This window comes from Muntiacus reevesi, chromosome 15 (assembly GCF_963930625.1).
Source record: "Muntiacus reevesi chromosome 15, mMunRee1.1, whole genome shotgun sequence".
NCBI classification, from domain to species: Eukaryota; Metazoa; Chordata; class Mammalia; order Artiodactyla; family Cervidae; genus Muntiacus; species Muntiacus reevesi.
The window spans coordinates 24037531-24109619 of NC_089263.1; the positions used below are offsets into that span (position 1 = coordinate 24037531).

Sequence of the window (72089 nt, forward strand, 5' to 3'; positions counted from 1 at the left end):
TTAAAATTCATAGATAGCACTGAATTCTGCCTACTTCACTAGTTTAAATGAATGCAACTTACCTTTAGCATTATATTCAGAAAAAATACATAAGTCTCAAGTTCCCAATAATCAAAAGTACTAAACTAGATAACCGCCGGAAAGATACTTTTACCACAGGTAATGCAGTGCATAAAAAAGGGATTTCCAGAACTTGCAGTTAGAACCTAAGCACACACGGACCACACTGACGTCAGCCACTCCTCATGCCGGTTTGCTCTGCTGACAGTTCATCAGTCAACTCTACTAGCCTGAGTCCAGCGGGAAAGTTCATGGTGCACCAGAATCACCAGCTCTTAAGCTGCTACTGTTTTCTCTTCTTTACTGAAAGGCTGTCCTTAGCTAGGATTTACCCACTACAGGCCAAGAAAGTGGACACTTTTATTATGCTGTTCTTCAGGTTTTGTCAGAGTCATCATCTTCTCTCTGGCTTCAGCATGTACAGAAGGATTCTACGGAGAAAAGCTAAATACATAGGGGTATTCTATTTTAGGTTGGCCAAACAAGTGAGCAATGCACACCTTAACACTGCCAACCACTTTACTTTTCAAAAGCTAAATAGATTTTACACCCAGTATTGCAGTCTCTGGGTTTAGGGAACTTGTTGGATCAATCTTGTAGAATACTCGTCTTGCACACATCAATACTTGCCAAATACGATTATGGTTCCACCTCCACTTTGCAATGGAGAAGGAAATGGCAACCCACTCCAGGATTCTTGCCTGGAGAATCCCAGGGATAGAGGAGACTGGTGGGCTGCCATCTATGGGGTCGCACAGAGTTGGACATAACTGAAGCGACTTAGCAGCAGCAGCAGCAGCCACTTTGCAAATACTCTCTTTGCATCCACTTCACCTTTGTGTGTTCTCAGTGTGTGCTCAGTCACTCATTCATGTCCAACTCTTTGCAATCCCATGGACTGTAGCCCTCTAGGCTCCAATGTCCATCGGATTCTTCAGGCAAGAATACTGGAATGGCAAGCCATTTCCTTCTCCAGGGGATCTTCCCAACCCAGGGATCTAACCCAAGTCTCCTGCATTGATAGGCAGTTTCTTTACTACTGAGTCACCTGGGAAGCCCCCATTTCATGTGAAATGGGATAAACTAGCAGGTGAAAGAGCAGAATATCAAACACCAAATGTGGACAGTCACCATCTAGGTAGTTTGCAGGGATGTAAACTTAAATACATCACCTTGATAGAGTCCATGCCCTACAAACATGACTCCAAACCACAGTAATGCAGATTGATAGGAAGGCAGCACATAGACACTTGGTAACTTCTGCTTCATAATCAAAGTAAAATCTGCAAGGAGGAAGTATTTCAAGTAGAAAGGTCCATAAGAGGCATAGATGCCATTTGTGTTGCTGGGGCAGATGTACATTTAATTATGGGCAGAGCATTTTGGGGGGAAGAGAAGGCAGCTGTTTATTTGCAGCAGTGTGTGGAGGACTGGTTTTCACATCCCATTACTGTCTGCTGTTCACCATCAGATCATTTGCATACAGAACTTGTAAACATGCTTGGTTTACAAGCAAGCTTCGGAAGTTGGTGATGGACAGGGAAGCCTGGTATGCTGCAGTCCGTGGGGTCGCAAAGAGTAGGACACGACTGAACTGAAGTGAAACGTGCTTCAGAAAGGGTGATAACTTGTACTCCAAACAAAGAAATTCAGTGCTCTGTGTCATCCAACTCTTTCATGCTCAGAATTCACTTTATGTTGGTGTTTTCAAGGCAGTGCTCCCAGCTGCCCGACAAGCCAGCACTGTCACAGCCCTGCAGCATCTCTGGTTGTCTGGCCCCTGCAAGCGGAATCTTAGTTCCCCGATCAGGGATGGAACCCTGGAGTAGAAGTATGGAGTCTCAGCCACTGGACCACCAGGGGAAGTCCCAAAGCCACTCTGAACATTACTTGGCTTCTTCAAGAGCTAATAAGATGTAAACACTTGGCATTCTTTTCAAAATGGAACATGGTAATAGTCACCACTCATGAAAGACAGGGAAGGCCCTGAATGACATTGTTTGGAACCCAATCCCCCACCCCATCCCCAACCCCACCGCCTGCCCTCTATAGGAACCCCGCCCCATTACAGAGATAGGAAACTGGGGTGTGGTTTCCACGAACCTGAGTTGGCAGCCCTGTGGGATTCTCAGCAAGGGCACTAGGGAGGAACTAGAGAACCAAGGAAAGAACAAATTGTATTCTTATGTACAAGCACCAGCCCAGTGAGATTTACCTAGAAACCTGGGGCCCAGCAGATTCATTGTGGGTAATAAACAGGGGGGCTCACTGCCGTAGCGCCTCCCAGATCACTAAGCAGGTTCATAACCAGAAGAAGCCTGGAGGCAGAAAGCAGCTGGGCTTGGCTTCCCCCGTGCCCTCTATGAGGGCTCTGGTCTAGGCCAGTCTGCACAGCTTGTTGATGACTGCTCTCCTGAGCCTTCCAAGCATCCAGGAATTGATGACCCAGAAGACAGAGTGAATAATTATCAGAATTTTACACAGAGGCTCAGAGAGGTTGTATAAGTTACCCAGAGTCACACAGCCCACTAGTAAAAGACTGGGATTTCAATGTCAGACTTCTGCTCTTCAAAATACCCCAGCTTCCTGAGATAGCAGCACTTAGACCTACTCCATCACCTGACGTGCCAGTCCATTTGGCATTTTGGTACCGACAGGTGTGGAAGGAAGAAGCCTGTCAGAAGCCGCCAGAGTCTGTGCCCTGGTTTTTGCAGTGAAATGAAGCCAGGTGGGTTGGAGAAAGGACGCAGCATGTTTGGTAAAGTATTACACAGGGTAGGGCGGCAGGGGGTCACACCGATGGAGCAGTCATTAAGTTGTCACCCAGGAGACCTGAAGCTCTAAAGAGAGCAGCTCCAAGTGCTTTCTAGGAAAGGAGAATTTTTTAAGGACTCGAGGCTACATTTTTCCCTTCCCCTCTTGTCAAACATCTTTTGCTAAACTCTGAGTTTTAGCAAAAGCAGGAGTTCTATACTCAGCGTCCCTTCCCACATTAAATATACCCCTGGTTCTTATCTTTCTAGCCCGGGAAGAATTTGATATGGTATTGACATTAGGGAAATCAGTCGAGGAGACAATGTCAGAGACAGATCGTCTGGGCTGAGCTTGAAGTAGTTATTTTCAAACAAAACAGCAGCCATTAAAGGGAAATGGGCAACTGTGTGTGAGGAAGCCAGGGAGAGGAAGAGACCAGCTTAGCCCCTCCACCCCTTGCCCAGCTGCAGGGGGCAAATACATCACAAGGAGGTGTCAGACAGTCTACACAGAAGGATTCTGAGCTTCAGACCATCACCCGCTTCCAGACATCAAATGAAATCATAGAGCACTTTGAAGACATAAAACATTCAGGGGCCATAAGTGTCATAATTATTGTTACTCTTGTTGCTTAATCAGTGGAGCTGGGTGTCTGTCTTGGGGAGGATACTTTTAGACCAGGTGAATGAGAAATGTCTTTAGTACACATCCAGGCTGTCTTCTCTATATCTGTCAGCTCCCACATAACAGTCAGACTATAAATGGAGAACAACAGAAGGATGCTGCTGTGTATTTATAATAGCCATCCATCAGGTGCGCACAGCTGCTCCCAGCCTGCACAGCATTTCCATTCCCATCAGTTTGCACGTCCCCAGCACCATCCCCTAGTCATGGAGTTGGGACTTGAGTCCTCTCCCCAAGGTCAAGGACAGGACTCTCGGCCTTTCTGCCTTTGCCTCCATGACATAAGAACTCTGCCTTCCATATACTCTAAAGTGAAAGTGAAGTCGCCCAGTTGTGTCCAACTCCTTGCGACCCCATGGATTGTAGCCCACCAGGCTCCTCCATACATAGGGTTCTGCAGGCAAGAATACTGGAGCAGGTTGCCATTTCCCACTCCACCATATACCCTAAAGAAACCATAATAGAAAAAGACACATGTACCCCAATGTTCACTGCCACAGTATTTACAATAGCTAGGACATGGAAGCAACTTAGATGTCCATTGACAGAGGAATGGATAAAGAAGATGTGGTATATACATATATACAATGGAATATTAGTCATAAAAAGGAACACATTTGAATCAATTCTAATGAGGTGGATGAACCTAGAGCCTATTATACAGAGTAAGTCAGGAAGAGAAAAACAAATATCGTGTATTAACACATATATGTGGAATCTAGGAAGATGGTATTGATGAAACTATTTGCAGGGCAGCAAACAGAGATGCAGACACAGAGAACAGACATGTGGACACTACCCACAACGGGAACCAGCCCGAAGATCCAGCCACCCACTCGCTGGGGTGGGCAAGAGAGACAGAGACAGTGTGTCCTTGATGACCATCCCGGGACCCTGAATCAACCAACCCCAGAGCCCATGCTAAGTTCAGCTTCTCAAGACATGAGATGATAGATGTCTTTATTGCATAAGTTGCTGTGGGTCAAGTGTTCTGCTCCTTGCTGAAAGCATCCTGATTAATTCAGCTCCTGGCAGGCAGCAGCTGGACATATCTGAGCTGTCCACTCAAGCAGCCGAAATCCAAACTAATAAAAACAGTTAATACAGACTGCATTCACTATGCCAGGCTCTCAGCCAAGTGGTTTATATGGATTATTTCCATCATTCCTCACAACCATCCTATCAGATGGTTATTTATGGGGAGGATTCATTTACTGATGTGGAAACTGAGGAAGAGACTGTTTAAAAAACTCCTTCAAAGATAGTGGCAGAGCCAGAATCTGAATCCAAGGAATCTGAACCTGGCATTTACGGTATCAAAGCCACACTGAAATGCTGCAGGTTGAAGACTTGTTGTTGTTCAATCACTAAGTTGTGTCTGACTCTTTTCGACCCCATGGACTACAACGTGCCAGGCTTCCCTGTCCTTCACCATCTCCTGGAGTTTACTCAAACTCATCGAGTCCATTGAGTCAATGCCATCCAACCGTCTCATCCTCTGTTGTCCCCCTCCTCCTGCCCTCGATCTTTCCCAGCATCAGGGTCTTTTCCAATGAATCAGCTCTTCGCATGAGGTGGCCAAAGTATTGGAGTGTGTTGAACCCTGCTGGTGTTCAAACAGGCCCTCCTCCTTCAAGAAGGGTGGGGCTGAATTTGGTCAATAGGATTTTACCATCCAGGACAATTTGTTCATATCCACCAACCAAGGTACTAACCCATCCTGAAAGCATCTGCCAAGAGAAAAATGCTAACTTCCCACTGAAGGATCAGTGGTAGGGTTGGCAACCTCAGGTGAGGCTTCTGGTCAGCCTCAGAGATCTTGAATATGTCCTGTGTTCAGGCACCAGAGGGAGGTGGGGCCCAAGGAAGGAGCAATTGATGATCTTTTCTGTCCAGATTCTCCTGCCCTGTGAACTATACTGCAGTAACCCCAGCTGCAAATCAGGGCTGTCTGCTGATTTTAAATTCACCTGGACAAGAGCAGGGGATTCAAATGACAACTCCTCACGTTCCAGTCACTTTACAGGGCTCATCTCTGCTTCCTTTAGTTCTTGATATGGAGATATTTTGCATAGATTTTAGAGGGGACTGTGTTTTAAAACTTGAACAGATATAAAATATCAGCCTCCATACATACAATACATAGACTTTGTCCAGATGAATTCCAAACTCCAGGGCCATAATATAAAGTCAATTCAATCAGCTAATGAAAGAAGAAAAAAAAATGTCAGCCAGATTTTGTTCTGTTTTTTTTTGTTTGTTTGTTTGTTTTAACCAATGTAGATAACTAGTCTGTAGATTTTACTTTTCTTTTCCTTTTTAAAAAATTTTATCGAAACATAGTTGACTTACAATATTGTGTTAGTTTCAGATGTACGGCAAAGTGACTCAGTTATGTTCTTCTTTCTTTACATTCTCTTTAACTTTAGGTTATTACAAGATATTTAATAGAGTTCCCTGGGCTATACAGTAGGTCCTTATTGGTTAACGATTTTATATGTAGTGTTGCTGTTGTTCAGTCACTTAGTCATGTGCATATTTAATTTATTTATTTACATAACTTTTACTTTTCAACTTCCTATTCTAGCTAGGGCTTTCCCTGACTGCCCACATGGTGAAGAACCTGCCTGTAATATGGGAGACCTGGGTTCAATCCTGGGGTTGGAAAGATCCCCTGGAGAAGCGATGGCTACCCACTCCAGTATTCTTGCCTGGAGAATCCTATGGACAGAGGAGCCTGGTGAGCTATAGTCCATGGGGCTGCAAAGAGTTGGACATGACTGAGTGACTAACACACACACATTCTAGCAAGCAGCTAAAAGCATGGTAGCATGTCTATTTATATATCTATCTATATATAAGTATATGCATGTATGTATGCATGTATGCATAGGCACACAGCCACATCTGCTCCTAATATGCTCATAAATGTTTTACACTCTCAAAATCTTTGTGATATTTTCCTGGATCCCAGAATATGTATGCTTTTAACAAATAATGAATGAGATTCTGTGTTAGCCAGGGCCTGTGGTAGGCATCAACACTCTGCCACCCTGAGCGGGGTCCCCAGGCCAGCAGCTTCAGCATCACCTGAAAGCTCTCTAGAGACACAGCCTCTCAGCCCTAACCCAGCCCTGCCGACTCAGACTCTGGTGGCCCCACTTCATTGCTCCAGAGGATAAGATGACAGATGAGATCTGGTCTTTGTCCTCAACAAGTTCAGACACTAGAGAAAGAGAGGAACATGAAACTGGGGACTTGCAATCCACAGAGCTAACTGCCATGAGGGAATCAAGCTCAGCAGGTTCCAAATGTCCAGAGGAGGGGTGTGCTGGCTCTGGGACATCAGGCAAATCTCCTGGCAAGAAGTAAACCCGAGCTGGCCACAGTGGAATGGGAGGTGCCCTCCTGAGAAGGTATGGGCAACGGTTCACAAGAAGAGGAGTCCCTGGGACTTCCCTGGTGGCCCAGTGTCTAAGATTGTGCTCCCAATACAGGTTCGATCTCTGGTCGGGGAACTAAGATGCTGCATGCTGCATTGCAGGGCCAGAAAAAGTCTCTGGAGGCTCCTGGATGCTTACCTCTCGCAATACAAACAACAGTCCCTAGAGGAAGGCCAGACATGGTAGGGTGCAAGGAAAATGGTTTGGCTACTCCATGCACAAGAAGCTTCCACAAAGGGACCCTGTTATGACTTCTCCAGCAGTCCAGTGGCTAAGACTCCATGCACCCAATGCAAGGGGCCTGAGTTCCATCCCTGGTCAGGAAACTAGGTCCCACATGCCAGAGCTGAGAGTTCACATACTGTAACTAAGACCTGGCCTGGTCAAATACATAAGTAAAAATAATCTTTTTTTCTTTTTTTAAAGAAGAGGGTCTCCCATTGAAAGAGTGATACTGTCTGGGACATTTTCCACATCCAAAGCCTTATTGGTAAACACTAGCGATGATACTCTTTAGGCAACAATGGCCTTTGCATACCACAGATCAAGAGGGGACTTTGTTTACATCTCTGAACCTGGGAAGCATGGATGAGTATCGGTGGAAGATAAGGCCGTGTGTACAGCAATAGAGATGTGGTCCCCATCATTGGCCCTAATGTTTTCATTTTCACTTAATAAGCATGTAGTTTGCACATGCTCCTTGGGTAATCCTTCATCGCACCTTAGTAGGATGCAGGCACATCTGAGTCCCCTATAGAAGAAACAAATGAGATAAAAATGCCTCTATTTTGACCCATTGCATGGAAGAGGTCACTGACACCAAGTAGTCATTTCTGGTACCTTCCAGGAAGGCACACCTGACTGACATAGGACTGATGTCAGAGTCAATGGACTCAGCCTGAGACTGAACAGGCTCTGTGAGCAGCCTGGAGGTGATACATCACAAACTGTGACGTGGGAGGTGGATGAAGCTGACATGGGTGGGGCGGGGGGGAGAAGGAGGTCTGCTGTATGCCTAGGGCTGTGCTAGGTGCCTTTCTTTTTAAAAATGTATCTTTTTTACAGCTGTGCTGAATCTTCTTGCTGCACATGGACTTTCTCTAGCTGTGGTGAGCAGGGACTACTCTAGCTATGGTGCATGGGCTTCTCATTGCAATGGCTTCTATTGTTGCAGAATACAGGCTCTAGAGCACATGGGCTTCAGTAGGTGGGCTCAGCAGTTGCAGCTCCCAGGATTGATAGCACAGACTCAATACTTGTAGCACATGGGTTTAGTTGCTCCACAGCACAGGGGATTTTCTTGGACCAGGGGTTGAACCCGTGTCTCCTGCTTTGGCACATAGATTCTTAACCATTGGACCACCAGGAAGGTCCCACTAGTTGCCTTTCTTTCTGTGATCCTCACAGCATCCCTGGGTGTCACTTCCCCTTATGACAAATAACAAAGCAGAGGGGAGGAAGCCCTCTGTTGGTACCTGAATCAGACTCCAAACTTCTCCCTCTCCATTCCTGACTATTTCTCACCAAATGTACTCCCTCCCCCAAAGATTTCTTTTTTCTTCTGCATCCATTCGCATCTCTGTTCCTCCCCTTCTGTCTCTCAGCTTTCCACTCCCGGCCCCCAGACTCTGCGTTTCAGGCTTTCAATAACAGTACTCATCACCATGGTGCCCTTGGGTCCCGCAGACATCCCATTAGTGCATGCTTCAAGATGCATTTAAATCTACATTTCTACTGCTGGTTATTTTCTGCCTTTTAAAAGCCTTGATCTTTATCTGCACATCAGGTCTTTTCTGTCTTGCAACCGTCTTTCTGAGAGACACTGTGGGGCTTTCACCTCTAACATCCTGTATCTTAATTTCTAGCAAATCCTTACTTTTCAGTTTCCCCCTCAAGGACATATGGGAAGACTTATGTGACCCTGATACTGGAAGGGTAGCAATGCTGAAGCAGGGCCAGGGTAGAAGTGAAGCAGGCAGGGTGCTGAAACCATGTGGCCTGGGAGAGAAAAACTAGTGAGAGCCTAAATGGTGGTGAAGGAGGACACCGAGATGGCTCATAGACCATGCCCAATGTCCAATACAAGAGCAAAGTTTCAGCGTAAATGAGACAAATGAGTTGCTTGAGACAAGTTGTTCCAGAGTCATCCTTTTATGCAGTGTCACGGATAGTCTCTGCAAGTGGAACTTGAGGGAACCTGCAGATCTGATTACATATGGCTTCAAAAACTCTTTCCACAGGTATGGAAAGCTGGATGGCCCACCCATAGGCAACACTGTCTTCGGTTTGAAACATAATTTTTCTGTCTAATCCTCCTTGGGTGGTTTAATTAAAACAACAAAGGCAGAATACTGCTCTGCTTCTTCTAAGAGCCCTGGTAACCATTTTCTGAACCTTTTTTGGGTGCATCTGTTTTGTATTTTGTGGAATAAAGGGAAACATATTCAGATTTCACAGCAGGGTGGACTATTTTCACCTACAAACTAGGGAAGAATGACCTTCTCCCTATATACATCCCTACACCGATGACTAAGCAGCTACTGTCAAGTCAGTGGCAAGAGAGAAGTAGTTTAGAACAGGGTCACAAACCTTCTGTAAAGGTCACAGAGTAAGTAGTTGAGGCCACAGACACATGGCCTTGATCACAATTACTCAATCCCACAGCTTCAAGAAAGCAACCATAGACAAAATGTAATTGAATGAGTATAACTGGGTTTCAATATTTGAATTTCATATAATTTTTACATATCACAAAATATTATTCTCCCTTTGTTTTCTTGCTGTTTAGTCGCTAAGTCATGTCTGATTCTTCTGTGACCCCTCGGACTGTAGCCCAGCAGGCTCCTCAGTCCACAGGATTTCCCAGGCAAGAATACCTAAGTGGGTTGCCATGCCCTTCTCCAGGGGATCTTCCCAACCCAGGGACTGAACCCTTATCTCCTGCATTGGCAGGCGGCTTCTTTACCACCGAGCCACCATGGAAGTTTTTTTAACTTTTCAAAATATAAAGTACATTCCTAGCTCATAGGACAACAAAAGCAGGCAGCAGGATGGATTTAGACTTTGGGCCATGGTTTGGCAAACCCTGACTTACTCCCACCCCTCTGATGACCTAGAGGAAGGTTCTGGAGGGAGGGGATGTATGTATGTATGTGTATACATATAGCTAATTCACTTTGCTGAACAGCAGAAACGAATTCAACACTGTTAAGCAAGTATACTTCGATTTTAAAAACTAATTTACTTCCCAGGATATTAGATGTTCTCCTACTATCAGTGGTTCCTAATCCTATAGGTAAATCAGAATCACCTATGGCTCTTTAATTTAAAAAAAAAATTATAAGGGCCAAAGCTTTTCAAACCTACCTAACTAGAGTCTCAAATTAGAGGGTTATTCTCTGGAATTACGATATCATTTAGTGATAATATTTAGAAATAATATTTATATTTCTTAATAGTATTTAGAAATACTATAAATTATTGAATGCCTTACTGATGGACATTTAGGTTGGTTCCAGCTCTTTGCTAGGATTGTAAAAAACTGTAGCAAACATCATTGTACACATATTATCCAATTGCATCCTTAGGATAAATTCCTAGATTTTTAATTGCTGAGCCAAACAGTATAAAAATTTCCAAGTTTCAACTGTAGCAGATGATGTCATGAGTTTGCATTGTAAGACACAAAACACAATCCTCTGCTCCAAACAAAAGCAATGCTCCATCTTAAACCTTGGTGTATTAAAAAAAAAAAAAAAGTGATAAGAGATTTTCCTTGTGATTCAGTGGCTAAAACTCCATGATCCCAATGCAGGGGTCCCAGGTTCCATGCCCGGTAGGGGAACTAGAGCCCGCATGTTACAACTAAAAGTTCTTGCATGTAGCAAATAAGACTTGGTGCAGCCAAATAAATAAATATTTTTTTTTTAAGTTTTAAAAAAAGTGATAAGCATCTTGATGGAAGAAAATGAGAGATTAATACATAACCTTGGGCAGGGCTAGAGCTGTGGACCTTCTGGGCTCCAAGGACATTAATACAAGTAGCCCATATTCAGCTTCAGTAGTGGGCTGATGTGAGGCCTGGCCTGTGAAATCAGGAGTTGGAATAGAATGAGGTGGGGCTCCCTCACTCAAGAACAAAGGTTAAAAGAAGCTGACCCAGCTTCCTGGCTGTATTCTACATTAAGCTGTTGCCCAAGGTAGCAGCGTTGGTAAAGAATCAGCCAGCAATGCAAGAGATGCAGGTTTGATCCCTGGGTCAGGAAGATCTCCTGGAGGAAAAATGGCAACTCGATCCAGTATTCTTGCCTGTAGAATCCCAGGGACAGAGGAGCCTGGTGGGCTACAGTCTATGGGGTCTCAAAGAGTCAGACACTACTGACAAAGCATGGTATGGCATGGCAAGGTAGGAGAAGGAATTAGACATTCACTCAGGTGGAACTTGGTCCACACTACCCATCGGCTCCAGAACTGAATCTGAAGCATCCCTGTGAGACAGGAGCCTCAAACTTCTATCATAAGTCCTGGTTTTGAGTTGTAAAGCCTAGTTCTCTATAAAACTTCTAGATATAAAGAAGGCGAGTAGGAGAAAAAGAACAAAAAAGGCCAAGAATGGCTCCTCCTCATGAACCATACACTACAATTGTGAGTCATATGAGGACAACTGATGCCATAAAAGACAGACACTGAATACACCTCAGAGATCATTCAGTTCAGAAAAATTTAAGATAATAAAGCAATTTCCTTAAAAAAAAAAAGCCACTAAGGAATGTATGGTTAATATTATCAGAAAGAAAACAGAAGTTATAGTTGCATGTTTTAAACATTGAAAAAAAATCAATTTTGGATATAAGTTAAATTTTTAAAGAAAAAGACCCTCAAGGTGTAATTTACACATTTGCAGAAGTGAGAGAAAGAAAGAGAGAGATAGAGGACAAAGAAAACTTTACCAATCCAAGAGAAGACAGGAAAGGAGAAACTAATAAATATACCACACTATCGAAAATAAGATAGAAAAAGTAAATATAGTTCACCCAAAAAAAACAGAGAAAATGTAAACTCATTGGACCCATATATTTAAATCAGAGACTATCAATTGGACTTTTTACTTCAGTTTTGTACTGATGAAAACAGACATTTACAATCTAACACAAAGGACTTCTACTTCATTAGTTGCCTTTGCAATCCTATGTATTTTATTTTATGCATTTAAACTCTTGATTCAGAGAGGATGTTCATAAACTTCACTTGACCACCGGACAGGTTAAGTGCACAAAAAAAGTGTTATGAAAGTCCTGCATTTGTCACTTTCGTAATAAAATTAGCAACAAACACCAATGTCCACCATCTCCAGGGGTGCAAAGGATTCTCAGGCCAGAAATCTGGCAAATTTGCAAATAATAATCGAGCCCAGCATCACCTGATGATCCCCAGTACACACACACACACACACACACACACACTCAATTGTCATTTCTTGCGAAATGAAAAGCTAGGGCAGGGAGATGAACACTGAGAAAGGGTAGGGCTTCCCTAGCTTCTCAGTGGTGAAGAATCCTCCTGCCAATACAGGAGACATAGTTCGATCCCTGATCAGGGAAGATCGCACATGCCAGGCAACGACTAAGCCCATGCACCACAACTCCTGGGTCTGTGCCCTAGAGCCTGGGAGCTGCAACTACTGAGTGCTGAGGTCCGCATACCCTAGAGCCCCTGCTCCATAACAAGAGAAGCCACCACAATGAGAAGCCCACACACTACAACTAGAGAGTAGCCCCCACTCGCCACAACTAGAGAAAAGCCCATGCAGCAATGAAGACCCAGCACGGCCAAAATAAATAAATAAATAATTTTTTTCAAAAAGGAAGAGGAGAATTCATCCCCAGCAGGAAGCAATCCTTCTGCCCCCAACACTGACAGATTCCTCAACGGAGGGCACAGCTCTAGTTGTGCTGCAAGATGCTCCAAGAGAATCCCAACCAGGCCTAGCAGGAGCTGCAGGTAGGATCTGGGAACAAGGCTGCCCCCATCCAGTGCCCAGTGCATGTCGGGGGCTAGCTGAGTACCCTGCAAAGAGGTGCCAGCATCCACTCCTTTTCTACTTCTCCCCTGGCTCTGCTTGCTCCCCTGGACTCCTGAGCATACATGGCAGCCTGATCTTGAACTTCTGTCCATCTGTCTGGATCCCCAAATCTTTATCTGGTTTTAACAAACCCTATCCCCCAAAAATGGGAAGAGAAGGGGTTGGGGTCTGTCCTGGGCTACTAGGGGCTCACTGGAACCAGAGATCATGATGCTGTCATCAACCTACCAATGAAGATAACCATTGCTTAGTGAAGTGTTGTAAACCCAAAGTTTTCAGAGTATCAAGCAGCTATAAACAGTATATTTAGGGAGTTACGAAGACAGGAGCTGAGGTGGAACAAACATCTTCACCTGAAGACATTTAAGTAATATATAAAAATAAAGTCAAGTCAGACAGAGAAGGAGAACAATTGTACCACATCACTTATAGGTGGTATCTAAAATGAAATGATACAAATGAACTTACATACAAAACAGAAAGAGACACACAGACTTAGAGAACAAACTTATGGTTGCCTGGGGAAAGGGATAGTTAGGGAGTTTGGGATGGACGTATCCACACTGCTATATTTAAATGGATAATCAATAAGGACCTATTGTGTAGTTCAGTGAACTCTGCTCAAGGTTTTGTGGCACCCTGAATGGGAATGGATGCATGTATATGTGTGGCTGAGTCACTCTGCTGTGCATCTGAAACTATCACAACATTGTTAAATCAACTATACTCCAGTACAAAATTTAAAGTTTTTTAAAAACATGTGTGCTTCACAAAGTAAGTCAAGCCAAGTGAATCTGCAGTTTTTATTCAGCCCCGAGGGCCATCAGTGTGCAAACTACACCAATATGTGCTGCAAATTACTCAGTCCTGAGCAAACAAGCTGTGCCCCAAACTATGCCTATGTACACAGCAGTCTCTGTACACCATAATCTGGACTATTTGTTCCCTGCCAGCCCAGGGAAAGCCTGGGGGCTGCCCACTGCCATCTCAGATTCCTTGTTTCTTGTACTCACCAGCTCAGCTGCTAAGCAGCCTCACAACTGGGGTCTGGGTAATGACCCAGGTCACCACACCCTCCTCGGAGTCCTCAGGGCCTCTCTTCTCAAAGGCATGCATAATACAGCTGCTATCACCAAGGAGAATATCTGGCCAAAGAAGGTGACATGGAGAATCTAAATATAGTTATCAGACACGTGCAATTTCTCCACTGAATAGAGAATATAGCAACTGGAGATTTCTAAACTCTTGGCATAGAATATATGATTGTGGGCTTCATTCATGAACAAATTCTTTTACATAATTCATGCTTACTTAAAAATATCCTTGTCACCTGACAGCCTACAGAAAGGTAGGTTGAGTAGAAAATTATTAATAGCATTAGCACTGCCTGCAAATTGCAGGTTTTAATAGCTCTAGTCACAGCCTCAGAAATAACCAGAGAAGATCATATTAAGGAACTGGAGCAACCCTAAAGGCTGAACAGAAAAGGAGACAGCAGTGCTTACCATTTACATGGGCTTCCCAGGTGGCGCTGCTGCTGCTGCAAAGTCACTTCAGTCATGTCTGACTCTGTGCGACCCCATAGACGGCAGCCCACCAGGCTCCACCATCCCTGGGGTTCCCCAGGCAATAACACTGGAGTGGGTTCAGGTGGCACTAGTGGTGAAGAATCAGCCTACCAATTCAGGAGACGTAAGAGACCAGGTTCGATCCCTGTGTCAGGAAGATCCCCTGGAGGAGGAAATGGCAATCCACTCCAATATTCTTGCCTGGAGAAACCCATGGACAGAGGAGCCTGGCAGGCTACAGTCCATGGGATCCAAGAGTCAGATATGATTAAGCAGCTGAGCATGCATGCACCATTTCCACAATAGTCTGCTGTTTGCAAAGGCCTTCTATGCACGTTATCCACCGTGATGCTCACAGGCAATGTGTGGAGGGCTTATTATCCTGGATCCAGAGGTGAAGAAACCCATGTCTGCAGTGGTTCTCTCAACACCCCAACCGGTAAGTTCCAAACCCAGGAGTTGAAGCTGGATGTATTGTCTCCACCTTCAATGGCTCGGCAAACTTTTCCTATAAAAGATCAGACAGTACATATTTTTAGGCCTTGAGGTCATGGGTCTTTGTTTGTAACAAACGGACAGGTCATCCTGTCCATTTGTTACAATCCTCCTGCACTGGTGGGTGGATTCTTCACCACTACTGCCACCTGGGAAGCCCATGTAAATGGTAGGCACTGCCTTGTCTCCCTTTCTGTTCAGCCTTTAGGGTTGCTCCAGTTCCTTAATTTTGTCTTCTCAGGCTATTTCTGTGACTGTGACTAGAGCTATGTCTGTTTAGAAAGAGACTCACAGCCTTGGAGAATGAAATTATGGCTGGCGGGAAAGGGGGAGACAGGATAGTTAGGAAGTTTGGGGTGGACATGTACACTCTGCTATATTTAAAATGGATAACCAACAAGGACTTATTGTATAGCACAGGGAACTCTGCTCAATGTTATGTGGCAGCCTGGATGGGAGGGGAGCTTGGGGGAGAATGGGTACTCATATATGAACGGTTTAGTCCCTTCCTTGTTCACCTGAAACTGTCACAACATTGTTTGTTAATCAGCTATACTCCAAAACAAAATAAAAAGTTTAAAGAAAAATTATGCTGTTACATCTGCCAAAACTGCCAAAGACACTGTGTAAACAAATGGGTGTGGCTGTGTGTCAGTTAAGCTTTATTTACAAAAACAGGTAGAGGGCTGCATCTGACCCTGACTATAGTTTGATAGGGGCTTCCCTGTTGGCACAGAGATAAAGAATCCACCTGCCAGTGCAGGAGACATGGGTTCGATCCCTGGGTCAGGAAGAGCCCCTGGAGGAGGAAATGGCAACCCAATCCAGTATTTTTGCCCAGGAAATTCTATGGACAGAGAAGCCTGGTAGGCTCCAGCCCAGGGGGTTGCAAAGAGTTAGACATGACTTAACAACTAAACAACAACAACAACAGTAGTTTGGTAGAGATTGCTGCTCTACCCCCTTAAGCAGCCACTCTTCTTTGTAGTCTCATGAATCAACTCACAGTTGAACTGGCAAGGAAGTAGGAATGGTGCTGAAAAAACAGGTAGCAGAATGGAAACTGCTGTGATAAGAGAGTCCCAGGAAATGACATTATTTTTGCCCAGGGTCCTGGGTGTTTGAGTGTTAGGGAAGAGGTAGGGGAGACATCCTGATGTTCATTGCAATAGCCAATTTGCCCATCAACAGATGCACAGAGAAGACATAGTTGGTCATTGCCTGGCACACAGTGGAAGCCACTCTTAGTTGTCTGCACAACAGGTACTCTCTGTATATTCCCAATTTTGTTTGGAACAATAGTTTCCCAGCCCTAGTGATAAATGGTGATGGGACCTAACCTTATGGTTCTACTCCCACTCCATTTGTCAAACACATGACTTCCCAGCATGCTTAAAGAGAGGAAGCTGCCACATCTCTTAGCTCCAGACAATGCAACTTTGGAATCTGCCAGAAGTGCTCAAGAAAGATTTGGCTTTCTTGATTAACAGGGTAGATGATGCAGATAGTCCTATTCCTTCCTTCCCATCTTGAATGTAGCCATGAAGCCTGGCGTTTTTGTTGTTCAGTCACTAAGTCATGTCTGACTCTTTGTGACCCCATGGACTGCAGCATGCCAGCCTCCTCTGTCCTCTACTATCTTCTGGCGTTTGTTCAGATTCATGTCTATTGAGCTGGTGATGCTATCTAACCATCTTATCCTTTGCCTCCCCCTTCTACTTTTGCCTTCAATCTTTCCCAGCATCAGGGTCTTTTCCAATGAGTCAGCTCTTTGCATCAGGTGGCCGAAGGATTGGAGCTTCACCTTCAGAACCGTGCGTGCTCTGTCGCTCAGTCGTGTCCGACTCTTTATGACCCTGTGGACTGTAGGCTGCCAGGCTCCTCTGTCCATGGGATTTCCCAGGCAAGAATACTAGAGTGGGTTGCCATTTCCTACTCCAGGGGATTTTCCCGACCCAGGGATCACACCTGGGCCTCCTGCATTGCAGGTGGATTCTTTACTGTCTGAGCCACCTCAGCATCAGTCCTTCCGATGAGTATTCAGGGTTGATTTCCTTTAGGATTGACTAGTTTGATCTCCTTGCTGCCCAAGGGATTCTCACGAGTCTTCTCCAGCTACAGTAGGCATCTGGTAGCCATACAGGAAAGAGCTATTGTATTAAAGGCAGCAGAGCAATCAGAGAGCAGGAACAGAGGCAAGGTATTGCCTCACAACATCGTGGAGCCCTGCACCATCCTCGGACTGCCTCTCTTTGGACTGCTCCTTACAGGAAAGAATTAAAAACCTTTATGATGTCTGGTACTGTTACTCTTCTGCTGTTTGTTCCCGAAAAAAATTCCTCCTCCTTCTTACCTTCTCTCTGGATGTACAAATTCATTTCATTGTATCGAAGATAATTTATGTATTTCACCTAGAATAATGTATGGCTCATAGTAGGCACTCTGTAAGTCACTGCTCTTCCTGATTCTGCCATTTCTGGTCCTTAAGACTCAGATCCTAATTCTCTCATACCTTCACAGTTTCAATTATCTGAGTCAATGCTTTAATAATGAACCACATAAAGTGAAAGTGAAAGTCGTTCAGTGGTGTCCGACTCTTTGCAACGCCATGGACTATACAGCCCATGGAATTCTCTAGGCCAGAATACAGGAGTGGGTAGCCTTTTCCTTCTCCAGGGGATCTTCTCAACCCAGGAACTGAACCCTGGTCTCCCTCATTGCAGGCTGATTCTTTACCAGCTGAGCCACCAGGGAAGCCCAATGAACCACACAAGGTTGCCTAGAATACATGTTGAAATATCACTTTTTTCTGGATATCTTTTCTTCTTTACTATATTGTAAACTCTTGAGAGGGTGAAATCTATCAGAGTTTTCCCTCACAATATTGTATTTGGTCAAATCTAAAATGCAAAGAGTCGGACACGACTGAACGACTGAACTGAACTGAACTGAAGATGTCAGTTATAAAAAAATAAATGACTAAAAAAAGTCTATATTGAATTTGTTACAATATTGCTTCTGTTTTATATTTTGTTTTTTTTTTCACTGTGAGGCATGTGGGATCTTAGCTCCTGACCAGGGATCAACTCGGCAATCCTACATTGGAAGGCAAAGTCCTAACCTCTGGACCACCAAGGAAATCCCTGTCACTTTTAAATGCACCATTTTTTTTTATGAACCAGAAAGAAAAGAAAAATACTATGTCAATTTAATTATGCCATGTTGTAAAATATAAGTCATAACCTATTTCTAGATATATTAAAATATAGGAGGAAAATGCGCCTTTCAGAATGGAGAGACTGAATGTACAAATGATGGCTGGACTATATAACAAAATAACCATAACTCACCACCTGTTGCAACCAACCCAGAAAATTGCACCACAGTCTGTCACTGTGTCTATCAGCCCCAGACACTCAAGGTTTGAACAGTAACTGACAGCTTCCCTGATTCTTGCCCCTGCTCCCAACTTAGTACGAATCAGGAAATCTGTGACTGATCACAGAAGATGCCACACTCTGGTTAGCCTGCCTCCAGCATCCCCATGGCAGCAACCTCCACTCAGACACACCAGAAGCCTTCCCCTTTTCCCCACTGTATAGATATCCACTCCTTTTCCTGCCTTTGAGTCTTTGCCAAATACCAGGGACGTGACTGGCTCCCTTACTGTAACAAGTTCAGAGGTCCCGCTCAGGGAGTCTGTGTTATTTCCATAGAATCAATGATTTTCCATAGTAGTAGTTCTAATGGTAGTGCTCATTTGTTCAGCAAGTATTGATCTTCTGAATTATAGGAAAAGTGCACAGTTTAGGGTGAGGGGATATTTAAAGAGAGGGCTTGAGAAGGGAACCACTGATTGTAATAGTTTAGCAGTGGGGTACTCAAGCCTGAATTGAAGGGACAGCTGTGAAGAGACAGAGGAACTGTCAGTTTTTTTAAAATGCACAACATGAGAGTTGTGAATTAAGTTTTATTTGGAGCAAAATGAGGACTATAGCCCAGGAGATAGCACCTCAGAGAGCTCTGAGAAACTACTCCAAAGAGACAGGCTTGGGGGGAAGGTCAGGACAGACATGATTTTGGGGAAGGGAGAGTACGTGCAATCAAAAACTTTTTTTCTTTTTTTTGCAGAAAGTTTCTGCTAGTCACGGGGAGCAGATGTCACCATGAAGGAATTTAGTGCTTTCCTAGATATGAGGAGATACAAGAAGTTGGCTTATCAAAACAGCCTCTGAAAATATCGAACTATCTGAAGACCTGTCCTGCCACTATTTCCCGGATTACAGATGCCTCATTCCTGCATTCCACCCAGAACTCCTTTCAGGGTGTGTTGAAGGTCAACAACCAAAACAACATATGATTTAATCCTTGTAGAGAGAGATGGCAAGTGCCAATTTGTAGTTGACAAAGCACAGATTTGGGTACAGTCTAAAGAAAAGAGATGACACATTTGAGGTGGGAATTAAAGCAGAAGCAGAGACCACCAGGCTATGGATGGGGGAGAAATCCAAGGAGACCCTGAGAAGTCGATACCGACCAGGGCCCTGTGTGGCTCTGGGGCACAAAGACTTTCTGTGTCCTCCATTTCTCTGATTACAGGAAACAGCCTTCATTCAGTCTCCATGACCTTCCCTGAGTTCCATGGGTTCAAGACTCAATCAGTTGCTAACTAGTGAAGGGAGGGAATGGGAAACCAGGGGAAAACAGTCGAGAAGAACAATAGTGCAGGCTTGGGCAAGGTCCTGGTTTCCCATCAAGAGATAAATGCAACAGTATCTTTGATCTGTTTTGTTGATACTGAAACTCCCTCCAGGTGGGAGAAGTTAAGATTTATCCACCATGACTGATTCATGTCAATGTATGACAAAACCCACTGAAATGTTGTGAAGTAATTAGCCTCCAACTAATAAAAATAAATGAAAAAGAAAAGATTTATCCATAGTAAGCTGCCCACAAGCATGTAGACCCCAGACCAGTTGAACCTGAAAGTTGATGATGCTGACTCCTTCTTACCTCACCACCCACCCATTGGAAAAATGTCTGTGAGCAGACCATACCCTCTTTGAACTTTTACAATAAAACTTCTCACTGTCCTCTCCAAGTTGGGACACATGGTTTTGAGGGCATGAGACTGCTGTGGCCCCATTTACCTGGCAAAGCAATAAAGCTATTCTTTTTTTGTGTTCAGACATTCAATCATGTCCAACTCTGTGACCCCATGGACTATAACCTGTCAGTCTCCTCTATTCATGGGATTCTCCAAGCAAGAACATTGGAGTGGGTTGCCATTTCCTCCTACAGGGGATGGAGTGATCCAGTGGTTGAACCCATGTCTCTTGCATTGGCAGGCAGGTTCTTTACCACTAGCACCACCTTCACCCAAAATTCTGTCTTCAAGATTTAATTCAGTGTCCAGGTACAGAGGCAAGATTCACCTTCAATGTGAAGCCCTGTTAAAGCTGGAGTCTCCGAGGAGATGGCTGTAACTCCTGTCAGGACAGGGATCAGGTTCTAGAGAGGAAAGCTGAAGCACAGGATACTGAAAGAACATCCTTGTCACCATGAGGAGGGAGGGGAACAGGTGTAGTGTGTGACACTGTCACATGTGTGTTCTTTAAAGAGAAAAAGATGAGACACAGGGCCACCAATGGGTATGGCTGAATGTGACTCTCCCTGGAAGGCATCATTGCTACTAGGCTGTGTTTGGTTAACCTGTGTTCTACTGGGATTTCCCAGGTAGTTCAGTGGTAAGGAATTGGTCGGCAGTGCAGGAGATTCAGGAGCCATAGGTTCAATCCGTGGGGTGGGAAGATCCCCTGGAGAAGGAAATGGCAACCCACTCCAGTATTCTTGCCTGGGAAATCCCATGGACAGAGGAGCCTGGCGGGCTACAGTCCATGGGGTCGCAAACAGTATGGACCTCACTGATGAGGTATCACTGAATTACATTTAATACAATCATGTAATGAGCTCATCCAGAGGGCTGGAACCACAGAATAAAAGTCTTTTGTCAGGACTTCTTCCTAGAAGTCCTCTCATTTGGAATTATTAATGTCTGGAAAATGATTGGGTGTGCCCCCTCCCAAGGAGGGAAGCTCTTGGTCACAGGAGAGCAGAAGACTGAAGAATTCATTCATTGAGTCCATGCCATTGAATTCACCCCTCTGAAAGCCTCAGGGGGCTGAGTATAATTAAACAACATTAATTAAAATACTAAAGAATAGAAAAGGGCAATCGGCAGGAGGGACAATGGAACAACATCAAAGAGTTGGAAAATAACAAAAATAGCAGCAATCACTATGCATTAAAGCCCAGGAGGTTGACAGCTCAGCTGGAGCGCCTTCTGAGAAAAGTTTCATGGACAACAGCCCTGAGTGTGAGAGGAAATGTGGCGGCAGGAAGGAAGGGACCCAGGGGTGCACCCAGGGGCTTCTTTTCCTTTCCACAGATACCCAAGAGGCTCAGACCTGTGCAGATCATAATTAGACACTGAAATAGTATTGTCTTAGAAGTTTCTATGAACACCATCTTTGTGGTTTAATATGTTGCTGCAGTCTCAGTGTTTTAGGTTATATTTCAAAAGAAGAATTCTAGCATCTTGCTAAATTACAGAATGATTCTCACACATGAATTTCTTCAGCTCAACCTCTGTTAGATATAAAAATAAAGCAGTTGAATCCATCATCAGTAGTGGTGTGGTTCCGGCTCAAGGTGTGCATACTTGCTCAGCTGAGCATGACTCTGCAACACGATGGACGGACGGCAGTCTGCCAGGCTCCTCTGTCCATGGGATTCTCCAGGCAAGAATACTGGAGTGGATTGCCATTTCCTCCTCTGGGGGATCTTCCCAACCCAAGGATCGAAACTGCATCTCTTGCATCTCCTGTATTGGCAGGCAAATTCTTTGGCACTGAGACACCTGGGAAGTCCCTTCTATTTTCTCAAAGGTGGCCTATTTGTAAAGATGTTTTTGGTCAAGGTACTTTCATTTCTGGATATGTTCTCCCTAACATCTGAGAATAAAAATCAATCTTTTAAAATCAGACCTTACAAACTAATTTTGTTAGGAGTAAACTGAATAAACAACAACAACAAACAAAAGGAAATGCTTCTAGTATTTACATTTTAAACGAGTTTCGTCCTCTAGAAGACTGCTCAGAGGAGATATTTTTAAATGTTTTTTAAAAATAACATTTACAGTGTTTTTTCCAATTGCTAAGTCGAGACCTGATTCACACTTCTGATTCTGTTCATTGGATGGGAGAAGGGGGAATAGAAATAATGGCTAATTGCAGAAGAGCCACTTCCGAGAAGCCACAGTGGGAGGACTGGGGAGCAGGGAGGGGAAGCAGATGCCTCTGATTCATGCTGAAGGGGAGATTTGCTCCTCTTCTTCTCTGGCTTGTGCCTTTGGTTTGTGTCATTTTCACCCCCAACCAGGATGTGTTTTCATACTTACTTATTAAAGCTTGACTTTAATAAGACTGGTGAAGATTTTAAAAAGAGAAATGTAGGTACATCAGACATCACTTTGCCAACAAAGTCTGTATAGTCAAAGCTATGGTTTTTCCAGTAGTCATGTATGGATGTGAGAGGTAGACCATAAAGAAGGCTGAGCACCAAAGAACTGATATTTTTGAATTGTGGTGCTGGAGAAGACTCTTGAGAGTCCCTTGGACAGCAAGGAGATCAAACCATTCAATCCTAAAGGACATCAATCCTGAATATTCACTTGGAAGGACTGATGCTGAAACTGAAATTCCAATACTTTGGCCACCTGATGCAAAAAGCCAACTCATTGGAAAAAACCCTGATGCTGGGAAACACAGGGCAGGAGGAGAAGATGGCAGCAGAGGATAAGATGGTTGGATGGCATCACCAACTCAATGGGCATGAACTTGAGCAAACTCCAAGAGTTAGTGGAGCACAGAGGAGCCTGGAGGGCTATAGTCCATGAGGTCGCAAAGAGTTGGACCTAGTGACTGAACAACAATAACAAACTAATGGTTTCAACTCAGTGACTTCTTGCATCACTAAGCCATTTCTGTTTCCTGAGCTCCAAATGCCAACTCAACTTCTTCATCTGGAGGGTCTCAGAGTCAGCATGACATGGATCAAACTCAGCTTGCACCAGACTCACAGTCACCAAATATCTCCAGGGATCTCACCTTTTTCAGTGGCTGTGACCACTAATGTAGCCCAGGAACTGGGGAATCTATCCTTTCTCTTTACTCAATCCACTCAAGAGAGAGGTCAAAGCAACTCTACCTCTGAAAGATCTCTCAGGGACATCCTTGTCCATCACTACTGTTTCTGCTAAGCTTGAGCATCCAGATCTCTCGTCTGAAATACTGCAATAGCCCAACTAGTCTCTGCTGTAGGTGGTGTTTACCACGGTAGCTGCATCAGGTCTTCTACCCCACATCCTCCTATGCACGCAAGCAACACAATCTTGACTCTCCTGCATGAGGGCAGGTACAAGAGGAGCCTACTCTCTGCCCCCTAAATCTGAGCTGGCATTGTGACTTGTCTCAGTCAATGGATGCAGCAAAAGTCACTCCCCCAGCTGGGCTTCAGGGGTCCACATTTCTGCCCTTTGCTACTTGGAATGATCCCTCGGGAAGGCATTCATTGGAAATCACTGTCTTCTGCAGAATTCTGAACTAGCACCTCCCCACTGGAGAAGGAAGGGCCATGTAGAGGAGTGCTGAAGCACCAGACAGCAGAGCAGATCCCTTGTAGACAAGTTCAACTGCCAGCTGAAGTGTAAACAGTGCTAGTGGAGTGGATCTGTCCAGCCCAGCCCTGCCTGGATCCCGGACTCTCAGCAACAGGATGGAATGAAGGGACTTGTGTTCATCCAGGAGGTTTGGGGTAATCTGTTACACAGAAATAGATGATGAAGACAGTTCGGGTACCTCTAGTCCTGCTACTCTAGACCCTTGGCCACCAACACTGTGCTCCTAAAGTCAGAGAGTGATCCCATTCCTGCCTTTCCTACAGAACCAGAGCCAACCATATTCAGCCCTTTACTGAATAACGTTCTCAGGCAACCACTTCTCCCTGGCCAAGTATCAGCTCTTATCACCCCTTCCTTCACGTGCCCAGTATACTCAACACCCCACACATTCACATCCTTGTGCATCTTATCACATAACCCTGCATCCTGCTGATGCTCTTCCTTCATCAAAATGCTACCAGATGGAAAGTTCAGTTCCTCTGTGAAGCCTCGGAGGGAGGGCCCATGGCTCCTCCCTTACCCAGCCCCTTCAATAGCTATGCCTATTCCAGGCCTCCTCTCAGACCTGAATGTACATTGGAATCACCAGAGCAGACTGGAAATCTGTTGCAAACTTTTTTTTCCCCTTGTGACCTGTCATTTCCATCTCTTAATGGTGTCTTCTATAGAAGAGAAACGTTTAATTTTAGTGTAGTATATATTGAATTGGGCTTCCCAGGTGGCGCTAGTGGTAAAGAACCCACTTTCGAATGGGGGAGATGTAAGACATGGGTTCAATCCTTGGGTCGGGAAGATCCCCTGGAGGAGGGTATGGCTATTCACTCCAGTATTCTTGCCTGTATCCCATGGACAGAGGAGCCTGGCAGGCTACAGTCCATAAGATCCAAAAGCGTCAGACATGACTGAAATGATTTAGGACAGTAGAGCACATATATTGGGTTGTTAATTAGCTTTTAGTGGTGCTTAGCTTTCTCTCTCTTCTAACACATAAGGGGAAAGTGTGGTCACACTATCTCATAAAATCTGTGGAGCAATTTCTCATCTTTATATTTGACTCAGTTATTTTCCAAAGTGGAAAAACAATGTTTGATACACATACACATTTACCAGATTTATTTTATAAATGTGCTTTTCCATACATATAACACTGCCATATCACAAATTCAGCAAAGAGAAACTGCATTTTGATTTATGATCTTGTTTTTATAACATTATAAAATGGATAAATTAATTACATTAGTTCTGCATCATTTCAATCCTGATTTGACTGCTTTTATTATCTGAGCAAGATGTGTTCTATAATTTTTTTCCCACTGGTATTTTAATAGTCCTTGAAATTCTTATTAGCATGTTTGATTGAATTGAAAAAAAAAATCAGATGTTATCTTAACAGACAGTAAGAACTACCTGACTGATTCGTTTTACAGTGAGGATTAGCTTTGCTAAGTAGTTGATATGGCAGACATTTTATGTATATTTAATAAGACAAACTTATAGTTCCAAGTTTTGATGAAACTAAACTCAAACACGTGATAGTAAAGAAGCACTATATCAGAAAAGATAGTTTTAGCAAAAGTGGAAGGCCATTCACAAACAGTATGTTGTTATTCCCAACAATTTTTAAACTATGTCTGATTAAACAAGATGGATTCTTAATAATTTATAATATTATAAAAGTCTTTTCTGTATACTTTCCAGTAACTGAAAAAGTGAATGACTCTAAGTGGATAAAAATTCCATTTCCAAGCCTGGTGGTTCCTAATACTTTGTTTTTAATAAAATTGAAAGTCATCTTGATGATAAATTAGTGTGAATTTTGGGAAATAACTCAAAAGGCATTCAAAGTATTAAGCAACAGTGACATAACAAAGTTCTATTTCTGTGTAATTTTTTATATGAAGAAGTTTTCTCAGTGTTTCCATCTATTAAAAAAAAAGAGTAGAAACAAAATAGATGCCTGACTCCATTTCACTGCCTACATAAATCACATTCACACAGAGATATAAGAAATAATTGGGAAAACCTAATTCTTCTCATTAATAAGTACATTTCCAATAAAAATGGCTTATATTTAATTATCATTAGTAAACAAAAAAAGTACATTAGTAGATGCCAGGAGCAAGGGAGAATGGGGATAGGGAGGGGAGATGGGGAGTTAGTGTTTAATAGGGACAGAGTTTCAGTTTAGGAAGGAGAAAAATTCGGGAAGTGGATGCTGCTGAGAGTTGCAGAGCAATTGGATGTACTCAGTGCCACTGAACTGCACAGTTAAATATGGTTAAAATATTATGTTTTATATTATGTGACTTTTACCACAAAAAATTTTTTTAATCTGTGGAAGAAGTAAAATAAAAATGTGGACTCATGAATAAAAGAAAAACATGAAATTTTTAAATGTTGAGAAACAGGGTTCATGTATTTCATGGATTTCTGTAAGTGAATGAAGGGGTTTTCATGTCTTCTTGGCACAATTACAGACTGAATTTTATGGCTTATGTCCTTGCATTGAAAAGGAGATAAACACACTTGGAATTTTTAAGTCAAAAACAACAGAAAAACAAAAACAAAATTTTGTCATAAGGCATTTGATTCAAGTTAAACTGAACATGACATTTTGGGACAATAGTTTTTGGTTATTTTATTTTAAACATTTATGTTCATCAAAGAGAAATGCCAAGAATAAAAAATGGTACCACTCAAACACATTTTTCTTGCTGACATTTAAAAAATAAAAGTAATATGTTTAAAAGGATGGAAAGACAAGCTATAGACTGGGAGAAAACATTTGCAAATTACAATCTGACAAAAGATTTCCATCCAAAGTATACAAAGAACTCTCAAAACTTAACACTAAGAAATCTAAAGTCTGCAGTTTGGTTAGTCATAATGTATGAATGCTGATTTCTTAGGTTCTGAGAAATATATCAAGGATATGAGATATATTAACTAAAGGAGAAACTGGGTGAGATTTAGAAGGCAACTTTCTGTACTATTTCTGCAACTTTTTTGTAAATCTAAGTTTTTTTTCCAAAATAAAGTTTACGAAAACTCAACAAAAAGGAAATAGACAATTAAATTTAAAAATTGGCAAAAGACTTAAATAGACACTTTGCCAAAGAAGATATATAGGGAATAAATATGCATATCAAAAGGAATTAAGAACATCAGTGAAAATAATAGAAAAACTAAAGACTTTGAAAATTCTCTCCTCCATTTCTCCATTAAGGTAACAAGAACACAGGCAAAAATTGCCTAAGTCAACTTTTTAAAAACTCTAATTTTAACTAGAAGTTTGCAGCAATCTAAAGAATATTTATTTCTTTCATTTATTTTTTTAGAAAGAGCTGGATTTCAGTAAGAATAGCAAATTTTGTGACATTTAACTTGCCCATTTAACTCACACCTCCCTATTCTTCCACTTCAGTTCAAAGTGCCCTTGAAAACCAGTAACCTGCAACCACCACAGTTTTAGAGACTAAATAATGCACTTTTAAATAACACATGAATCAAAGAAGAAGTTTCAAGAGAAATCTAAACATATTTTGACCTAAGTGAAAAGGCAACTTATAAAAATTTGCATGATACAGTAAAAGCAGTACCTGGGGCAGGGGGAGTTTATCTTACTGAATGCATACACTAGAAAAGACCAAAGATCTAAAATCAGTCATCTGAGTTTTTATCCTAAGACTCAAGAAAGAAGAGGAAATGAATCTCAAGCAAGCAGAAGGAAATAAGCATCAAAAATTAGAGCAGGAATCCATGGAATTAAAAACTGGAAATCAATAGAGAAAAATAATAAAATCAAATTCTGGCTCTTTGAAAGGTTAGTAAAATTGATAAATCTCTAGTCAAGCTGAAAAGAAAGAAGACACAAATTATTAATAATATCAGAAATGAAAGAGGGGTCCATCACTACTGATTCCAGGGACACTGAAAGGATATTGAGGGAATACTAACCTTTTCTGCCAATGCAGGAGACACAGGACACATGGGTTCGATCCCTGGAAAATCCCTGGAGAAAGAAAGGATAACTCACTCCAGTATTCTTGCCTGGAAAATCCCACAGATAGAAGAGCATGGTGGTGGGTTTCACTCCATAGGGTTGAAAAGAGTCAGACATGACCAAGCACAACCTTTCTGAACAACTTGAACAGTACAGATGAAATGCAACAATTCCTTGAAATCCATAAGCCACCAAAACACACACAAGGAAAAATAGAGTATATGAACAGGTCTAGGTCTATTTTTAAAGTTGAATCTATAATTAAATTTCCAAAATAGAAAGCACCAGCCCAGATGGCATCTCTGATGAATACTGCTGAACATTCAAGGAAGAAAAGCTACCATTTCTCAACTGTCACCTCCAGAAACTAGAGGAGGAGAAAACACATCCTTACTCTGTGCATCCTGCATTAACCTAATACCAAAACTAGACAAAGACATCACAAGGAAGAAAAACTGCAGTCCAATATTTCTCATGAACACTGATGCAAAAATAACAGCAAACTGAATCGGTAATGAGATGGAGCAGGACCCTATGGTCCTTGCCCCACATGTCCTCCACCTGCCTTTTGTCTCTGGAACAACTTTAGCCAAAGGATAAATTTAATCAGAGTAGTGAGAAAACTCAGAAGCAAAGGAAAAGAGTCCAACGAGACTAAATAATAGTTTAGTTATTAAGCAAAGTCAAGGACCTTTAGCTCCTCTTCGAGGGCTATAGAAAATATTCCAAGCCATATTCTGTTAGCTGTCTTATGGATATTAAACTCCCCACCAGGTGGAAGAAGTTAACTATATGATGACCAGACTGTAGCCATGACATAAGCTGCCATGATTCTGAGAAAATCCTAGAGAATTAAAAAAAAAAAAAAAAAAAAAACTGCTAGAACTAATACATGTATTCAGAAAAGTTGCAGGATACCAGACCAACATGTGAAAATGTTAGTTGCTTAGTCGTATCCAACTCTTTGCGACCCCATGAACTGTACTGTCTGTGTAATTCTCCAGGCAAGAATAGTGGAGTAGGTTCATTTCCTTCTCCAGGGGATCCTCCCAACCCAGGGATTGAACCCAGGTCTCCCATATGGCAGGCAGATTCTTTACCATCTGAGCCACCAGGGAAGTCCAGACCAATATATAAAAACCTATTACGTTTCTGTACACTTGCAACGAATGAACCAAAAATAAATTTAAGAAGATAGCTCTATTTACAATAGCATCAAAAAGAATGAAATGCTTAGGAGTGAATTTGACAAAGGAAATGAAAAATGTATACTCTAAAACAACAAAACATTGTTGAAAGAAATGAAAGGAGATCCAAAGAAATGGAAAGGCATCCCATATAACTCGGGAAACAAACTGATCTCTGATTTCAAAGCAATTCCTGTCCAAATCCCAGCTGACTTCTTTCTGTAAATTAACAAGCTCTTTTTGAATTTATTAGGGAATTGCAAATAACCCAGAACAGCCAGAACAATTTTGAAAAAGAAGAACATGGTAGGAGAACTCATACATTCCAATTTCAAAATTTACTACAAAGCAACAGTAATCACGAGAGTGTGGGTACAAAATAGGCATAGAGTTCAGTAGAATAGAACTGAGAGTCTAGATATGTTCCAGGGTCTCCCAGTTTATTGTCTATGGGAACTTGAATAGAATTTGTACTACTGCTGCATGAAAATTGTATAAATCTTAATCATGTTGAATTGATTCATGGGGCTTTTCAGGTCTGCTATATCTTTCTTCTTTTCTAGTCATTCTATTAATTTTTGAGAGCTTGATATTGAAACTCCAACTAAAAATCTTAATTTATCTACTTAAAAATAACTATAATATATAGTGGAATATATAATGGATTGAAGGCAGAAGGAGAAGAGGGCAACAGAAGATGAAATGGTTGGATGGCATCACCGATTCAATGGACAGGAATTTGGGCAAACTCTGGGAAATGGTGAGGGACAGGGAGGCCTGGCGTGTAGCAGTTCATGGGGTCACAAAGAGCCAGACATGACTTGGTGACTGAACATTCACACACATAGTAGAACTATATGTAACTTTGTTCTGTATTTTCCAAGTCTCCTGTAAATGTGTTATTATACTTTTGTAATTTAAAAGATAAAAAAGAAAGAGAAAAAAAGAATTGAGAGCCCAGAAATATCAATACATCCACATGTCTACTAATATTTGTCAAGACTGCCAGGACCATTCACTGGGGGAAAAACTGTCTTCTAAATAATCACCTCTAACACCTCGCATGCTGATACTAGACTTTTATTAATTAAGCCTAATAAGTGACTGAATAAGAAGCAGATGGCTTCTCACTGCAGTCATTCTGGACAGTGATTGCTTTGTTTTTGTTTTCAAAAATTTAAAAATGCACAGCAAATCTTGTAATTTTTGAAACTAGATGGGACCTACGTTATCACATAAGAACTTATTTTTGCATTTTTCAGCTAAAGAACTCTGTGATTTGCTCAAGGACACACAAATAACTGTTGTAATTGGGAAAAGGACTGACTAGTCAGGTTTCCTGCCTCTCAGTTCTGGGTTCTTTCCATCTAATGAGGCTGTGTCTCTAAGTTATGTCTCTTCTATGAAGATATGAAGAAAATTACTAACCAAGGCCATATATCAGAGTGACTAAACACACACACACATACACACCCAACACAGCTTGTTTTCTGTATTATGACAAAGATCCTTTTCTTATTTAAAGCATGCACAAATCTGGAAAGATATTTTAAGAAGACCATTAATGGTCTTAGAAAAAAAGAATTGATTTATTCAAACTGTAACTCAATATTCCATTTGAATTCATGCCTCATTTGTGTAGAAGCTACCTAGACTTGATTTTTCTATTAGTCATAAGATCATTTGGACCACAGCTTCAGTTCTATCCATTTCTAGTTTATTCCCTCCAAGTCTTGTGCCTCATGGTTCACTCCTAAGACTAGAGTTGTGTCACAAGGAGAGGGGAGCAGTGCCCATGCCATGGATGCTTGTAATTTTAGGCCATCAGTTTTACCCTCTATTGACAGCAGAGAGTGTTAAAAGACATCTTCCCTTCCTCCCTCCCTCTCTCCTCTCTCCCTCTCTCTCTTCTTCCTTTTTCCTTCCTTGCTTTTTTCCTTAACATACAGTGCGTCACCTCATTCTCCTTGTAAAAGGCTGAAGTAATACAAAATTACAAAGCATAAAATGTGACTATACCTTTCCAAACACTCCTGCAGTCCTCCCTGGAGATAGCAACTGTTCATAGTTTGGTGGGTTGTCCTGTTCCATAGTCTTTCTTTTATTCTTTTTCATCTATATGAATGTAAATATGAACATATTTTTATTAAAAAGGAACTACAGTCTATACACTATTGATACTGTGTATATAATAGATAACTCATGAGACCCTACTGTATAGCACAGGGAACTCTACTCAGTACTCTGTGGTGACCTCAGTGGGAAGGAAATCCAGAAGAGAGCAGATATATGTATAGCTGAAGAAACTAGTACAACAATGTAAAGCAACAACTCTCTAATAAAAATTAATTTTAAAAAACAAAAAGAAAATAAAACATAAGCTCTTTAACATCACAGTAATACCATTATACCATTATACCTTAAAATAAAAAAAAATTATGGATATCATCTAAAAGAAATGGGACCACACTCTATATCTTGTCCTGCTTTCTTAATAATAATTTGAGATTATATGAATCATCACACACTGACTTCCCTAGTGGCTCAGCAGTAAAGAAACTACCTGCCAATGCAGGAGACCTGGTTCCCATCGCTAGGTCAGGAAGATCCTCTGAAGAAGGAAATAGCAACCCACTCCAACATTCTTGCCTGGGAAATTCCATGGACAGAAGAGCCTGGCAGGCTACAGTCATCACACATTGTCATGCCTCATTCTTTTTTTAAGTGCCACATGATAAAGTTGCAAACTTAAGTGCAGGTATGTAAGGATCTATTTAAAGCGCTTTCCATTATTGATGCACTTAATCCTCACACTAACCCTATGAAAGAAAATCCTCATGCTTAATGTATAGATGGGGAAATGGAGGAAGTTAGGTAGTTTTCCCCAGGACACCTGGCTAGTTAAGTGGAGGAGATGAGATTCAGTCTCGGGCAGTCTGGCATCAGAATGTCATGCTTTTCACTGCTAGGCAGCATTGCTCCTCCATAATGTAAATGTTCCTTAATGTATTTAAGTAGTTCCTTATTAAGGAATCTGTAGATTGTTTCTAATTTTTCACCATTATAAACAATGCTGTAATTACCTTCTCGTACATGTAATCAAGTCTATCAATCTTTTCTTTCACAGCTTCTGAATTTGCATCTTGTGTGGGAAGGCCTGTTTTCCTCCCTCAGTTATAAATAATCCTTCATTTTCTTCTATAACTTTCATGGTTTGGCTTTATTCATTTAGCACTTGAGTTCCTTTGGAATTTATATTGATATATGGCATAAGTTAGAGGTCTAATCTGATTGTCTTCCATGCAGGCATGCGTGCTAAATCACTTCAGTCCTGTCTGACTCTTTGTGACCCATGAACTGGGTCGCCTACCAGGCTCCTCAGTCCATGGGATTCTCCAAGCAAGAAAACTGGAGTGGGTTGCCATTCCCTCTTCCAGAGGATCTTTCCGACCCAGGGACTAAACCCGAGTCTCTTATGTCTCCCGTGTTGGCCGACATGTTCTTTATCACTAGCGCCACCGGGGAATAAGCAAATGCTCTCAAACAATAAACACTCTATCGTATAAAGAATTTGGGATGTAAGAACCAGACTGTCTTTTGAAGACACTTCAGTTCATTCACACACACAAAAAAAAATGGGGAATCCTCCCCTAGTGCAGTGTTTGAGAGCATTTTCTTTTATGAGACATTGTGCAATGTTCGCAGTTTGACCTTGGTTGCAAGTTACAGATTTCCAAAAGCAGATGTGAAGGTTATTGTTGATTTCTTGGTGAAAGAAAGAGAATTCAATTCCTTTTACTTATCTTTACATGCTCAGAAACATGAGAAGGAAAAAAAAAAGAAACTGTTGAAAGGCAAATTATGGCTCCCCTTGTCCTATCTTCCTTCTTCATGTCTGCTGTTTCCAACCTTGCTCTTTCTCAGAACTTTTACTCTGCCACCATTTTGACAACGAGCCTCATTGCATCTCCTCCATCAGAGAAAATGAAACTCATCTTCCCTCCACTTCATGCCACCAGAGTCACCAGCATTTGCACCTGTCCTTGGTCCATTCTCCTTTCCACCGGTCCCTCCCACCCCAGTACTGGTCATTTGCCTGTCTCTCTCACTTGTTGATGAGCCTAGGGACCAGGTCATTGGACAACTGTTTCCCATCACCTAATGTAATGTAGGATCAGAGTAGACACTCCAAACCCTAAAAGTGGGACTTGCTGGTGGTCCAGTGGCTAAGACTCCTGTGCTCCCAATACAGGGGCCCAGGTTTGATCCCTGGTCAAGAAACTAGATCCCACATGCTGCAATTAGAGATCCTGTGTCCCACAGCTAAAACCTGGAGCAGCCAAATAAATAAAATTTAAAAAAAAACACTAAAGGAAACCAGCATATGCCACACCAAAACGTGCCTCTTTGACATAAAAATTATTTTGAGCTGACAGTAAACATAGCAGCAAACATAGTTCATGGAGTCGCAAAGAGTCAGACACAACTGAGTGACTGAGCAACAGCAAGAAACAGTAAAAGCTGAAATATTCCACACCAAATTTCTCTATATCCCAGCTGTTTTATTGGACATACTAACAAACTAACTCATATTTTCCTGATATAATTCACCTGAACTGAAACTAAAGCTTTAACAATCCAGTATTATACATGGAGCCCCTATCTATGACCATCAAGGATAAGCAGTTATTCACCACAATAGCTCTCAATGCTTTCTCCTACCAAGGGGAAATCTAAAGAGTACAAAAATTAAAATAAAAAATAAAGAATAAAAGCCATTGGTAGGACCTATATTAAGTTAATCTCAAAAATGCATTCCAATATACATTAGGTGCAGACAGATATTGTTTGATTCCCCTTATATGAGGTACCTGCCCTTCCCTGGTAGCATAGCTGGTAAAGAATCCGCCTGCAGAGCAGGAGACCCCAGTTCAATTCCTGAGTAGTGAAGATCCCCTGGAGAAGGGTTAAGCTACCCACTCCAGTATTCTTGGGCTTCCCTAGTGGCTCAGATTGTAAAGAATCCGCCTGCAATGAGGGAGACCTAGGTTTGATCCCTGGGTTGGGAAGATCCCCTGGAGGAGGGCATGGCAACCCACTCCAATATTCTTGTCTGGAGACTCCCATGAACAGAGGAGCCTGGCGGGCTACAGTTCAGAGGGTCACAAAGAGCTGGATATGACTGAATAACTAAGCACATACCTAGAATAGTCAAATTCATAGAGTCAGAAAGTACACTGGTAGATGCCAGGGGCCAGGGGTTGGGAGGTGTTTAGGGTGAGGAGTTCACGTTTAATGAGAACAGAGTTTCATTTAGGAAGGTGAATGATTAGGGAGATGGATGATGGTGAGAGCTGTACAACAATGTAAATATACTTAGTACCACTGAACTGTATAGTTAAATATGGTTAAAATAGTATGTTTTATATTATGTGACTTTACTATAATAGAAACAAATTTTTTTTTAAAGTTACAAGCAGTGGGTCATTACTAATTTCTCTTTCTATTGCTCTCTCAGAATCACTGGAAATTTGTTTTTTACCCTGTCAAACTGCTCTATTAAGAACTGACAGAGGCAACATTATACAGAGAACATGGAGTTGCAATCATACAGATCTGGGTTTGACCTTGGCAATTTACTTAACCTCTCTATGATTCGATATCTAAAAAAATAGGAAAAATATAACAACTTCATAAGGTTGGTGTGAGGATATGGCATGAAGATATTACCACCAGAGATTTTGACTTAATTATCCTGAGATGGGACCTTGGCAAGTATTTTCAAAGCACATTCAGGTGATTTTGATGCACAGCCAGGGTTAAAAACCACTTGGTAAATTCTTCTCAAAAGTGTTATCTCCACATTCACCCTTGAGAAACTTTAAAATGACTTTGGAATATTAAAAGTGGAATTAAGAATACAAAGCAACCTCTTTTCACATGTGTTAGCAAAACTAGAATATGCCTAGGGATGGAAAATGCTAACATTCATAGTAAAACTGTCCAACAACTGAGTTAAGAATGAATATACATAAAGGGCTTTTGAGAAAAGCTTTATCTTCAACAAAGATCCTACAGTTGTATATCTGAATTATTATGTCCCTTCAAAGTAGTTACTACATGAAGATCAGCTATAAAACCTATTTTAATGATGCTGCCACTCTGGAAAAATAAATTTATTAAGAGAAATTGCCCTTTGAAGCTGAAGTAGATTTATTAACATGTATTAAATGGTGAAAAATTTGGATCTCTGGTTGCAGATTTAATCTCTGTAATAAACAAAATATCACTTGGAATCAAGTCAGGTGAGTTGTTTGTTAACCAAGCTGGGAGCTTTCTCTACAGGTATTACACCCAATGTCTCTGAGGGGCTCTTGTTAAATATCATAACTTCAGTAACTAGAAGTCAACCTAGCACAAGGCATGGCTCAGTGATTGAATTTAAATGAAATTTTCAGTATTAATACAGGTCTATCACAAGTGGCCTTGAAGGTCATTCTCAAAGAAGAGATGACAAATGGCTGAAGCAATAGTGACCTCATTAGAATAAGGACGTGGTTTTCCAGACAGGCAGGGTTCATGCCACATGCCTGCTACAAAGACCATTTCAATTCTTCCCTAATATGTTTGGATTAATGGGAATAACCCATGACAAAACCATGGTGGCTCTAAGAGATGATAGTGGCTGTGACTTTGGAGCCATCACAGGGAAACATTCATTATAATAATGACCCAGAATATAAGTCTGACCCTTGGCTGTGCAGACTTAGAACCATAATTGCCAGTTTGTGGAGAAGAGGTCTGATGCTCAAGGCTGGACTCCCACTAACCAAGATGATGAGAAAGATGTATAACATCAGGATTCCAATTAGTGATGTTACAAAGGGAAGTATAACAGTTGTAATTACAACCAGTACACTTTCTTTCAGAAAACAAACCTGGGTGGGAAGTTAAGTCCCACCAGAAAGTGTCATGGTGAGCAGGAACTCAAGATCAGTGAATGAGTGAAGGCTTCTAATGGATCCAGTTGGGATAACCTAAGCACTATTTCTTACATTAAGGAGAGCCCTTCAGTGGGAATGCGACTCAAGTTCAATGACCAGGATTGCTTCTTCCCCTTATTTAAGAGGCATTGGCTTAAGTTCACCCCTCCACTATCTTTTAAAGTTCATTTCCATCACTATCCAACCTCATTTCTTTAAAAAAAAAAAAAAAACATTTATTTATATATATAAAAAAAACATTTGTTTATATATTTAAATAACATTTATTTATATATTTATATATATATATATTATATATATAGCCAAATATATAAGTTAGCTTATATAAGTTAGTTAGTTATATAAGCTTATATAAGTTGGCTACTATAAGTTAGTTCTCTAAGTCTAAAACTGTCTTTTTAAAATGACTTTGATCTTTTGCTCTGGTCTATTGTGAATTGACCTTAACGCTTGACTCTTATTTCCCTGTTTCCCAAATTTATGAAGTTCAAAAGACACCTAACTTCTTATATTCTGGCTATACCTTATTGTGCCAGAAGTCTCCCGTGTAGAAAAAAAAAAAAAAAATGACAAGAAAATCCATTACTCTCTCAATATCAACTGTGCCAGATTCTTTTCTAAATGCTGGCAATTCAGTAGTAAACAGATAGATAAAGACCAAAAGCTCATGAGGCTCACATTCTAGTTGGAAAAAAGCAAAGAAATGAGAGGATAAATAGTTATTTAAGATATTTTCACCTGGTGATAAACTGAAAATAAAATTAGAAATTCCTACTGAAATATTCATTGGTAAATGAAGAGAAAATTGTTACCTCTGAGAGATTTTCAATTCTACCTTACCTGGTCTCAAGATGATAAGAAAGATCGTGATCAAAGTAGAAAAATTAAAAAGAAGGGCCCCACTTAAAAAAAAAAGACAAAAAATTTGAGAGCAGAGATGTTGGAAATTCACAAACCCATGATAATGAGGACTAGACCTATAAGATTCCGCAGTCCCAGAAATCTATGCCCATGAATTTTCTCCCTGCTGGCACTGCTTGCATTTGTGACAGTTTCCTCAGGATCTATGGCCTTAAATGATGCATGGAGAAGGGGCAGAAATGGAATTACTCCTTTGTGCCATACTGGAATGCAATGTCTTGCAGCAATGCCCCAGATTTTTACTTCGGGCCTTGCAAAAGTAATCTCTCTTCATGAGGGGTGGGCAAAAATGGAAATAAGAAAAACCCGAGAGCCTGAAAAGAGAACCATCATACCTAGCCGAAGAAAAATGGAAGTGGCAACCAGCAGTGATTTTGATTGTTGTAGCATGTATCATTTATTGAGGACCCTCTATGTCTCCTGTACCAAAGAAGCATCTGCATATTTTACCCCAAATAAAAGCAAAGACCCAGTGTAACCCAATTTCCAGGCAAAAGCACATTCAAAGAAATGCAATCTGGTAGTCAAAAGAAATTTTAAAATAGTTCCATTCATTACTTGCATTTGAAATCAACTCCTTAACATTTCCTTTCGTCTCCTCTCTATTCTCACATTCCCTTTGCAGTTCTGCAGTCTCTTATCCCAGTGTTACCTTTCATTTCTGCATAGAATTCACTGACAACCCACTACCACTGGGACAGACTCTTGTCTCTTCTTTTTCTTCCCCCCTTTTGCCCATTTTTCTGGTTCTCCATCTCTAACCATTCTCCTGATTCTAAATCACAAACATCCAGACAGTCAGACAAGCAAGCCAGAAATCATCTAACAAGAAGGGAAATGAGTGGGACTTCCCTAATGGTCCAGTGATAAAGACTTCACCTTCCAATGCGGGAGGTGGGGGTTCAATACCTGGTTGGGGAGATAAGATCCCATATGCCTTGCAGCCAAAAAACCAAAGTGTACAACAAAAGCAGTGTTGCAACAAATTCAGTAAAAACTTTAAAAATGGTCCACGTTTTAAAAAAAAGACAGAGAATGGGTGAAATAGGAAAGACAAAGACAATGTTCATTGAGTATTTATTGGAAGGACTGTTGGTGAAGCTGAAGCTCCAATACTTTGGCCACCTGCTGCAAAGAGCCAACTCATTGGAAAAGACCCTGATGCTGGGAAAAATTGAGGGCAGGAGGAGAAGGGGGCAACATCGGATGAGATGGTTGGATGCCATCATCGACTCAATGGACATGTGTTTAAGCAAGCTCCAGGAGATAGTGAAGGACAGGGAAGCCTGGATTGCTGCAGTCCATGGGGTAGCAAAGAGTCGGACAGGACTTAGCAACTGAACAACAACATATATGGTTAAGGGAATTGTTTGATCTGGACTTTTAAGGCATTTTAATGGCTGTCTCACAGTGGGAGTTTTAAAGCAAAGAACTTGATTTCAACTATGTATTTTAGCAAGAAAACTGGCAGGCTATCAGAGTAGATTAGACCAGAGAAAAGGAGACCCCTGTCGATCCAACAAGTGATTGTGAACTTGAACTAGGAGTGGGGACAACAGGAGGGTTTCAAGGGGAATATCAAGGATGGACAAGCTTGGTAATAATGACATGAGAGAGCTTCCAGTGTCTGGTGAGGGCGGCTGTGTAGATGGCAAGACTGTGGGAAGCACTGGAGGGCTGAGGGTATGTCTTATGAGGAAGGATGTGGCCTTACTAGTTCTTGATATGTCGTCAGTGGTTGAGGAGGAGGATCTGGAATGCTAGAGGCTGAATGAGGAGCCATTGGGCTTGGAGGTTCCTATCTCCTGAAACCAGCCACCCACAGTTTCTCCTCCAGGGGCCAAAACTCTTGACAATGTTGATCTGAATCTCAGTTCCGAGTGCTGAGTGCTGAAACACTAGCAAAAACGTAAAAGAGTTTTTGTCTGAGTAAATAAGGAGGTGATGTACAGTGGCTGCTGGAAAGATAACGGCTTTACCTGGCAGTAAATAGAATCTGGTAGAAATTAAAATGTAGGGCAGTAGTTTAGAGTCACAGCCAAAAGTCTCAAGATAGTAATAAATTTAATAGAAGTCAAAGAAATTGGAAAACCAAGATTCCATTTTAGGATGAATTTTTTCCCATAAAATAAATTCGTTTTCCTGTTTTGTGTATATGAGAAGATTCAGAAAATGACCAAAAAAAAAAATGGAAAGAAGGAGAAACCTATAAAACATGGTTTTCATACAAAGAATGCAGATATAAACATTTTAGAATTTTTTTCCTTCAGTCTATTTTACTATGTGTAAGTTTCTTTTATTGTATAGTTGAGAATATACATTTCTTTGTATTTTGCTTTTCTGCTTAACATTATAACTAAAGCAATTTTTGCAAGAATGTACAGGATAATTCACTCAACAGAAAAACTAATCTTAAAAGGGACCATTTCACATGGAAGAATTTATCACATTATGAAAGGAATATTTAAAAAAAAGAGAAAGGAAAGTTTTACCAATAAGTAGTGTTGGAAAATTGATTAACAATTTGAAAAAAGCATTTATTTAAGTTCCTTTCTTCTCCCACTGAAACAAATTACTGGTAGATCTTTTTAAATCAAATACAAAAACTAGAGCAAATATAATTAAATATTTATTGGACTTCTAGAGAAACAAGACTACCTCCTTTCTAAGCTAAGACTTGGTAGAATAAATCAAACATAAACTAAGAATTAATATCCTTTCTCCTTTGAGAACTCATTCAATAAGAAGATAACTAAATCCCTAACGATAAAGTGGTAAAGGCCATAAACAGACAAGAGAGTCAACTAGTCAACAAACAGAAAAATTTGTGTCTCCAGTAATAATCAAAGAAATGTAAACTAAACACAATGTTACCTTATCCTTTTTTTCACCCATTAAATTAGCAAACTTTAAAAACTGTACTCAGGAAAGCAATCAGGAGAGGTTAGTATGCTGTAGTAAGCACTACAAGAAGTGACTGAAAACAGTAATTTCCAAATGTTTTCTGTGAATTACTGTCAAATAGTAAATATTTGGGGCTTTGTGAGCCACGCAGTCTCTGTGGCAACTACTCAACTCTGTCATGATAGCAAGAAAAGCAACCATAGATAATTCATAAATGAATGGGTGTGGCTCTGTTTACTTAAAGAACAAGAAATAGTCCAGATTTGGCCTGTGGGTCATAGTTGGCCAACTCCTTGCTTAGGTTTTATGTCTCCTGATACGGACATGTACATCACAGGTCAGCAGAGACGTTCAGTTCGTCACAGACACTCAGGGATGCAGGATGCTGAGGGCTCCAAATCCACTTCTGCCTCTACAGTCACATCATCAGGGAAATTTTAGAAACTCAAACATAGGCAATTACATGCCCCCACCTAGAAGTGACATTCATTTGTTGCTATTCAGTTGGTAAGTTGTGTTGAACTCTTTGTGACTTCATGGACTGCAGCACGTCAGGCTTCCCTGTCCTTCACTATCTCCCAGAGTTTGCTGGATTCACGTCCATTGAATTGGTGATGCCATCCAACCATCTCATCCTCTGCCGGCCTCTTCTCCTTTTGCTAAGGATGAAGGGAAGCAAGCAGTGTCATGTTAGGCTGACTTTTTAAAAATTTGTTTATTTTTTATTGAAGGATAAGTGGCTTTACAGTATTTTGTTGCTTTCTGTCAAGCCTCAACATGAATCAGACATAGGTATACCTATATCCCCTTCCTTTTGAAACTCTCTCCCATCTCCCTCCCCATCCCACCCCTCTAGGTTGATACAGAGCCATACAGCAACTTCCCATTGGCTATCCATTTTACATATGGTAATATAAGTTTCCATGCTACTCTTTCCTCACATCTCACCCTCTCCTCCCCTCTCCCCATGTCCATAAGTCTATTCTCTATGTCTGTTTCTCCATTGCTGCTTTGTAAATAAATTCTTCAGTACCATTTTTCAGATTCTGTATATATGCATTAGAATATATTTATCTTTCTCTTTCTGACTCACTTCACTCTGTATAATAGGTTCTAGGTTCATCCACCTCATTAGGACTGACTCAAATGCATTCCTTTTTATGGTTGAGTAATATTCCATTGTGTATATGTACCATGACTTCTTTATCCATTCATCTGTCAATGGACATCTAGGTTGCTTCCACGTTCTAGCTATTGTAAATAGTGCTGCAATGAACGATGAGATACATGTGCCTTTTTCAGTTTTGGTTTCCTCAAGGTATAGACCTAAGAGTGGGGCTGGCTGGGTCATACGCTGGTTTTATTCTTAGGTTTTTAAGGAATCTCCATACCATCTTCCATAGTGGCTGTATCGATTTACATTCCCACCAACTGTGCAAGACTGTTACCTTTTCTCCACACCCTCTCCAGCATTTATTGTTTGTAGACTTTTTGATGATGGCCATTCTAACTGGAATGAGGTGATATCTCATTGTAGTTTTGATTTGAATTTCTCTAATAATTTAAAATAAATTTTATTTTATATTGGAGTATAACTGATTGACAATGTTATGATAGTTTCAGGTGAACATCCAAGGGACTCACCCATATATATACATGTATCTATTCTCCGCCAAACTCCCCTCCCATCCAGGCTGCCACATAACATTGAACAGAGTTCCCTGTGCTATACCGTAGGTTCTTGTTGATTATTTATTTTAAATATAGCAGTGTGCACATGTCAGTCCCAAACTCCCTAACTCCCTTCTTTGTTTGACTGACTTTCAATGGTCATCTGTATGCAGTAGCATTGCTTGGCATAGCAAATAAAAACACAGGACAACTGGTAAACTTCAAATTTCAAATAAATAACAAAATATTTTTTGAATAGACATATCCCAGCCACTCCTTTTGGCCAACTTGCATTAAGCGTACTATGTCTGCCACATTATGACCATGAGACGACAAACCATCATGCTGAGGACATGGAAGTGAAACAGTAGCAAGAGTCCAGGTGTCTAAAATGACTCATACTGAGTTCTGACTTTGTGCTGGGCACATGCATCATGCATGAGAGTGATTGTTTTCATTTTACAGGAAACAGAGGCTAACAGAGTCCAAGCAACTTGCACAAATCACAAATGTGGCAAATGGTGGGTCAGAGACTGCATTCTTAGTCTCCATGTTATACAGATTCCCTCAGTTCAGGTCAGTTCAGTTCAGTTGCTCAGTCGTGTCTGACTCTGCAACCCCATGAATCGCAGCATGCCAGGTCTCCCTATCCATCACAAACTCCCAGAGTTTACTCAAACTCATGCCCATCGTGTCGGTGATGCCATCCAGCCATCTCATCCTCTGTCATCCCCTTCTCCTCCTGTCCCCAATCCCTCCCAGCATCAGGGTCTTTTCTAATGAGTCAACTCTTCGCATGAGGTGGCCAAAGTATTGGAGTTTCAGCTTCAGCATCAGTCCTTCCAATGAACACCCAGGACTGATCTCCTTCTATGCTATAAAACTGAAGGTCAAAACTAAACATATAACTACCATGTGTGTGCTCAATCACTCAGTCATGTCAGCCTCTTTGTGACTCCACAGACTACAGCCTGCCAGGCTCCTCTTGCCATGGAATTTTTCAGGCAATAATACTGGGGGTAGGTTGCTATTTCCTACTCCAGGGGATCTTTCCAATCCATGGATTAAACCGAGGTCCCTTGTGTATCCTGCATTGCCATGCAGATTCTTTACCACTGCCCCACCTGGGAAGCCCAGTGATCCAGCAATCCCACTGCTGGACATATACCCTGAGAAAACCAACATTCAAAAAATGCATGCACCCCAGTGTTCACTGCAGCACTATTTACAATAGCCAGAACATGGAAGTACCTGAATGTCCAATGATAGATCAATGGATAAAGAATATGTGGTACATATAGACAATGGGATATTACTCAACCATAGAAAGAAATGAAATTAGGTCATTTGTAGAGATGTGGATGAACCTAGAGAGTCATGCAAAGTGACAGAATGAGAAAGACAAATATTGTATATTAACACATGCATGTGGAATTTAGAAAATGGTACAGATGAACCTATTTCCAAGGCGAGAATAGTGACACAGATGTAAAGAACAGACGTCTGGATATGGGGGAGGGTGGAGGGATGAATTAAGAGAGTAGCATTGACATGCATACACTACTATATGTAAAATGGACAGCTAGTGGGAAGCGGCTGTATAGCACAGGGAGCTCAGCTCAGTGCTCTGTGATGCCTAGAGGGGTGGGATGGGGATGGGATGAGGGGTTGGAGGGAGGCTTAAAAGGGAGGTGATATATGTACACATATAGCTAGTCACGTTGTTGTACAGCAGAAACTAACACAGCATTATAAAGCAACTACACCTCCATTTAAAAAATTAAAACATTGGCTATAGCAATTTTAAAAAAGAAGTCTTTCTTTCAATAAAGTCTAGGAGTCATTTAGTTTTTCAGTGGAAGTATATGCCCATGGAGCTAGAATTCCTGTAAGTGTCAGGGCTTGGATCCCAATCAGATCTGTCTACCGCTAAAATCCTTGAGGATTCCATGAGACCAGCATCTATGGTCCCTGGGTTGGCCATGTGGGACTCCACAGACACATCACAAGTCAGCAGAAATCTCCTGGTTTAAGAAGGGACCTCAGGATGCTGAAATCAGGCTCCTAAAGCAACGTGGGCATCATCTGAACATGGAAATATCTGATGAGAGATGGAGTATTTCCTGCCATATCAGTAAACAAGGATATAACAATCATCAGCTATTGAAGCCCTCCAGTGTGAGCCAGTGAGGCTGAAGAAACTCAGAAAGGAAAAGAAAATCTGCCATCTAGCAGCCATCAGGCTGCAGCCACTCTCCACAGTGAGCCCCAGGGAAACTCAGGATGAGAATACACAGGATACTGGCCCCAGCCAGCTGAGCTACTGCCAAAGGAATGATCTCAGTGAGCCCAGATGTTTCCATCTTCCCATACAAAGAACTTGGGATATCTGATTTTCTCTAATTAACAATAATCGTTTGATGTTCAGATCACCTGCCCTTCCTTGCAAAACTCTATATAATCTGACTCCTCCCCAACTCACCTCCTGGGAGCAGTTCTATCACGGTAATCTGAGATGCTGTCTCCCAGGCTTGAAGTCCTAAAAATTCCCACCAAGTAAAACATAACTCTCAATTTTTAGGTTGTGAGTATTTTTTAAGTCAACACTGGGAGTATCTGAGCAACAGCCTCTTGATTCCTTGAGGACTTTTGCAAATCCTAACCACAGAGAGGGTGTCTCCTTTCAAATGCTCCTCATCCTCCTTTTCTCTTCCTCTTCCTCCTCTTCATACATCTTTGGCTCAGAGAACCAGAAAGGCAACAGCACAGAGAGAAGAAACTTGATCTCCAAGAATCTCAGGAAAGAGGATGATTTTGGATAACCCACTGGGGAGTGCTTCACCTTCCCGGAGAGAAATGACCAAGTGCCAGTTTTGAACACTGACCCTGAGAGGAATCTGGGGGAAGGATCCACAGCTTCAAAGCCCAAGAAACAGCAGCATCACAGCACCACAGCCTTCTCCATGACCCACACAGATTTGTCCCCTTCAAAAAGACAGACTGTACAGGAAAACACCTGGGCTTTCCCCATGGCTCAGTGGTAAAGAATCTGCCTGCTGATGCAGGAGATGTGGGTTTGACCCTTGGTACTGGAAGATTCCCTGGAGGTGGAAAGGGCTACTCACTCCAGTATTCTTGACTGGGAAATCCTGTGGACAGAGGATCCTGACAGGCTACAGTCCATGAGGTCACATAGAGTCAGACATGACTTAGTGACTAAACAAGAGGAAAACATGTGCATTCTTAGTACAGCCTCTTTTTATTCTAAGCAGGACAACTTCATCTTGAATTGGTTTCTGAGGGAAGTCAGGCACAGCCGGGGTAGCGGAGGGAGGATTGGGGGAAGGGGACCTTAACGTGCCCAAGGGCTTCTTGTTGTGAGATTGGCAATCATTTCCGAACAAAGTATGAAAAGTCACACACTGAAGATAAGTGAAAACACATTTCATTCATAACCAAATTAAAATGCTTCGAACTCTGTGAGTAATCTCGGACTGGTCTCTCTTTTTATTCTCCTAATTTAACCATCTGGAATTCTTTAAAGACTGCCATCCTATTCAGCATTTAGAAATGAAGGACTTTACTTAAAATGGAAAATCTACATTTCCTTTTGAAGTGAAAACTCAAGTTCTCCTATTCTGTACAAATCACAAAATATGTATGCTTAGCAATGGTAAAGGATAACTCCAGAAAATTTATTTCACACATGACGGAAGACATGCAGATGTGATGAACTGACTGCAAAACCCGAAAAACATATCTTCTCTTCAGAGTCCTGTGATGCAGGAGATGCAAGAGATGTGGATTTGATCCCTGGGTCGAGAAGATCCCCTGGAGAAGGGAATGGCAATCCGCTCCAGTATTCTTGCCTGAAGAATCTCATGGACAGAGGAGCCTAGTGGGCTACAGTCCATGGTGCCGCAGAGAGTAGGACACAACTGAGCATGCACAATGGAACGAAAGGGTCAGTCCTCTAGGACCTCAGAATGCAACGTAGTCATATATCCCTCTACTGTGATAATTAAGCTAAAGTTAGGTGATTAGAGTTGACCCCAAGCCAATTACTGGTGTCCTGATAAAGAGGAGAAAGTTAGAGACAGACACAGAGAGGATGCCAAGTGAAAGTAAAGGCAGAGACTGGAGCAATCCTTCACCAAGCAAAGACCACCAAAGACTGCAAACAAACCATCAGGAGTCAGAGGAGAGCATGAAAAAGACGCTCTTTTATAGCAACCAGAAGGAACAGACTCTGCCTAGACCTTACTCTCAGACATCCAGCCTTTACAATTATGAAAATCAGTTTCTGTTGTTTAAGCCCATCTTGTTTGTAGTTCTTTGCTGGGGCAGTTGTAGCAAACTAATATGATCTATGTGTAGCTGTAGCACTTCCCAGGTGGCGTTAGTGGTAAAGAAACTGCCTGCTAATGCATGGACATAAGAGACTTGGGTTTGGTCCCTGGGTCGGGAAGGAGGAGGAGAAGGAGGCAACCCACTCCAGTATTCTTGCCTGGAGAATCCCCATGGACAGGGGAGTCTGGCAAGCTACAGTCCATGGGGTCACTAAGAGCTGTAAATGACTGAAGCAACTTGGCACACATGCATCCATGCAGTACGATGATAATACAGTTGTAGACATTTAAAAAGACTCTGTCTCCATAAGCTGCATCTGTATGCTTCTTTTCTTGGTTCCTTAGGAGGAGTGTGAATATTTGCATCTGGAAGAGATCATCATTTTTAGTCCTCTATAAATAAACTAACAAATGATTCCCTTCATCACACTCTGCCTGGCGCTCCTTCACTCATTCACCAGCACCCACAGCTGGAGAGCAGCCCATACCCCCACCTCCATCCTCCCCAACTTGCAGGATCTGTGTAAGGTGTGGATCTGATGCCTCAGAGTAATCATCAGGTCTGGAAAAAATACTCAATCTCGCAGGTAGCTCCCACTTGAGCCTCAGTCAATCTGTTTCAGTTTGTATTCTGGCTTGAGGCTCCGTTCCTGAGTTTTCCTTCCATTACCTGACCACACCCAAGCCTCCTCTGGAGTCCTACACTTTCCTTCACAAGCTCCTCCCATCACAGTGGCCGAATCTGCCAGATGCTTAACCAACCAGCTAGACTCTCCTGCTACCAATTTATCTAGACAGTTGTCTGCCAGCATCACCCAGAATCTGCCATAACCTTGGAAATCCAGCTCTGATTCACATCTCAGACTAGCTGCTGGAAGGAAGGATGCTCTGGACAGGAGATCTGGAAGGCACTTTGACAGGACTCGGCTGGTTAATTTTTTTTTTTAGATGAACAGAATGGATTTTATGTCAGCATAGTTTTCACATGAATTCTTTATACCATACAAACTGTCCTACTTAATATCACTTTCTTCTAAAGGCTGTGTGAGTGCCCCTGGGATGGTAGATTGTCTAGGACTCTGGCTTAGGAGTCACTTCTCTGGGACCTGGAAGGTACTAGAAGAGGGAGGGACTCACACTCAACTCAGTGCTTGGCATACATTTGAGTCAAAAGAGCCCTGGAGGAGCTCATCTCTGGCTCTGCGATGACCTAGAGAGGTGGGGAGGGAGGCTGGGGAGGGAGGCTCAGAAGGGAGGGGATATCTGTATACCTACAGGCTTTCCTGGTGGCTCAGATGGTAGAGAATCTGCCTGCAATCCAGGGGACGTGGATTCGACCCTTGGGTTTGAAAGATCCCCTGGAGAAGGACAGGGCAACCCACTCCAGCATTCTTGCCTGGAGAATCCAATGGACAGAGGAGACTGGTGGGCTATAGTCCACCGGGTTGCAAAGAGTTGGACACAACTGAGCAACTAACACTTAATAGCTGATTCAGTTTGTTACACAGCAGAAGATAACACAATGTTGTAAAGCAATTGTTCTCCAATTAAATTTTTTTAAATGGGGGAGAATTTAAAAATTAAAAAAAAAAAAAGATCTCTGGGATTGGGTTGCTCTGGAATTGCAGCCCAGAGACATCAAATGGAAAAAGGAGGTGGGCAAAGAAGTAAAGTCAGGTCTAAAAAGTTTGGGATCAGCAAGTACACACTGCCACATTTAAAATGGACAACAAACAGGTTCCTACTGTATGGCACAGGGAACTCTGCTCAGTGTTATGTGGCAGCCTGGGTGGGAGGGGAGTTTGGGGGAGAATGGATACAGGGATGTGTATGGCTGAGCCCCTTCACTGTCCACATGAAACTATCACAACATTTTTCATCGGCTATATTCCTAAACAAAATAATAAGTTTAAAAAAATAAAGGATCTACCAGTGAAATCAGCAAGACAGGAGAGATAGGAATCTATCTGCAGAGATTCTTGGGGATGCAGGTTCAGGAAAGTGGGAGGATACCTTTAATACAGAGTCTATACATCTGCCATAGGTGGGGAGAGAAATAAAAGGGCTCACCTGATTCAGACCAAACGCAAGACAAGGAATGCTAGCTAATGCTATAATACATAGATCCTGGACCGATAGCTTCACTGGAAAAAAAAAAAAAACGTACAGTTTATGATACTTCAGTTATACTCCCCCCAAAACTGAATAAAAGCAAAACAAAATAAACAAAAAAATCCAGTGCGCAATTCACCATGTTTTCCTTCTTCTTCCTGCCATGGTGATCAACGACCGACAGATGGTGGTGAAGCCCCCATCGGTCAGCATTCCTGAATGAGACGTGGATAAAGGTTTGCCAGCCAAGTGAGATGAACTTGTAGTATAAGCAAGAAATAAACCTTTATTGTTCTAAGCAAGTGACACTGAGGCATTGTCTATTACAGCAGCGTAACCCTAACCTATCTGATTGACAAAAATCCTGAAACACAGCATATTATCCAAAGTCTCATTAAAAAAAAAAGTTAACAGTCCAAAACATAACAGAATATTAAACACAATAGTATAAAATCTGCCCATGGAATTTATGAAACATAAATGATACTTCTATTTGTTCAAATGACGGAGTAATTATCAAGTTTGTTTCAAGACAGAAACTCCATGACACTCACCATACCCATCAGAGTGTGTGCAGTTATTAGAGAAGAATTAGAACATGATAAGGGAGAGATGGTAATTTTGTTTTCTATTCATTTATTGGCATACTGTGCAGCAAGTGGGAACTTAGTTTCCCGAACAGGGATGGAACCTGTGCCCCCAGTCATGGAAGTGTGATGTCTTATAACCACTGGACCACCAGGAAAGGCCCTGGACTCAATCCTGTTTTAAGACAAATCTCTAGTTAGACTTCACACCGTCTCTATCCCTAAATCACACAATTCCTTTGGGAAGTATACAGGGTATAACTCCTAAATAATAGAGCCAAGAAAAAGATGTGCAATTAGAATAGCAAGATTATAAGGAAAAAATTCTGCAGAAGTAGGTGTTCCTCTAGAGACATGCAATTTATGCCATGTTAGGACAACATACATTCCTTCACCTAAGAGCACACATTCCCTTAACACAAAAATAAAACAAGGGGTGGAGGAATTACATCAATTCAGTTCCAAATCTGGGTGGGATGCAGGAGAGGGCAAAGACATGGTTGTGTCAAAGACAGACACTGATTTTTCATTTCCAAAAATTCTATTATAGACCAAAAGGTATAATTAGGACATTAACACAATAAACACAGAATGTGCTCACAATGCAGCAATATAAATATGACTGTCCTATGATAAAATTTTGTGTGGACCTGGACAAGAGTTTGAACAAAGCATGAATAAATATAAACAGCTTGGTCTGTTGTCAGAGCATGGGTTAATTTTTATTTTCCCTTTGTTTGGTTTCCATCAATGTTGTTCATACAACAGATAATTTGTAAGAAGCCATTAAGGTGCCTTGGTGACAACTGGAAAACCAATTATAAATTCCTGCATCTCTGAAATGAGACTGAATCAATGGTGCAGAGCGACAGTGTGGAGATGCAGAGCCCCTGCGCTTGAACTTTTTTTGTTTTAATTTTGCCTGAATAAAAAGAAGGCTTGATTTAAAGAGAAAAGACATCTTTATCTGAGTATCATTTATCTATGTTTTATTCTAAGAACATGGCCTATTTATGGAGGATTGCTCAAATGGCCTCTAAGCCTTATCCCATGAATTCACTGCTGAGCGATTTTGTTTGGCGTTGACCTACTGTCCCAGTGCTCCAAGTTGTCCTATTAGTCACTGCTTGGGGCGAGCTGTGCTTCTCCACACATTCTTATTATTTTGTAAATAACTGTGTTTATTTGTTTTTGGCTATGTTGGGTCTTTGTTGCTGAGCAGGCTTCCTCTAGTTTCAGAGAGCAGTGGCTACGCTCTAGTTTCAGTGCTGGGGCTTCTAAATGTGGTGGCTTCTCTTGTCACAGTGCAGGCTCTAGGGCACAGGCTCAGTAGTCATGGCACACAGGCTTAGTTGCCCCTCAGCGTGTGGGATCTTCCTGGGTCAGGGAGAGAATCCATGCCTCCTGCATTGGCAGGCAGATTCGTTACCAGTGACACACCAGAGAAGCCCCACAAGGCTCTTTTGCATGCACTGCTCTAAAACTTGAAATTGTCATGTAATATTACCTACTCCATCACTAGTGCCTCAGCAAAACTGGATTGATTTCTGGTCCCTGGGCAAAGTCCTCAGTGCCTGAGGTTCGGGAGGGGCCAGGACTCAGAGCCAGTGAGTGGATTCCACCCGATCTCCAATGAGTGGCAGACTGTAGGTGCATCCTGGCTCATCTCAGTCAGTCCTGGTGTTCCCATCCTCTCACCAGTGAATGGGTCAAGACCCCAGGATGATGGTAATCAGCACAAGGTTTTCTTCTGCCTTTAGGACTGACCCAACTGGGGCAAGGAGACTCTAGAAAAGGCTGCTGGGGGTGCTTTCTTTGGGGGTCACTGCACCCTTCGGTGGTCTAGAACTCGGTTACTGGCCTGAGTAAAGCAGAGTCAAGATGACTGCAGGAAAATGGAAAGTGCACCCCTGGATCAAATCAACCTCAAGATCACCTCAGATTTTAGTCATATAGCCCTTGTTGTTTCTATCTTCTGCATCATCTCAACTGACGGTTAGACCTCATCTCTGAGGGGATATACGTGTGTGTACAGCTGATTCACTTTGTTGTACAGGAAAAACTAACACAAAATTGTAAAGTAACTATTGGTTGTTGTTCAGTCACTAAGTCATGTCTGACTTTCTGCAACCCCATGGACTGCAGCGTTCCAGACCCTCCTGTCCATCACTATCTTCCAGAGTTTGCTCAAACTCATTCCCGTTGAGTCATTGATGCCATCCAACCATCTCATCCTCTGCTGCCCTCTTTCCCCACCCTCAGTCTTTTCCAACATCAGGGTCTTTTCCAATGAGTTGGCTCTTTGCATTAGGTGGACAAAATATTGGAGCTTCAGCTTTAGCATCAGTCCTGTCAGTGAATACTCCAGGTTGCTTCCCTTTAGGACTGAGTGGTTTGATCTCCTTGCTGTTCAAGAGACTCTCAAGAGTCTTCTCCAGCACCACAGTTAGAAAGCATCAATTCTTCAGTGCTCAGTCTTCCTTATGGTCCAACTCTCACATCCATATGTGACTATTGGAAAAACCATAGCTTCTATACCCCAATTTAAAAAAGAAGAAGAAAGGAGGAAAGAAGGAAGGAAAGAAATAGAGAAAAGAAAGAAAGACAGGGTCCTCCTAGAATCTTAGAAGGGCCCTAACAATGGTCATTTCTTACTCAGGGAGGTATCTGATATTTGCTTTCTTCTGGAAAGCCTGTGATTATGACTGAACAAACTCAAAAGCAGCCTCTGGAAAGAGTTGTCCAAATTCTCTCTCCAAATCGTTGTTTTCTATGATGAGATAGACACCAGACCCATCTGTGTGCTCCAGAAGTCGGCTTCCTCCTCCTGGCTTCTTTGGGCTCTGCTTAATGGCCTTCTGATTAAAGCAGTCCCAGAGTGCACCGGCTTATATATGAGGAGAAGAAATCAGCAGGGAACACTCACCTTGTGATGCATAGAGAATGAGCTCCTCGCTGAAGATGCAAATTTTGAAGGATGAAAATCTCACTTCTGAATACATAATGGTCTCTAATTAGCTCACAGGTAATTAGAGCAATTGCCAGGGGCCAGCACACTCCTAGAAGCTGTGTGCCTAGGGGGTTTTCCCTAGGGAACATAAACTCAAATGGTTAAAATTCCCTTTCTGCAAAGATGATGTTTTCCCACACATTAACATTGAATCAATGTTTGTTGTATGTGGTCAAAAATGTTTCTGTTTACGGCCTTCTTTATAAGTCATTGCCAGGAGGATCTTGGCTCCACACTTAGTGCAATAAGGAGTGAAGTCAATCTGACAAAGACGAGAGACATAGAGGGAAGTAAAATTTGCCACATGAGGACTTTCCCTGGTGGTCCATTGGTTAAGAATACAACTGCCAATACAAGGCACATGGGTTCCATCCCTGGTCAGGGAAGATGCCACATACCTCATGGCAACTAACCCTGTGTGCCACAATGACTGAATCTGTACTCTAGAGCCTGTGCTCTGCAACAAGAGAAGCCCATGCACCACAACTAGAGAGTAGCCCCATGCCTCCATAACTAGAGAAAGCCTGTGTAACATGGAAGATCTAGCACACCCAAAATTAAACTAAGTTTTTTAAAGTTTAAAAAAAAATAAAATGGGGATTTCCCTGGCTGTCCAGCGGTTAAGACTTCAAGCTTCCACTGCAGGGGGCTTTGGTTTAATGCCTGGTGGGGAACTAAGATCCCAAGTGCTGCATCGTGTGGCCAAAAAACAAAAAACAAACAAAAAATAATTAATCAACTGAGGAGTTTGGCAATTTTAGCAGGTTACTCAATTTTCCTGGATCTCTCCTATTTGCACAGGTTACTGAACTTTCCTTTATTTCTTGTTAATCTATCTTATGTCAAGCTAATTATTAGGTCAGCCAGGAAAACACAAAAGGACAGAGGAAAATTTTTTCTTCCCTGACAATATTCATCGATTCGGTGAGCCAAAGGTCAGGAGGGTAGATTTGAAATCAATTATAAAGCTCTCAAAGCCTTAGGAATATTCATATTTTTTAATCCAAAAACCCCACTATGGGAACACTTTTAGACATGGGAAATCATCCTAAATAATTAAATAGCATTATGTACAGGCTCAGCCTGGGTTGACCAGAAAGCCAGGCTGAAATTGTACACACTTGTGTACTATTACTTCATTGAGAAATCTGTATGCAGGTCAAGAAGCAACAGTTAGAACTGGACGTGGAACAACAGACTGGTTCCAAATTAAAAAAGGAGTACATCAAGGCTGTATATTGTCACCCTGCTTATTTAACTTACATGCAGAGTACAACATGAGAAACGCTGGGCTGGATGAAGCACAAGCTGGAACTGATATTGCTAGGAGAAATATCAATAACCTCAGATATGCAGATGACACCACCCTTATGGCAGAAAGTGAAGAAGAGCTAAAGAGCCTCTTGACAAAGAAGAAAGTGGAGAGTGAAAATGTTGACTTAAAACTCAACATTCAGAAAACTAAGATCATGGCATCTGGTCCCATCACTTCATGGCAAATAGATGAGGAAACAGTGGAAACAGTGAGAGACTTTATTTTGGGGGGCTCCAAAATCACTGCAGATGGTTAACTGCAGCCATGACATTAAAAGACGCTAACTCCTTGGAAGAAAAGTTATGACCAACCTAGACAGCATATTAAAAAGCAGAGAGATTACTTTGCCAACAAAGGTCCATCTAGTCAAAGCTATGGTTTTTCCAGTGGTCATGTATGGATGTGAGAGTTGGACTGTGAAGAAAGCTGAGCACCAAAGAATTGATGCTTTTGAGCTGTGGTGTTGGAGAAGACTCTTGAGAGTTCCTTGAACTGCAAGGAGATCCAACCAGTCCATCCTAAAGGAGATCAGTCCTGGGTGTTCATTGCAAGGACTGATGTTGAAGCTGAAACTCCAATACTTTGGCCACCTTATGAAAAGAGCTGACTCATTTTAAAAGACCCTAATGCTGGGAAAGATTGAAGGCAGGAGGAGAAGGGGACAACAGAGGATAAAATGGTTGGATGGCATCACTGATTCAATGGACATGAGTTTGTGTAGGCTCCACGAGTTGGTGATGGACAGGGAGGCCTGGCATGCTGCAGTGCATGAGGTCTCAAAGAGTCGGATACAACTGAGTGACTGAACTGAACTGAACTTCATTATCAGGTAAGTGGGGAGAAGAATGAAGAAGACAAGGAGAAAGAATCAACATGGGGGGAGCAGGAGGCTGCCCATTGCTTGGTATTGAGCAAAACTGATTATTTGATGTCACAAGACCACCTTAAACAAGGCCATGCAATAACCATGGATCAACACAGTCCATCTACAAGGAGGAAGTACAGAAATTATCCCCTGGTTTCCATCCCCCATTGGTCAAAGTTTTCCCCACGAGACATTAACTCCTTCAAACTTCCAGGCTACAGTGGGGTGGATATCCAGAGAGCCCCTCAGTGGCTCACACCTCAGATTCCACAGGAGACCCTGGAGCACCCAGAGAAGTGCAGTAACATGTGCTGACATGAAGTTGGACAAAGTCAATACTGATGTAGTCACTATAGAGGCAGCGCAGGCTGGACTACATGCCCCAAAGCCATAGAGGCTAAGAGGATCTGAACATGACTGATACACCCACACAAATGTCCATTTCAGTGTGGATTCCAATAAAAAAGCACAGCCTTTTAGCTAAAGTATCTTCTCTGTGAATCCTGACTCTGCTCCTCACTAGTTGTAGAACTTAGGGCAAACTAATTTCTCTGCACCTAGATTTCCACATCTGTTAAATGGAAATAATACCTACATAGGTAGTTTTCCTACATAGGAAGGTTTTGAGGTTTGAACAAAATAATCTATGTAACATATGTGAACCAGAACATAAACTTAACTAAATTTCCCTCTCCTATAATAATATAATAGATTGAAAATAACAAATTTCCAACTAAAGAGAAATGGTTAAGTAAATCATGATGCAGTCAGTTAATGGATCTTCTCTGTGCATCTTTTAAAAAAGGATAATGAGGAACTTTCCTGGTGGTCCAGTGGCTAAGACTCATGGCTCCCAATGCAGGGGACTGCAGTTCAATCCCTGGTCAGGGACCTAGATCCCACATGCCACAGCTAAGAGTTTGCATATCACAACCAAAGACCCTACATGTTGCAACTAGGACCTGGCACAGCCAAATAAAGAAATAAATATTTTAAAATAGTAAAACTTAAAACTAAAAATGATAATAAGTGGAAAATGGCCATGTATTGAGAAAAGGAGCAATAAAAAATTGTGTAAGTACAGTGTGGGAGGGGGATATTGTATGCACACAATAGTTCAGTTCAATCTGTCAGTCATGTCCAACTCTTTGCAACCCCATGGGCTACAGCACACCAGGCTTCCCTGTCCATCACCAACTTCCAGAGCCTACTCAAACTCATGTCTATCGCTTTGGTGATGCCATCCAACTATCTCATCCTCTGTCGTTCCCTTCTCCTTTCGCCTTGAATCTCTCCCAGCATCAATCTTTTCAAATGAGTCAGTTCTTTGCATCAAATGGCCAAAGTGTTGGAGTTTCAGCTTCAGCATCAGTCCTTGCAATGAACATTCAGGACTGATTTCCTTTAGGATGGACTGGTTGGATCTCCTTGCAGTCCAAGGGACTCTCAAGGGTCTTCTCTAACACCACAGCTCAAAAGCATCAATTCTTTGGTGCTCAGCTTTCTTTAGAGTCCAACTCTCACATCCATACATGACTACTGGAAAAACCACAGTTTTGACTAGATGGACCTTTGTTGGCAAAGTAATGTCTCTGCTTTTTAATATGCTGTCTAGCTTTTCTTCCAAGGAGCAAGTGTCTTTTAATGTCATGGCTGCAGTTAACCATCTGCAGTGATTTTGGAGCCCCCCAAAATAAAGTCTCTCACTGTTTCCACTGTTTCTTCATCTATTTGCCATGAAGTGATGGGACCAGATGCCATGATCTTAGTTTTCTGAATGTTGAGTTTTAAGTCAACGTTTTCACTCTCCTCTTTCACTTTCATCAAGAGGCTCTTTAATTCTTCTTCACTTTCTGCCAACAGGGTGGTGTCATCTGCATATCTGAGGTTATTGATATTTCTCCCAGCAATCTTGATTCCAGCCTGTGCCTCATTCAGCCCAGCATTTCTCATGATGTACTCTGCATATAAGTTAAATAAGCAGTGTGACAAAATACAGCCTTGATGTACTCCTTTTACTATTTGGAACCAGCCTGTTGTTCCATGTCCAATTCTAACTGTTGCTTCTTGACCTGCATACAGATTTCTCAGGAGGCAGGTCAGTTGGTCTGGGATTCCAATCTCTTGAAGAATTCTCCACTGTTTGTTGTGATCCACACAGCCAAAGGCTTTGGCATAGTCAATAAAGCAAGAGTAGATGTTTTTCCAGAACTCTCTTGCTTTTCCAATGATCCAGCGGATGTTGGCAATTTGATCTCTGGCTCCTCTGCCTTTTCTAAATCCAGCTTGAACATCTGGAAGTTCACAATTCATGTACTGTTGAAGACTGACTTGGAGAATTTTGAGTATTACTTTGCTAGCGTGTGAGCACACAACACACCACGTGCAAATACTTAGTGACATGAACACATGTGGAATTTCTTGCAGAAAGATTTGAAAACACTAGTGAATAATGCTGCTAATGACTGATGTGTTTAGAACATACTGTTGAGTAATGCTAGTCAATACCATTTGCTCATTTTCCTTGTCAACTGGACTCCAAATTTGTTCAGAGTGGCAAGGTGCCCATCCCCAAATGACAAATCATGATTTGTTTCAACCAGTCTGGAAAATCCATCTCTCCAAATTCCCAACCTCCATAACAACAGAAGAAGGCCATGTGATCTGTTTCTGGGGGAAAAAATGGTCTAATGAAAAATCTGTTATGTGGAGTTCAGGAGATCTTTACTAACCTGATGAAAAAGAGTAATATGGCAATCACTATCCCTTCCCCTTTCCTTCCTTGGATGTATATGTAAAGTCTGGAGCCACAGCAACAATACTGTGAGCATGAGGTGACCAGCATGACATCGAAAAATTCAGCCCTGTCATTTTTGAGCCACTGAATCAAGATTGAAACTACTTCCAAACTCTGTACCTTTATTTATCTAAACCTCTACGGTCAGGTGTTCTGTTGTGACAAAATCAACTGATATGACACTGTGCTAGTCAGTTTACATTCCTATATCATTGATTTTTACAGGAGATGTTTAAGGTATGTTTTATAATAAATAAACTGAGAACCTAACTGACTTACCCAAGGTCATCTCCCTTTTAAGTCTCCCAACCAGAATTCATACCCAATCCTAATCCTAGTGTCCTTTCCACAACTTCAATAGCAAACAGTTGTGTACAGAATACAAGGAAGATTGTAAGGCAGAAAAATGAATGCCAAGCCTTGAGGCTGCTAAGAGGCCCCTAGTCTAGGTTATAAATGGCATTGTATGCCATGGAAGGAGTTTTGACTTTATTGTATTGATAGAGAACAGCAGTATGTCAAGACCTACGCTTCAGCAAAAATTGCTGCCATGTTCCCAAGAACTTGTACTTGATAGAGCTCAGTAAACATTAAATCAACCAATAAATAATCAGATAAAATTCTCAAGGTAGACTTGGAGAATGTAGGGCTTCCTTGATGGGTCCAGTGATTAAGACTCCATTCTTCTACTGCAGAGGGACATGGTTGATCCCTGGTCTGGGAACTAATATCCCATATGCCATGCAGCATGGCAGAGAAAAAAATTTTTTTCACATGGAGAATGAATCAGAATAAACAAGGTTAGAGGGAAGAAGACCATTTAGAAGATTATTGCAATATCTATTTCACATGAGAGATGTTAAATTATGAACAATGGCAGTGTCTACAAGACAAGTGCGTGTGTGCTCAGTCACTCAGCCACACCCAACTCTTTGCAACCCCATGGCTGTAGCCCATGAGGCTCTTCTGTTTATGGGATTCTCCAAGAAAGAATACACAGGACAGGAGGAGGAAACAAATCCAAGAGGCATTCAGAAAACAGAATTGAAAGGGTCGCAGTTCTCACATGGCAACCAACTTGTCTTCTGAAAAGAACATTTTTATTAGGCCACTTGGCTGACCAAAACCTTCAGAGGTTTCCCACTCCTTGTAGACTACATCCTAAAGTTGCCACCTGATGTTCATGGTCCTCCATTAACTTCTAGCTCTAGATCTTTAGGGATTTTCCTGGTGGCTCAGATGGTAAAGAATTTGCCTGCAATGCAGGAGACTCAGGTTCAATCTCTGGGTCAGGAAGAGCCCCTGGAGAAGGGAATGGCTACCCACTCCAGTATTCTTGCTGAGAAAATCCCATTGACAGAGGAGTCTGGTGGGCTACAGTCCAGTGGGTTGCAAATAGTTGGACACGACTGAGTGACTGACACTAGATCTTCAGAGTATTCATCAAACGCTTTTGAATAGAAAGATAAGCTAATTAATCATGTGATTTGCATAATGTTTACAAATGACTTCATCGGCATTATTTCTTTGTTTGGATCTCCCTTCATTTGCTATTTATTGTTTCCCAACAACCATGTGGATTAAGCAGGGGCAGGATTGCACAATTACAAACTGTATGGTCTTACAGATGAAAAGATGATTGGATGGCATCACTAACTCAGTGACATGAGTTTGAGCAAACTCCAGGAGAGAATAAAGGACAGGGAAGCCTGGCGTGCTGCAGTCCATGGGGTCAAAGAGTCGGACACAAATTAGCGACTGCACGACAACAACAGATGACGAAACCAAGATTCAGAAACACCAAGTGTCAAATTAACCCTCTGGTTAGACCTTCCTCATTGGTTGCCTCTGCTACTCAGGACCAATCTTGTACTGCAGCGAGGTTCCAAGGTCATGGTCAGCTGACTCAGCTTCTTAGCCCCAAAATTGAGGGCATGCCTGGTATCCACCAACTGTCCAAACCTCAAATGAACTCATGATAACAGCCCACACCCAGACAGCTTTCTCAGCAAGAAAATTAAAGTCATCAATCTTAACCCAGAAATTGGTTTACATATCTTTGTCCCACACAGATGGATTATAAACTGCTCTGTTGAACACTCTGTCAAATATGAAACTTCTGAAAGCTTTTTAGTGGACAAAGACAAGGCTAAATCTTCCACCGATCTTCTCATAATGATTGCTGTTGTGAATATTTTTGCTCTGGCTGGACTGTAGCTTAGTATCTATAGTCTCTGACTAACCACCTTCAGACCCTGCCTGAATATACCTCTCTCCTTTGAAGTCAGCTGGTTTTCCTACATCTTCAAGACTCTGGTAGACTCAGAGAAACCTGTGAATCTGTAGGCTTTCAAATGTTGTTTTGGTCATAAGGGTAGAAATGGTTATCTTTTCAGCTTTCTACATCGCAAATAGGAGCCAGAGTTCCAGATGTGGATTATTTTAAAATTATAAGATACTACGCTAGGGTCCAGTGACTAAGACTACTGACCTTGTGGTCCAGTGGCTAAGACTTCATGCTCCCAATACAGGGGGCCTGGGTTTGATCCTTGGTCAGGAAACTAGATCGCACGTGCCACAGGGATCCTGCACGCTACAACTAAAGATCTCACATGTGACAATGAAGATCAAGACCTCAAATGCTGCGACTAAGACCCAGAGCAGCCAAATAAATAAATAAATAAAAAGAAATTTTTATTCAAAAAATTATAAGATATTGTGCTCAACTTTATAGTAAAAACTTTCAAAATCTCACCAAGATGTATTTATTTTTGTAAATTTTGTTTTCAAGTTAAAATTACAAAATATTTTGCTACTCTTATGAAATATTGGAAATAGGGGGCTGCTTTTTTTAATAAGCTAAACAGAGTGGACACGAACTTAAACTTCTTTTTTCTCTCCAACCACTGTGACCTTGAACTCTGCCTTGTCCATTCCTCTTATCAACACCTGGATGACATTGGCGGCAAAACCTACAACTTTCTGGTCAGTTTTCAGTAATTTTTCTCTAAAGTCCAGTCCTGTTTAAAACTCCAAGTTCTTATCATCCTACCCATCTCCCCTGGCTATACTGACAGACCATCCACATCCTCTGCAGAGCAGGCCTGAGGTTGGTTCTCAGGGGAGCCCGCCGTGAATTCTTCAGAAGGCACTTTCCAGGGTGTAGTTGCCAAGTTATGAAGATAAACTGAAGCTTGCCATCTTCCAAACAGGATTCAGTCCCTGCCTTGTGGTCCTTCTCACTACTGGGCTTCCTTCACCCTGCAAGCCACCGTTTTGGGCAAGGAATCTGTAAACAGCCCAAGTCCAACTACCTTCCACAGTGTTCTTTTTTCTTTTTGGCTGCATTGGGTCTTAGTTGCTGTGTACAGGCTTTCTCTAATTGCAGCGAGCATGGGATACCCTCTAGTTGAAGTGCATGGGCTTCTCATTGCGGTGGCTTCTCTTGTTTCAGAGCACCAGCTCTAGGGTACTCAGGCTCCAGTAGTTGTGGCACATGAGCTTAGTTTCTCTGCAGCTTGTAGAATCTTCTTGGACCAGGGATCGAACCCATGTTTCCTGCATTGTCAGGTGGATTCTTATCCACTGGGTCACCAGGGACATCCTGCAAATGTTCTTGACCACAGGAAATAGACTCATCCTTGCCACCCTGACTTCCTCTTCCCCTACTCCCTCTTCTTGCTTCTGCGGTAAAGGACACATCAGGAAGTTTATGACACAGGTGACTGTCCCACTGGGGAATGGTACCCTAGCATCTTCTACTTGTGGGGGCCACCTGTTTCCACAGTGGCGCTATCAGGCCTCCACTCTCGGCTTAGAGGCATGGGGCTGATGAATGCTTCATTGTTTAATCTTCTGTTCAGTGATCAGCTGGTAAAGAATCTGCCTGCAATGTGGGAGCCCTGGGTCCGATCCCTGGGTTGGGAAGATCCCTTGGAAAAGGGAAAGGCTATCCACTCTAGTATTATTGCTTGGAGATTTCCATGGACTCTAGTCCATGGGGTTGTAAAGACTAGGACATGACTGAACGACTTTCACTTTCACTTTCAGTGGTATAGTCGACATTTCTGGTGAATCATTCTGTTAAAGCTCCCATTCTCTACAGGACAAAACTATTTTCAGGAATAAACATGAAATGAAACAAATAATAATAGCCAGGAAAAAATGCCAGAGAGAAAAATGTTCATTGAACTTCATATACACAATCATGCCTATAAAAATAAAATAAATATTAAAGCACAAAAAAGTTTAAAAGTAAGGGGTTACTTCTTTTTAATTAACCTATTTTTTAAAAGAAAAACTTGTACCTACATATTGGCCTGTCACAGTCATGAAAAATAACACTATGGTTTCTATGTTCAAGGCTTAATTTCTGCACATTTGTCAATGACTTCTGAAAATTGATGTTGTTTGCATGTTCATGTTCAATAGACAGTAGAGCCAGATTTGTCATATTGCTTTGCTTGTAGTTGATAAAAGGACACTTTTTATAAATTCTAACTTCAAAAAGTTTCTTTAATGTAAGCAAGAGATAGAGAAAGAGTTGGGGAAAATCTTAAGTTTGACAGAGATTCATTAAAAATCCCATTTCACAACAAATTCCAGAAATTAACATAATGTCCATGTCTTTGTTTCTTTGGAATGAACTCTGGAGGCAATCAAATAGAAAAATTTCACTAAAACATCATCACCAGAAAATAAAAGTCTATTCTACATAAAAGCCTATGGCCTATTGCATTTGGTTTAAAAAAAAAAATCTGAAGTTTTTCTTCTTCTGCAAAGACCAGAGAAAAATGGCTGATAATAGCAGGTACTATTTGATCAAGGGCTTTAGGAAGATTGTCTGCTTTTTGGTGAAAATTATTGCCCTTTTGGCTTCTCCAGGCAGTGAGGACCAGCATCTTGTCATTTCTCTAGACTTTCATAGAATGATAGAATTGAAGTAACTTGGGTTCTATTTCATTGTCTTTGCAATCATTCTGCTACCCTTATAACATATTTCTAATCCACCATATAGATGTAGGGATGTATGGTATAAGGAATGGAGATACCAACTGTTTCTATAAAAAGCACAGTGATTCTGAATCTTTATGAACTTACTCTCCAAAGGAATGCCTATAGCTGAGTCCACGGGGTAGGGGTCGGGGACATGTACCACTAGGAGTTCTTCCAATTAAATTCCATGTAAATTACAATGTTTAATAAATAAGTGCAAATGTGAGCCTTATAGTAAGTCCCTTATACCAACAAGTTCCATTCCGATAGCACATTTATTGAGTCCAATTTGTTCATACATCCGAAAAAGTTAGCTTAGGTACCCAACTAACATGCTCGGCTATATAGTACTGTATTGTCATATGTTTATACTACTCTTCACACTAGAGGAGAACATAGGCAAAACACTCTCCGACATAAATCTCAGCGGAGTCCTCTATGACCCACCTCCCAGAATATTGGATATAACAGCAAAACTAAACAAATGGGACCTAATGAAACTTAAAAGCTTCTGCACTACAAAGGAAACTATAAGTAAGGTGAAAAGACAGCCCTCAGAATGGGAGAAAATAATAGCAAATGAAGAAACAGACAAAGGATTAATCTCAAAAATATACAAGCAACTCCTGAAGCTCAATTCCAGAAAAATAAATGACCCAATCAAAAAATGGGCCAAAGAACTAAACAGACATTTCTCCAAAGAAGACATACAGATGGCTAACAAACACATGAAAAGATGCTCAACATCATTCATTATTAGAGAAATGCAAATCAAAACCACAATGAGGTACCATTACACGCCAGTCAGGATGACTGCTATCCAAAAATCTACAAGCAATAAATGCTGGAGAGGGTGTGGAGAAAAGGGAACCCTCTTACACTGTTGGTGGGAATGCAAACTAGTAAAGCCACTATGGAAAACAGTGTGGAGATTTCTTAAAAAACTGGAAATAGAACTGCCATATGACCCAGCAATACCACTTCTGGGCATGCACACCGAGGAAACCAGATCTGAAAGAGACATGTGCACCGCAATGTTCATCACAGCACTGTTTATAATAGCCAGGACATGGAAGCAGCCCAGATGCCCATCAGCAGATGAATGGATAAGGAAGCTGTGGTACCTATACACCATGGAATATTACTCAGCCATTAAAAAGAATTCATTTGAATCAGTTCTAATGAGATGGATGAAACTGGAGCCCATTATACAGAGTGAAGTAAGCCAGAAAGATAAAGAACATTACAGCATACTAACACATATATATGGAATTTAGAAAGATGGTAATTATAACCCTATATGCAAAACAGAAAAAGAGACACGGAAGTACAGAACAGACTTTTGAACTCTGTGGGAGAAGGTGAGGGTGGGATGTTTCAAAAGAACAGCATGTATATTATCTATGGTGAAACAGATCACTAGCCCAGGTGAAATGCATGAGACGAGTGCTCAGGCCTGGTGCACTGGGAGGACCCAGAGGAGTCGGGTGGAGAGGGAGGTGGGAGGGGGGATCGGGATGGGGAATACGTGTAACTCTATGGCTGATTCATGTCAATGTATGACAAAACCCACTGAAATGTTGTGAAGTAATTGGCCTCCAACTAATAAAATAAAATTTAAAAAAAAATACTCTTCACACAAATAACATATAGCAAACACAAAGAAAACCTTTTAATGTTACAGTACAGTACCTTAAAAAGTACAGGAGTACAATGCAATAGCTGGCATACGAGAATTGGCATCGAATGAACACACAAGAAGAGTTACTGACTGGAGGAGGGAGAGGAGGTGGGAAATAGTAGAGCTGAAGAGTCGTCAGCAATAGGAGATGGAGGGCAAACTGAGATGTCACTCACACCTGACATTGACGGCACAGGTTCTGGGCTTGAAATAAAGACGCTGCACTACTATACTCTAAACCAGACTGTAAGTAAAGTACACATGATGAGCACAACCACTTGTAGAGGATGCACACACATGACAATGTACGCCAGACGCGTGAACTAACTCACGTGATTGGACATGCGAACACACGTTCACATCTTTGGAAGTTCTCAACTTGATGGTTCATATGCGAGGGACTTACCATATTTACACGCACTTTGCTAGAACTCAATAACTACCACAGTTGTTAGACTAAAACAGTTAGGTGGGGAGCACCACTTTATCACTGACATTGTTCAAAATCAGCAGTGTATAGTGATGATAAAAAGCAGAGCATTTTTAGTTGGGGATATACCACAGCTGCAGGAGACACAACAAATGTGTATTCAGTCTCTGGGTTGGGAAGGCCCCCCAGAGGAAGACATGGCAACCCACTCCAGTATTCTTGCCTGGAGAATCCCATGGACAGAGAAGCCGTGTGGGTTACAGTTGATAGGACCTCAAAGAGTCGGACATGACTAAAGTGACTTAGCACAAACACCACAGCTACCACTTACATACACGGCCTCAGAAATGGAGTTGGTGAGAACTGTGGGTGGTTTCTGTGCCTTCTACTAAGATACAGGGAGATGTCTCCAGCACCCCTCTTGAGGTGGAATATTTAGGACCTATTTGAAAGTGAAAGAGGAGAGTGAAAAAGTTGGCTTAAAGCTCAACATTCAGAAAACTAAGATCATGGCATCCGGTCCCATTGCTTCATGGCAAATAGATGGAGAAACAATGGAAACAGTGTCTGACTTTATTTTGGGGGGCTCCAAATCACTGCAGATGGTTCTTGCAGTCATGAAATTAAAAGATGCTTACTCCTTGGAAGGAAAGTTATGACCAACCTAGACAGCATATTAAAAAGTAGAGACATTACTTTGCCAACAAAGGTCTGTCTGGTCAAGGCTATGGTTTTTCCAGTATTCATGTATGGATGTGAGAGTTGGATTCTAAAGAAAGCTAAGTGCCAAAGAATTGATGCTTTTGAACTGTGGTATTGGAGAAGACTCTTGAGAGTCCTTTGAGTCCAAGGAGATCCAACCAGTTCATCCTAAAGGAGATCAGTCCTGGGTGTTCATTGCAAGGACTGATGTTGAAGTTGAAACTCCAATACTTTGGCCACCTAATGAAAAGAGCTGACTCATTTGAAAAGACCCTGATGATGGGAAAGATTGAGGGCAGGAAGAGAAGAGGACGGCAGAGGATAAGATGGTTAGATGGCATCACTGACTCAATGGACATGAGTTTGTGTAGGCTCCAGGAGTTGGTGATGGACAGGGAGGCCCGGCATGCTGCAGTTCATGGGGTCGCAAAGAGTCGGACATGACTGAGTGACAGAACTGAACTGAACTTACTCAGCATCAGGACTCTAGCAAGAATTCTAAAGCAACATGGAAATTCTTGCCTATTACTGTTTCACACAATATTCCTCCTCTCTGATATAGCTCCTGCACTTCAAAGAGAGAAATCACATCCAATAATGTCATCTGATTATCTTTCAGTAGCTCTCCAACACTGAAAGGAGGATGCTTAAACTCTTTAATAAAGGGAAATGGAAGAAGAACTAACATTTACTGAAATTCTACTATATACTAAGCACTTTACATGAGCTATTTTATTTAAACCTTACACCTCCATGATAGGTAAGTATTATTACCCTAATTTTTCAACCGAGGGAACTAAGACACAGAGAAATTAAGTCTGTAAGACACAAAAAGATTAAGACCTAGCGGCACATAGCTTCCCCTAGTGGCTCGGTGGTAGAGAATCTGCCTGCAATGCAGAAGCTGCAGGTTTGATCTCTGGGTTGGGAAGATACCCTGGAGAAGGAAATGGCAACCCACTCTAGTATTCTTGCCTGGAAAATCCCATGTACAGAGGAACTTGGTGGGTTACAGTCCATGGAGTCACAAAAGAGTCAGACATAACTTAGCGACTAACCAACAGCAACAAAGCACATAGCTACTAGCAGATATCTGGGATTTCCACCTAATTCTAAATCGAAAATTGGACCTTGAACCTTGGTCAGTTTCCAAGCCCACCTATGGGAAGCTTGACCTTGAAACCATATGAGTTGAGGTCAGGTTTCTTCACCAACCAGGTGACACACAGCGAGCACAAAGTAGACCCCAGAGAGAGTTGGCCTTGCAGACTCGGTCCCTCCAAGTGGCAGCTCTTGGGGCAACTGGTGTGCACCTGTTCTGTCCATGCCCAGGCCCAGCTGGGCCCTTCCTCGCCTGCCTGCTGGCCTGTTCCCTGGACTCTGTAGGACAGGACAACTCCTGTTGTACAGCAGAAGTGACCACAGCATTGCAAAGCAACTGTACTCTAATAAATTTTTTAAATGTATTTCTTTTTGGCTGCACTAGGTCTTCATTGCTGTGTGAACTTTCTCTAGTTGCAGCAAGCAGGGACTACTCTTTAGTTGCTGTGCATGGGCTTCTTATTGCAGTGGCTTCTCTTCTTGAGGAGCACAGGATCCAGGCATATGGGATCTTCCCAGACCTGGGATGGAACTTGTTTTCCCCTGCATTGGCAGGTGAATTATTATTCACTGTGCCATCAGGGAAATTCTAATTTTTTTAAAAAAAATATATAGAGCAAGGTAAGGGGGACGTGGTACTGGGTGTGAGTAGTGACAGACAGGGGACAGGCAGGTGTCATTAAGCTATGAGTCCAACTGACATATATCACTGCCACAACTAGGTCACGACCTCTGGTCACTGCTGCCCACTGGAGGCCACTAGTATCACTGCTCCTTCAAGACAGTGGTTGTCACTACAAGGGGGATGAATTCTCTGTCCCCTGCTCCTTGGAAGGGCTAGCTCAACTTCTCTCAGGAGTGCTACCTGCTTGGACACATCTGGGTCACAGGAGTGCATCTTGGCACCCAGAACACAGCACTGCAGGTGTCTGGTCATGTCGGCTTCTATAGCAGGAGGTAGGTTCCCTCTCCTGCTAGAATGTTCCACAACATTAGATCCCAGGCAGAGAAAAGAAATGGACACCCACTGAGAGGACATAAACCAAGAAATTAGGCCAGGGGGCAGGGCAGAAGAGAGGAATGGGGTAACGACATCAGAGCCCATTAGTAGGGGGCTAATGAGATGAGACCAACAGAAAAGATTCTGGTTTCAGAAACTGGCACTCTTGAGCCCATGTGTCTCCTTATAAACAGATCCTTAAAAAAACCAACAAACTGTAAATAATTCTGTACAATCTAGATTTCCACTTCAATGAATCTGTGTTAAGCAAAATCTGATGAAGAAAAATCAAGCCATTTAAATTTCTGTTCCCATAACCAGTATTGAGAAGCATATTTAAATCTGTAGACACAGTGATTAGGGCACAGAGGGTCATCATTTCAAATGTAGCATCCTTATCCTTCGCTGTATTAAACACCTCTTCTAGCTGTTTGCCTGGATGCAAAGGCTTGATTCATCCTTTAATTGTTGTCAAGATGCAGTTCAGTTGTGGAGGCTAAAAAAAAACAAACAGAATGTCTAAATCAGCAGAGACATGAACACTTGCTCTCCCTCCCTGTTGGCTCATCTTTTTAAGCCTGTCTTGTGTTTATTGTTGGTGAGATTTTCATATTGGCTGGTGGGATCACATTACCATTCATCTAGTCCACACTGTCATAAGCCACCTTCTGTCAGTATTCACAGTTGACAGGTAGCCATACCATAGTGGACATTCAATTCATTTCAGTTCAGTTCAGTTCAGTTCACTCAGTTGTGTCCAATTCTTTGCAATCCCATAAATTGCAGTATGCCAGTCTTCCTTGTCCATCACCAACCCCTGGAGCCTACTTAAACTCATGTCCATTGAGTCGGTGATGCCATCCAACCATCTCATCCTCTGTCATCCCCTTCTCCTGCTGCCTTCCATCTTTCCCAGCATCAGGGTCTTTTCCAGTGAGTCAGTTCTTCACATCAGGTGCCCAAAGTATTGGAGCTTCAGCTTCAGCATCAGTCCTTCCAATGAATATTCTACTCAGGACTGATTTCCTTTAAGATGGACTGGTTGGATCTCCTTGCAGTCCAAGGGACTCTCAAGAGTCTTCCCCAACACCACAGTTCAAAAATATCAATTCTTCCATGCTCAGCTTTCTTTATAGTCCAACTCTCACATCCATACATGACTACTGAAAAAACCATACCTTTCACTAGACGGACCTTTGTTGGCAAAGTAATGTCGCTGCTTTTTAATATGCTGTCCAGGTGGGTCACAGCTTTTCCTCCAAGAAGCAAGCATATTTTAATTTTATGACTGTAGTCACCATCTGCAGTGATTTTGGAGCCCCCCAAAATAGAGTCTCTGACTGCTTCCATTGTTTCCCCATCTATTTGCCATGAAGTGATGGGACTAGATGCCATGATCTTAGTTTTCTGAATGTTGAACTTTAAGCCAACCTTTTCAGTCTCCTCTTTCACTTTCATCAAGAGGCTCTTTAGTTTTTCTTCACTTTCTGCCATAAGGGTGGTGTCATCTGCATATCCAAGGTTATTGATATTTCTCCCGGCAATCTTGATTCCAGCTTGTGCTTCATCCAGTCTGGCAATTCACATGATGTACTCTGCATATAAGTTAAATAAGCAGGGTGACAATATACAGCCTTGACATACTCCTTTCCCAGTTTGCTGTTCCCAGTCTGCTGTTCCATGTTCAGTTCTAACTGTTGCTTCTTGACCTGCATACAGATTTCTCAAGAAGCAGGTCAGGCAGTCTGGTAGTCCCATCTCTTTAAGAATTTTCCACAGTTTATTGTGATCCAAATAGTCAAAGGCTTTGGCATAGTCAATAGAGCAGAAATAGATGTTTTTCTGGAACTCTCTTGCTTTTTCCATGATCCAGCCGATGTTGGCATTTTGATCTCTGGTTCCTCTGCCTTTTCTAAATCCAGCTTGAACATCTGGAAGTTCACAGTTCATGTACTGTTGAAGACTGACTTGGAGAATTTTGAGCATTACTTTGCTAGTGTGGGAAATGAGTACAACTGTGCGGTAGTTTGAGCATTCTTTGGCATTGCCTTTCTTTGGGATTGGACTGAAAACTGACCTTTTCCAGTCCTGTGGCCACTGCTGAGTTTTCCAAATTTGCTGACATATTCACTGCAGCACTTTCCCAGTATCATCTTTTAGGATTTGAAATAGCTCAAGTGTAATTCCATCACCTCCACTAGCGTTGTTCGTAGGGATGCTTCCTAAGGCCCACTTGACTTCGCATTCCAGGATGTCTGGCTCTAGATGAGTGGACGTAAGTATCTTAATACCTTTGGGTCAACTGGCTTTTCTTTTTTAATAAGTTTTGAAACAAGGATTTGGAAATGACCTTACAGGATATGGAACCTACTCTCATTTCACAGGAGTTAAAAAAAGATACCCAGAAAAAGAGAAAGATTTCTCCAAAACCATGCAGCAAGTCAATGCCTTTCTAGTTCCCCTTCCTGCCCAAGAGGCTTCCATGGTGGCTCAGATGGTAAAGAATCTGCCTGCAATGCAAGAGACCTGGGTTCAATCCCTGGGTTGCGAAGTTCCCCTGGAGAAGAGAATGGCTACTACTCCAGTATTCTTGCCTGAAGAATCCCATGGACAGAGGAGTCTGGCAGGCTATAGTCCATGCGGCCACAAAGAGTCTAACACGACTACATGACTAAGACCCACTCACTCACTTCTTGCTCCAAGATGAAAAGAGAATAAAGTACTACAGTGAGTACCACCTGGAATAACTCTGTTTCAGCAGCCACATTTGTTAAAAGTTAAAAAGAGACAGATAAAATAAGTACTACTAACATACATTTTTATTTAGCTCAGTAAATCCAAAATCAATAACAAAATTAATATGAGATATTTCACTTTCTTTTCTCTATCCTAAGTCCTCAAATTCCAACGAGCACTTCTATTTTTACAGCACATCTTAACTGGGAGCAGCCACATGTGGCCAGGGGCTACTCTATCTTTTTTCTACTTTTTGGCCACGTTGTGCAGCCTGTGGGATCTTAGTTCCCTGACCAGGTATGGAACCAGTGTCCCCAGCAGTGGAAACTTGGAATCTCAACCACTGGACCCCCAGGGAAGTCCTGTGGCTACCAAACCAGACAGCATAGAAGCTGCCTTATTTTTGCATCTGTGAAGTTCCTTCTCCAATTAGCCAATGAGTTCTCAAAGCATCTTTAAGAGCTGGCAGGATGTGAAACATTAATCAAATAATTAGAAAGTTAATAGGAAGCATTTGGAAGAACATCACTGCCTTGTAATGTGTTTCTAGGGAAGACAAGAACATTTCTCTGGCAATTTTAAGGAACAATCCAGCTCCACTAACAGTCTTTGAAAGCTGACTGTGCTTGGCTCTAGGGAAGCCCCATCAACAAGACAGGCTTTCGCTGCTCTCCAGGTTCTTCCCTTTCAGCAGGGGTTCAATATGTGCCAGGAGGGCCCCCTGGGCTGAGGGCAGATGAAGGTGGATGAGCTGTTTGTGGCCCTGTGATTCTAGCATCACTTTGTGTGAAGCCTGTGGCCACAGGAAAGAAAACAGAATGAAGTGCTGGAACTGAGACACTGAGAAAGCATTCCTCTTCTGTCTTCCCATCCACGTCTCTGCAAGTGGCACTACCCGTTCCCTTTTAATGGCCGAGTGATATTCCACTGTATACATGTACCACATCCTCTTTATTTCCAGTTATGAATCATGCCAAGTCACACTGCCTAGAACAAGCCACTCAGAGATGAAGCAACAAACGCAGACAACCATACAGAATTTTCCCAGGACTTACGACGCCAGTCACATAGATAATGCTTGAGTTGGAACTCTTCTGAACCCCTTCCCATTTCTTATTTCCCAAGAAAAACTGAGGTCCAAAAACTTAAGTGCCCACCCCTTGTAACTTGAAGCTCATGCAAATTCTCACAATTTTTTCTCTTCCTCATCCCTCAGTCTGGCATTTCCAGTCACAGGGGTTTGACTCAGAGTCTGGATAGAGAGAAATTTCTTTCAGCAGCTCAAAATCTGGGTGTTCTGGGTTTTTGGGGTTTTTTTGGAGGGGTTGAAGTACTTGCGGGTTCAACATTTTAGACTGCAAGTATCCACAGGATACAGAAAATGACCACAGTACCAACCCCCAACCACAGTCACCCTTAGACCCCCTCTTACCCCAGGGGAATAGGGTGTGCAGAATGCCAAGTTCAGTGTCACCCAGACCCACATCACTGTGGGCAGCAAGTGATCAAGTAGAGACATGGTGGCCTCAGGTAAACAGAAAAATCACAAGAGAAAAAAGAAATCCCTCTTTGTTTCAGTCCTGCCAGGATGCCAGCCCATCTACATTGGCTGCCTGGAGTTCCCTGCCAATAAGCATTCACTCAAGCAGAAGAAATCTCTCATTGAAGGTGTAATTGTGCTCCCAAGCCCTCCTCCTCCCAGACCAGGCAGAAAGCCAATGGTCTCTCAGCCCTGGGGCCTCCCTTGGAACCCTGAATAGAGACAATGCCATCCTCTACCTGCTTCACCCCAAGTCTTGCCTTCTCAGCCTTTAATTTCCCACTTCTTGGTTAAGGTTCTCAATTTCTATGTGAGTATCACCATTCCTTAGGGCTTCCCAGGTGGCGTTGATGGTAAAGAACCCGCCTGTCAATACAGGAGACATAAGAGATGCCACCTCAACCCCTGGGTCAGGAAGATCCCCTAGAGAAGGGCATGATAACCCACTCCAGTATTCTTGCCTGGAGAATCTTAAGGACAGAGCCTGGCAGGCAGCAGTACATGGGGTCACAAAGAGTCAGAGGCAACTGAGCACACAGTACAGACACACATGTGAGCACGTGCGTGCGCACACAGACACACACACACACAGACACACACACACACAGACACACACAGACACACACACACACACACACACACACACACACACACATCACCATTCCTTTCCATCAGCCTTTTCCCTGTTTCAGCAGGGTTTAATTTCTCCTGGGGTACCAGCCCCTTAGCCAGAGCTAAGAAAGAGGATGAAGGCAGAAAACAAGCAAAATTACATTTACCCTCTACAGCTCAATGCCCCGCAGCACATTAATTGTAAAGGTTCTAGCACACGCACACTTGAGGCCCCGGGGCTAGAGTAAAAACGCCATGAAGGGTCTTACCCCTCCCCTGCAACCTAGGAGGAGGCAAAGCCCTTGAAGTTCCCAGGGAGCAAACTGCTTTTCCTGAGGCAGTGCCCTAGGAGTTGGACTCAACTTAGCGACTGAACAACAACAATACAGTTGGGTAAAATTAGACAATGGGACTTGGGCCCAAGGCCAAAGTGCTCTTTGCCCCTGTCCGATGTCAAGCAGAGCGTCTGAATGTCTGAATCGTATCCTCAGGCCCCTCCCTGAATGACCAGCTCCACAGCGCCCCTGTGCGGGCAAAGCCTGCCCCTGGTTGCTTATCCTGTGTGGGAGGTAGAGCGGAAAAGAGAAGGCAAGTGATAGAAAGATTCTAATATTGAGCTGTGGAGGACAAGCAAGGACACACCTGTGCGGTGGCATGTTCCCAAACCTCGCCGAGTAGGCAGGTCACCCCTGCTCCCTGGAGAGGAGCAAAGGAGGAGTGGAAAGCTCTGCAGAGGCCATC

The 72089-nt window shown here is 42.1% G+C and overlaps 1 pseudogene; it reads right to left on the reverse strand.

Annotated features, from left to right (window-relative positions):
* Positions 1-335: 335 nt before the first annotated feature.
* On the reverse strand, positions 336-1559 carry LOC136146938 (AKT-interacting protein-like; annotated as a pseudogene).
* Between the last annotated feature and the right edge of the window lie 70530 nt (positions 1560-72089).